This window comes from Miniopterus schreibersii (genome assembly GCF_964146895.1).
Source record: "Miniopterus schreibersii genome assembly, chromosome: 7".
NCBI classification, from domain to species: Eukaryota; Metazoa; Chordata; class Mammalia; order Chiroptera; family Miniopteridae; genus Miniopterus; species Miniopterus schreibersii.
The window spans coordinates 6,372,872-6,440,842 of record NC_138108.1 but is presented as its reverse complement, the minus strand read 5'-3'; the positions used below and the strand labels follow the sequence as shown (position 1 = coordinate 6,440,842).

Sequence of the window (67,971 nt, the reverse complement as noted above, 5' to 3'; positions counted from 1 at the left end):
CTGCAGTGTCCCCGTGGTCTGCTGCTGCCGCCGCTCCTGTGGCTGCGGCTCCTGTGGCTGCAGCTCCTGTGGCTGTGGCTCCTGTGGCTGTGGGAAGGGCTGCTGCCAGCAGAAGTGCTGCTGCCAGAGGCAATGCTGCTGCTAGGCGGCCGGCGGAGCCTCTGTCCCTGGGCAGGGGATGCGGAGGCCTTTCCTTCACTCTGCCTGCCCTGCCTGTTAGCATCTGATCCTCTGGGACTTATCTCTTGGACTTGGCCTTTGCTCCTGGATGTGGGTTCCTATCTTTCTGCTTTGGGTGTTTTCAAATTTCCTGCCTGCAAAGTTCCCAGTCGAATAGTAAAGAGCCCAGACAAAGACATGAGTTCCTAAAGAACAGTTGGCGTCACTGAGCTCAATCCAATAGGATTTCGAGTCCCAGTATCTGGTTATTTCCTTCCATTTATGTGTTTATCTCTGCTCCATTTCCCTCTTGAATTCCTGTTTGTCAACAGTCATTTAAAAAATTACCTAATAATCATTAAAAGTTTCTGTTCATCCCAGCCGGTGTGGCTCATCGGTTGAGCGGTTCAATTCCCGGTCAGGCCACATGCCTGGGTTGCGGGCTCAATCCCCAGGCAGGGGTGTGCAGGAGGCAGCCGATCAATGACTCATCATTGATGTTTCTATCTCCCTCTCCCTCTCCCTTCCTCTCTCTCTGAAATCAATAAAAATATATTTTTAATAAAAGTTTCTGTTTGCTTTTATTTTTGTTTGACCATATCCTACCTCCTGGAAGACCTTAACCTCGCTTAAAAGGCATTGGTGATGGGTAGTGAGAGTAGAGCAAGGACCGTGAGGATCCTTTTCCTGTCCCTGTAGGCCAGTTACCAACCCAAACAGAGCACTTAAAGTACGACTTTTATCTACAGTGTGGATCCTATTTTGAGGCAAGAGCTCCATTTACAGATAGACAAATTCCCCTATTTTATTCAAAATCCTGTTTTATTCACAAAGAACCCATTTAAACACATTTTCAGAAACACGCCTCCTACCAAGATACCGGTGACTACATTGATTTTTGATTTCCAGGCGCTGGCCGTCGCCCCCCTGCTGGGAGGGCAGAGCTCCACCTCTGCGGGGCATCTGCTTTTCCCTGTGAACCCCGCCAGCCGTGCCATCGGGCCCTGGTGCTGCTGGCTTAGCTCTCCCGGCAGGCTGAGCTAAATGCGCCGTCAGCGGTGGGCGCGGAATCCACCAGCCTCGGGCTTCTCTGGTTCTTTCCAAGCGAATTGCTGTTTGCTTTTCTGTCTGAATTAATTTAACCTTGATTGGGCTATTGCTGAGGCTTAGGATTTCCTTCTAATTCATTTCAGATCTGACTTAATAACTTAAACCACGATTCATGTTTTCATTTATTTCTTCCCAAGCCTAGAGGGAACTTGAGCAGTCATCTGATCTGTGTCCTTTGGTCAGACTGTGATTGTCCGTTCCTGATGGGAAAACCATGGGGTGGGTAAGAGCTGTTTCTTTTATACCTACAGAGAAAACTCAACCTTAGTTCTCAACAACCATCATTCACTTTGAAGATACAAATTGAAATACAAATAACATTTGATAATTCAGATCATGAGTAGTATGTGGGATTTAAGTATTTTAGAAGAGTCTTTATTTTGAGTTGACAGATGTTCATTGCAAAATACCTAGACATCAAGGCCGGCCTGAGGTTCTGAAGCCATTTGAAATACAGGACAGGTCTTGCCCTAGAGTGTCTTTGGGTGCGGTGGGCTGTGCTCAGATAATTACGATCCAAGGCCGCATGTGACACCTGCCGTGAGTGTTGCCATCAGAGGAGGGAAGATAGGTCTTGCAAACATCCAGCAGACATCTCTCCATCACATTTGATTTATTTTGAACCAGAGCCAGCGAGTAGCAGAGGCAAGGTCAAGGTCAGCTAGCCCTGTCTCTGCAGTAAATTTCCAAATCCCTTCATCACAAGGGGGCAGTTTTCAGAGGGACCAAGTCCTGAAAAGGCAATGTGGTCACAATTTAAAAAATATTTCTGGAATTCAGTTGAGCTCAACATTTTTTTTTCATTTCAATCCGATATTGTTCACACTTAGTCTTCCAACCCTTATAGGTCCCCACCATAAATTCCCACAATAAGGGACACAGACCATGTTTATGCCAATTACTCACATAACCTAAATGAAGACCCAAATTCGAAGTCGGATTCCAGAGAGGAACCTACAAGCATTTACCAGCTGACGTGAGATGCAGGATGTGTGCAGTGTTCTTCCCATGTCCTTCAGTCTGTCACCCTCCCCACCTCCGCATAGATCCTGCCTGATTTCCTTGTGGATTTCGTGGCAGCCTCCACCGTGGTGGGAATTGTGTGGACCACGCTCTAGCAGAGGAAGAGAGAGCGGCCTGTGTCAAGGAAAGCCAGGAACCACGCTGCATCCAGGCACCACATCGCGCAGCACGTTTCTTTCATTTAAACACCGAGGATGGCGCGTCACGCAGGCTCGCTTCAGCCACAGCATCTCTTTGGGCCCACAGCTCGGCACGCGCACAAATGCATGCGTACGGTTGACACCCATCACAGATGACCAAGAGTGTGTTAGTTTGCCAAGGCCGCCATGACACAGTCACGCACACTGGGGGGCTTAAACGACAGGATTTTATTTCCTCACAGTTCTGGAGGCTGGGAGTCCAAGGTCAAAGTGTTGGTAGCTTTGGTTTCCTCGGCACCCGCTCTCCCCTTGGCGTGCCGCTGGCCGCCTTCTCTCTGGGTCCTCGCATGGTTTCCCTTTGTACGTGTCTGTACATGTCCTATTTCTTGTAAGAACAGCCGTACTTGTTTAGGGACCACCGTGATGACCCCTTTTAGCTTAATTACCTCTTCAAAGTTTCCATGGCCAAGTACAGTCGCATTCTGAGGTGCTGGGAGTTGGGACTTCAACATGCGGATTTGGGGGCCTATAATTCAGCCCGTAACAGAAGAGCAACGAAACAGAGATGTCCTATGCTTTGCCTTCACTTATGTGACTTTGTGAGTGACCCGTGTTCTGTAGAAGAAGCCCTTTTGTTTTTTCAGTAGCCATTATGGATTTATACTTATCTTTTCCGTATAAAGTCGTCACCTATTTCACTGCAGGGATTGTGTCTTAGTGGCCCTCAGACGACCCAGCATGATGCCTGGCAAATAAACGTTCAGCGAGTGTCACTGGTTCACCCTGGTCCCTGGGTCCTTTTTTCACAAACCAGTGTCAGCACTGAGTATGACACCTCAGCGAATCCTGACGACTCCGTGCCTTCTCCTTACACTGACTGAAAGCAAACTCACGTCCCGCTGCGTGGGACAGGGACAGCAAGGGCCCGTCTTTGCGAGGAGGGGCCGCATGTCCGGAGCTGAGCCAGTCACCCTCTGTGGGAAAACTGCCTCAGAGTCCTCAGCGATGAAAAGCTGGGCAAGAAGCGTGGCCGGGGGCATCTCTCCAGACCCCACCCCTGGCCGAGACCAGCCACGGGAGAAGGCGTGGTCCTAAGGGTGGGGTCTGGGAAGGCTGAGTCAGAGGGCGGGGGCCCTGGATGAATCCCAGAGGCCGAGGGTAACGAAGGGGCTGAGGCTCAGGACTCTGGGAGGTGGGGCCCACACTACCTCGTCCGCTGAGACTCCGAGGAGGCCCATCTACAGCCCCTTAAAGCCTATCTTCTGAATTCCGCAGGGGACACCCTGCTATTCGGCCCGTGTTTCCTTTGCTTATTTCGTTCTATTTGGCCAGTTCCACCTGTTTAAACATCTGTCTTTGTCAGGCTCTGCTTGGAGTGACAGGGAAACGCCCCAGGCCCACTGCCCGACCGGCAGGCTTCCCCTGGCCTCTTTCCCTCCTATTTTGCTCTAAACCAACCCTGATGGCTCAGGACTCTGGAGTCTACACAGGAAAGGGCCAGGGGGTGCAACAGGAAGTGAACAGAAGGGGCGTCTGGGGACACATTGTGTCTGTGGACTCCTTCAGAGAGGGCTGAGGGAGTGGTATGAAAATTGCTCTTGATATGATTATTTTGACTCTAACGCTCATCTTCTCCTGTCATAACTGAAAGCTGGTTTTGTAGTTTGGAGTGGCTGATAGGTGTCCAGGTGTCTGCTGCGACTGGGCCGACTTCGTCAGCGGGCTCCGGGACAGCTGAGTTGGCGGATACTGGTGCTTACTGAGGAAAGCACGTGTGAGCTAGGGTGCTAATCGTCAACGAAATGTGATGAGACCCAGCCTCCGTCTATGTTATGTTCTGGAATAATTCTCAGTGGTGAGGCATGTCAATCAAGAATAACACACAGGCCCGCCTGGCGTGGCTCAGCGGTTGAGCATCGACCTAGGATCCAGGAGATCGCGGTTCGGTTCCCGGTCGGGGCACATGCCAGGGTTGTGGGCTCCTCCATCCCCAGCAGGGGCGTGTGAGAGGCAGCTGATCAATGACTCTCATCATTGATGTTTCTGTCTCCCTCTCCCTCTGCCTTCCTCTCTCTGAAATCAGTAAAGATATATTAAAGAAAATTTAAAAAAAGAAAAAAAAAAGAATAACACATAGAAGAGGACTCTGGAAGCAGACAGCGGTGACCATCACAAATGATGAGCATTGGAAGTGGCATGTTCCTCAGCGGCCCTCTGACCTCGCAGGGTCCATGCAAATAGCCACCCACTCGGACTCCTGTTGCTGAGGCTCTATGGAGGGAGGGACTGCGGAGAGCTTAGTTTATGACACTGAAGTGCTAAGATTGGGGATGCGCCTCTAAACCCTTTGATTCTTGATAAATCCACAAGGGATTAGTCATTCATTAACCATCTACATCTGTTGTGAATAATTTATCTAGCTTTGGGTTCATTGATGCCTTTACACATATAATGTCTGCCTCATCTGGTGGAATCGAAGCATATTTTCCCCCATGGACAGGCAGTTTAAAGACGGGAAAGAGAAGAAGAAATGGTTCTTTGAGGCTGATTTAATAGAATTTATTAAGATAACAGTTGTTTTGCACATAGAGAGATGACAATGCCGTGGAAGGAACAGGACACAAATAAAGAAGCATTACAAGAAGGTAGAACATTAATTATCTGGACTCTGGGAGAGGCCATGATTGTAGTGGTAACTGACAGAGAAGACTGTGCATTTATTACTTCTGTTGGTGTTTATTAAATGCAGACATGATCACAGAAACTACAACACATGAGATTCCTGCGCGCTGGTGATGAGGCTCAGGTCGTGCTTGTGACTTGCAAGTCGGAGAGGAGCAGGAAGGAAGGGAGGGGGTGGTCTTACCTGCAGCACAGCCCAGACGCCCGGCCGCCTAGCAGCAGCATTGCCTCTGGCAGCAGCACTTCTGGCAGCAGCACTTCTGCTGGCAACAGCCCTTCCCACAGCCACAGCCACACGAGCCACAGCCACACGAGCCACAGCCACACGAGCCACAGCCACAGGAGCGGCGGCAGCAGCAGACCACGGGGACACTGCAGCAGCCCCCACAGCAGCCACGGCAGCCGGGGCAGCAGCCCGAGCAGCAGCCCACCCGGTAGCACCTGCAGGTGGTGCAGCTGCCACAGCCACCACCACAGCCACCACAGCCACCACCACAGCCGCCACCGCAGCCGCCACCGCAGCCACCACCGCAGCCGCCACAGCCACAGCACCCCATGGTGTCAGTAGAGAGGACTCAGGAGAGGTGAGGAGAGAGAGTCAGGAGGTGAGGGAGGTCTGCGGCCCTTCTGCTGGGGGAGCCCTTATATACCCACTCGGGAGGGGAGGGGGAAGACACATGACCGCTTCCTTGTTGCTATTTCGCTCCATTTGCATGGAAGAACCCATCATCCCTTCTTTACTTCCCTTTTAGATGTCTTCCCACATTTCCAGTTTTGTTCATTTCTTTTTTTAAAAAACTATAATGTAAGTAAGAAAAAAATCCCAACAGTCCTAGGGGAGTGTTCTGGGAACCAGGCTGTCAGCAGGAATGGGCAGGCTTCTCTGTGCGCCCACGATGCCCAGGGGGCACGCGCTGCGTGTGTGAACCGTGGGCAGGGCTTACAGGCCGCACATCTTCAGGCAGCCGCTGGGCCGGGCGATCTGTGGGCTCTGCGGGGTGGCACGGGGAAGGCTAAGGCACAGTCCCAGACCTCAGAGAGCTTGCAATAGAAAGAGAGTAGCATTGGGAGCCGGGGCTGTGAAAATGGCACTAGATTCACAGGCCACTGCCAAGGCCAGATGCCCTCGCTGGATCTGCAGGCGAGGGGAATGTTTGCTTTTTACCTCTTCCTTGGGGCATCCCTCTGCGGTTGGTCTTCTCACCTCTGGGCTGGGATGATTATTTTAAAAACAAACAAATCCTCTCACGCGTCTGCATTTTCACGATGTAATTGTTGGTGTGTCTTGCTTTGGCCAGGGAACGACTTGTCCTTGATTATATGATGTCAATGGGTGTCTGAGAGCAGCAGCCCCGTGCTCAGTAGCCTGCGCCCGGTGACCGTGGAGCAGGGTGGGCCCCTTGGGGAGGGGGGTGTGGAGACCAGAGACACGGGAGAGGCCTGGCTGGGTTGAAGGAGCAGCGTCTGCTCCTACGAGGAGCAGTGTGTCACTGTGGATCCAGGTGGGGTTTGAGGGATGGGGACTGGTACTAAGGCTGATAAAACCTAAGGCAAGAAAAAAGAGTGAGTGTGGGCTCTTCATCCCGCAGGCCAATGTAGGAGCATCTCGGGCCATCACTGAGGGCGCAGAGCACCTGGCTGGGGACCTGGTGGCTGTCAGGTCCCCCACGCTTTGTCACAGGCTTGCTGCTCAGAGCGTATTTTCCCCGATCTGGGAGGATTGTTCTTTAGACATGTGAGAGGAAATGACGTAACATCCCTAAGCTGCCTGGCGTTGTTAGTGATGATCTCAAACCTCTTTAGTGGCGCGTGGACCACAAAGAGTGCTTCCTCTGCTCAGGGGTCCTTGACCTGGGGTGGGGGTGCCGTGTAGCTGGAGATACGTGAAGAGGTTTGAGAGTTTGAAGGAGGCAGGATCAGCAGAATTTGGTGAAAGAGTAGGCACAGGGCTGAAGGACTAGGAGAACCTCTCCAGCCTGGTGGGGAAGGAGTGTGTGGGGGGGGAATTTCACTCTTTTCTGGTGTCTGGTGTTGGCAGGGATGGGGATGGCTTGGGTCTGGGACCTGTGACATCGAAGGTGCCTCTGAGTCCCCCACCGGGGGGGGTGGGATCATGAGATCACTGTCTTAGGGTGTGAGCCTGGAGGAGCTCCAAGTGGAGGCGCACGTTCCGGGCACATACCCGGGGCGCACAGTGGACACGGAACGTGCGCGTGGAGGGGGCGCTGGGGGAGAGAGCGCAGAGTGAGGGGGGACATTGGATCGAGACTTTTAATATACCATGCTGGGGTTTGAGATAAAAGAAAGAGGGTCATTTAGTTTAAAAACAGTCCAAATCCCTTCGGAAATAGAACTGTACACATATAACAACTTCACAAGGACTAAAATGACCAATTTACTGAGGTCTAAGGCCCACAAAAGTAGTAGACGTAAAAAATGTTGAAAGAAAAAGGGTTGTTGACCTTGGATAGTCGTGTTGACTCTCCCACGCCTTGGAAGTTTCTGCTGACGAGGGTGCTTTCAGCGGGATGTGTGGAGAGAAAGCCCAGGAGCTGTGGAGAGGGGCCTGCAGCAACCAAATCTCAGAGATTCAGCCGTGTTTCCGTGAGAATGAAGATCCCTCCAACATGTTAGCATCTCCTGGCTCGCTTCCAACGTGACCTTAGGAAGAAAAGCCGAAATTAGCAAATGTCAAATATAGTTCAGGAGAATGGAAACAGGAATAACCTAGATAACCCTATTTGGAAACTGCAGTGACACCAGTGAGGAAGTGACCACTGGTCATGTGTCCTGGTCACTCCCCCTCCCCTCCCGAGTGGGTATATAAGGGCTCCCCCAGGGGAAGGGGCCTCAGACCTCCCTCACCTCCTGACTCTCTCTCCTCACCTCTCCTGAGTCCTCTCTACTGACAGCATGGGGTGCTGTGGCTGTGGTGGTCGCTGTGGTGGCGGCTGCGGTGGCGGCTGCGGTGGCGGCTGCGGTGGCGGCTGCGGTGGTGGCTGTGGCTGTGGTGGCTGCGGTGGTGGCTGTGGTGGTGGCTGTGGCGGCTGCACCACCTGCAGGTGCTACCGGGTGGGCTGCTGCTCTGGCTGCTGCCCCGGCTGCCGTGGCTGCTGTGGGGGCTGCTGCAGTGTCCCCGTGGTCTGCTGCTGCCGCCGCTCCTGTGGCTGTGGCTCGTGTGGCTGTGGCTCGTGTGGCTGTGGCTCGTGTGGCTGTGGCTGTGGCTGTGGTAAGGGCTGTTGTCAGCAGAAGTGCTGCTGCCAGAGGCAATGCTGCTGCTAGGGGGCTGGTCTGCAGGTGCTGGTGGGACCCAGTCTGTTGGTAAGACTGCCTTCCTTTCCATCCTCTTGGTCTTCCCTCACCCTATGCTCCTGGACCCTCTTCCTGGCTTTCTTTGAAAATTTTCCATCTGAAAAGCTTCCAAACTAATAAGCACCATCTCATGGAAAAGATATGAGTGTGTCCCAGCGCCTGGGTTATTGTGCAAATTGCTCCACTCAGCCGAATGAAATCATGATTCCTAATGTTTGGTTTGATGGATATGTTCATTGCCTTTCAGCTCTGTTTTTCTTCTACTTTGCCCTGTCCACATGCGTAGTTTTTCCCCCTTTTTGTGTGTATGTGTGTTCTTAGTTATCACATAATGTTGTCCAAATTTCCTAATAAAATAAAAACTACGTGCTTATAGAAAAGTACTTTTTGTGTGTGTGTCTTTGTTGTGTTTGAGCACACAGAATCTTGGTTTGTCTGTTGTAAAACGTGAGAGCTTATCTTTGAACAAAGCCTTTAAAACACTTGCAATAGTATCATCACACGCGAAGGCCTGTAAGAAGCTCTGGCCAGGACTCTGGTGACCAAGCTCTCCCCTCAGTGAAACATCACTTTGCCTCAAAGACTCACCCCTCTCTTACACCCCAGTGTGTGGTCTCCCCAGGAGAGATGTTGTGTTTTATTGATGTAGCGTGACCTGTCCCATCAGCAGCTGTCCCACAAGCCAAACACAAGCTTTCCCATTAAGACCAAATATAGAATTTAACAGTGGAACCACCATTTGGGCTTTTGGTGGGTTTATTTTATTGATATGTTTAATCTCTCTCTTCTCCTTTTTAGGTTTGGTGCATAAAGTTTTTCATTTTTCAACTTTTTTGGTACAGTGCAACATTCGATAAAATACATGTGGAATATTTAAAAATACAATCATATACCACTTAATACAAGAATATGTTTGAGAAATGAGTGCTTCCGTGATTCTATCGTCACGCGAACATCACAGTGCATTTACACAAAAATAGGTGGTATATCCTGCTACACCCCTGGGCTGTGGGTACAGCTTGTTGCTCCTGGGCTGGAAACCTGTACAGCATATTACTTACAAAAAACCATGAGATTCAATCAAGTCCAAAAGAAAACGATGCACTCAGTAAACACGAGATGTATGAGCTCGGTCCTGGTGTAGCAAGACTTACTGTTTTACAGCAACTCGTTTGTTTTTAATAAGTAGAAAGACTACACTCTAAGGTAGCAACTAAAGTGCAGTGTAGTAAATACATAAGCAGGTAGCACAGTCATTTATTATCATTCTCAAGCATTAGGCCCTGTGCATAATTGCACGTGTTACGCTTTCAGACGGCTGGCCGCGCAGTAGGTTTGTTTACAGCCAGCGTCACCACAAGCACGGTGAGGAATGTGCTGTGCGACATTAGGTGGCCGTGATGACACTAGGTGACAGGAATTCTTCAGCTTCCTTGTCATCTGTGGGACCACCGTGGTCCATGTGGCCTGTGGTTGACAGAAACGTTGTTACACAGCAGGTGACTGTGAAACACATTAGATTGCCACGGACTCTCCCAGCGCCCCTATCTTCTCAACTGTCTTTAGCAAAGGTAGTAAATGGAGTTAAGGCCTGATGAGAGGCAGCTCAAGGGATGGGGTTTCCCATGGTTTTTCAAAGAGGAAGTCTGTTTTTCTATTGCTTCAATTAAAAAATATATAAATATATTTTTATTGATTTCAGAGAGAAGGAGAGGGAGAGAGAGAGAGAAACATCAGTGATGAGTCATTGATCGGCCGCCTCCTGCACGCCCCCCGCTGGGGATCGAGCCTGCAGCCCGGGCATGTGCCCTGACCGGGAATTGAACCCTGATTGCCTGGATCTGAGGTCAACCCTCAACCGCTGAGCCACGCCGGCCAGGCTATTGCTTCCATTTTATTAAAAGCAGCAGAGTAGCCTCTTCTCTTTCCCTTCCCTTCCCTTCCCTTCCCTTCCCTTCCCTTCCCTTCCCTTCCCTTCCCTTCCCTTCCCTTCCCTTCCCTTCCCTTCCCTTCCCTTCCCTTCCCTTCCCTTCCCTTCCCTTCCCTTCCCTTCCCTTCCCTTCCCTTCCCTTCCCTTCCCTCCCCTCCCCTCCCCTCCCCTCCCCTCCCCTCCCCTCCCCTCCCCTCCCCTCCCCTCCCCTCCCCTCCCCTTTTCCATTCCTTTGTTTTCCTTCCTCTCCTCTCCCTCCTCCCCTTTTCCTTTCCTTTGATCTTTTACTGATTCCCAGCCAGGGCACATACAAGAAGCAACCAAGGAATGCATGACTAAGGGGAGCAGCAAGTCGAGCCCCCCCCCCCAAATCAATAAATAAAAATGAAAACCCCTACGGAACGCACGCTGGCCCTGCGCGACCGCGAGGCTGAGGCGTCCCTTCAGGAGGGGCCGTGGGAATTAACTGCTGCACGGTCGGCGTCGTGCAGATTTGGCCCGTTTACCTCGCCTTCCACGTTCCTTCCTGCACCCCGGCCCTCTTTTGGGGTAATTGTCCGTCTCCCTCGGAGCCTCCTTTAGCACCTGGTTGAGTGAGGGGCCCGTGGAGATGCGCTCATTCCGCTCCTGTTGGCCTGCGGGCCTTGGCTCTGGCCTCAGGTGTGGGCTGTGGCTCCTCTTTGTGACTCCAGGCTGGCGGGTATTTTCCGCGACACTCGGAGCCGGTGTCTCTCCGGCTTCACTGCCTGCTCCTCAGCAGCCAGTTGTCAGCTTACTGGTCACTTCTCCAGAACTTTTGTTCTTTGTACCCCTCTGCCTGTTTTTAAGATTTTTTTTTTCTTTCTGCCATTTCACTACCATGTGTTTAGATAGGAATTACTTCTCACGTACTCTTTTTGAGATTTTTTTGGGTTCCCAAATTCTGAGAATACATGCCTTTTATTATTTCTGGAAAATTCTCAGTGGATATTTCTCAGTTTGTCTCTCTTTACTGTTATCTCCTGGAGGAACTCCAAATAGATATTTGTTCAATTTTGACACTTTAATTTTCATGTGTGTTAATAATTTTTCCATTTCTATCTCTGTGCTGCGTCCTAGGTGATTTCTTTCAGTTCAACATCTTTTCCTATATATGTGTCTAAATTGCTCTTAACAAGTTTCTAGTTCTAATTAGTTCTATTCCCCAACCCCCCAAATATTCAGGCTCATTCATGCTGCATCATGTTCCATTTTACATTTTCCTTTGTGTATAGACATAGTAAACATCTTATTTTATATTCTAATACTGATAATTCCTCTCTCTCAAATCTTCATTGGTCCCATTTCACTATTTACTATTTCAGTTGCCTTGCTGATAATTTATGTCCTTGTATGATTTTGGATTCTTTAAAATCATAAGTGTATATATATTTGATTCCAGTATCCAGGGACATTCTTCCAGAGAGAATTTGCCTTCAATTTGTATAGGTGCCTGGGGCCACTGACTATCAGGACCACTTGAAACTAAATGATCATCTCTCTCTCTCTCTCTCTTTTTAAATTTAGTCTGTAAAAATTGGCCCCAGAATTACGTGAGTGCTGGCTTGTGAAGACAAAGTCCTAAGGTAAATCCTGCTGACACTGCCCAGATCAGTCATCTTTGTGAACCACCTCCTCTCTGGGGTTGCCACTGGAAAGGCCAGGTCACTGGGAGAGTCAGCAGATGCCTTGAGCACAGGACAGATTCGGGGCTTCCTTGTCTATCTGGTCTCCTGTTAAAATTTCTTACCAATTCAACCATTCATTAAAAAATTAAATTATATCCAGGAATTTTAGATGTTTTGTAATGTGAGGATTTTTCTAATATCTAGCCTGTTGTTGCTTTGATCAAAGTACGTCTTTCTTGATTTAATAGTTCTAAAGTCACTTGTTGAAATTTCAAACAACCCAGAAGCGTCCCTTCTTCCTCAAGCTCGATCCCCCAAGCCCATTCCCCTGCAGGTAATGGCACTGAGATCATCTCCTTTAGAACAGAAAAGTAAGAAAACAGGACAATGTTTGAATGATCACGACCCAAACTAGCTGAACATCTAAGTAGGTATTTTGTTTGATAATGAAAATCTGGACTTCGCGCTCAGCTATTCTTTGAGTTAAGACACCAAACCACGTTATGAAATAGCGAAACCTGAGACCACACACCTCACATGTTTGAGATAATGAATGGGAAGTGAAAACACTCAACTGACCTATCTGGACTAGAAAACATCACATGCTTTAAACACGTGAGAAACATTTCAATTTTGACATATACGAGGCTGCCCCAAATCCGAACGAATCCCCATTCCACACTCTTAAAATAAAAGCATCCCTGTTTTTGTGAGGTAAGCTTTCTTTAGAGTGCCCCTTCCCTTACTAAGCCCAATGGGGTTAAACTAAAATCCATTTTCATGGTTCTGATTTTTATGTAATTAAGGTAGACGAAAGTACCAGTTATCCTTGGATGGATAATCTAATGGGCTGTGCAATCAGGCCCATCTGGCAGGCCCCAGGCGGCTGAGTGCGGTGGCCTCCTGCCCGGAGAGCTGGGGAGCATCACTTTGCGTCCCCCAGGAGGACGGGAGGGACGCAGCGGCACAGCAGCTGTGGTTTGCGGGACCTCAAAGGGCCGCTCTGCACCCGGGCTCCTCCCTCTTCGGTCTCATGTATACACCTCCCACACTTCATGGGGACGGGGTTCAGGACACGCTACCCCAAAATGTGGCCCCGTGGCACACTGAATATTTGAACAGGAGGAATCGAGGTGCAGCAGGTGCAGGAAAGGCTTCCTGGCCTTCCCCTGGAGCAGGTCACAGGCCCCCAGTGACCTGCAGCTTTATCTCCGAACACGAAGGGACACCCAGGGGACCTGAATGACCCGGCCAGGCTGCTTCCCCAGCAGGCCCCGCCTCCCCTTTTGTACATCACGTTTTCCTGGCTTCCCAACCTTCACCAAAACTAGTATAAAAACGCTGGGCTTTAATTATTTCTTTGGGTCCTCACGTCCTTGAGAAGGCTCCCGTGTTACGAAAAACCAGCATTAAATACACTCGCATGCTTTTCTCCTGTTCATCTGTCTTTTGTTAGAGACCCAGCTGAGAACCTAAAGGAGGGCAAGTGGCCTTTCTCCGGAATTGCTTTTCTGGGTGAAGCCCCAGGGCCACGCGGGGGGGGTGGGGGTGGGGGGGGCAGTGAGACTCCCGAGGGGAGCGGTCTCCTCGTCGGCCCCCTTGGTCGGGGAGAAATGGGTCTGGGCCCAACCAGTCCCCCCCAAATGATATCTCCGCACATCGAAGGTGGGGCTGGGGCAGGGGTGAGGGGTGGACAGAGGAGCAATGGGCAACTAATTTGTCACTAGTTGTGTGTTTTGATGTGACATTTGTGGGAAGTTATTACTTCGTTTACCTAACTAAAGGATTATTTTGAAAAATTAACTTTTTTGAGATGCCGTGTGTTTACTTATCCACTCCTTCAAAAAACCCTCATACTTCAGACTTAGGAATTTCGTCTATTTTTTTAAAACAGGATTTTCCCAGAACACTGTCCTCGGTATATCACAACATACTCGCATGCCTCCGGTAAAGGTACGTTGCAGTTACCAGTCCTTATGTAACTAGCTGCGTACTTAAAGGTCCTTAGGTTTTCTAGGTGACGTAAAAAGATTCTTCAGCTTTTCTCAGGGACCTTTTCCCCTCGAGCCTGTTAAAGGATCTTTGAGATGTGCTTGAAAGCTCTTTTTTAAGATCTCCATGGTCCTTTTAAATTGGGAAAGCCATAAATAGCCTATATTGTAACAACAGTTTCGGATATGCTAAAAAAAAGAAAAAAATGGGAGAATTACTTCAGGGTGTCTGAATGAAGCCCTCTCTCTCATGAATCTCTGTCATGTGAAAATGCTGACTTATTGTATTTTCTAGCTTTTAAATTCCAGTATTTTAAAATGGCATTTGGCATTATGTTAAGGAGCTCATGGGATATCAAAAGTGCATAATCAATGACAAATGCGTATTTATGATTGAGGTTAGGGAGTTAGCAAGCTATAATCTTGGCTTTTATAAGTTTAATTCAAGCACATTTAATTAGACTCCTACCAAAATCAGTTTTTAAGACGGCTGCTTTTCAAAACCAGGTACCTCCATAACACTGTTGGTCCAGGCAAATATATTATAGAAATAAGATTTGCCTTCAGATATGCCTTTGGACTGTATATTTTTTGCTTACCCTACTCTGGCACCTGGGTAAACCAGTCCTTTCTTTGAGAGCTGAGTTTTAAATAACTTTTCATTAAAGAACCTCAATAAAAGTTCTTCTAGCATTAAGGATGTTGGCAGAAATTAGAAGAGATGATAGAAACACAAAGAAACAATTTAGAATAGTGCCTTAACTCTGTCTAGATTTCCCTTGGTGCAGACGATAAGATTTGGAAATCATGAATTACCTGGGGAAGCAAAGATAAAGCTTGACTTTTTCTGCCTAATTCAATTCCCCCCAAGCTTTCGATGTTTGTGTCAAAGTGTATTGATTTTCCAAGAAAGCGGACATTTAAATCAGGTTATACGAAATAGTGGTAGAAAGGAAGAGAGATGGATCGATGGGTTATTTTCATGTCAAGTGCTCTTTTGCCTACTTCAGTTATAGGGATACATTAATTTCAAATTAAGACAGAATGGATTTGTGGAAAAATAAAGGAAATATCTAGACATGATTAATGGAAAGTCCTTTGAAAAGATAAGTGCATCCTAACAGTGTTGACTCATGTGAATAGATATTGTTCATTCAATTAGGGAAAGAGAGAAACACATCCATGTATTAAGTACACTGTGGACCAGGAATAGTGTGTTTTACGCTGGCATTTCATCTGTGTAAGACCTCATGAAAGAGATATCATATTCTTCATTTTATTGACGAGAAGACTGAGACATTAAAAAATACTGTATCTCTGGGGCAGGGGTGAGGGGTTGGGTGGGGGGTACAGATGAAAAACGATTGGCCATAAAGTAATAATTGTTAAAGTCGGGTGATGGTGACATGAGGCTTCAGTATGTCATTGCCTCTCTGTTTCTTGAAAGTATTTGACATATAATAAGCCTGAAGATTCAAGTCCTTATTTTGCTAATTGCAAGCTTGGATTCTCTCCATCATATCATGCTCTTAACAATTTCTGAGAAAACTGGAAAGCAAACTGCAAGCTGGATAATAAATCACGAATTCAAATTTTATTTCAGAAGATAACAATGGCTTTTTTTATGGTCTCCAAAAGGATTGAGTCTATAGGACTCTTAGTTTTAATATTTATTAAATGAAGATATCCTACCTTCTGTTGAACAGGTGTGAGAGTAAAATTATTTTAATGTCCTGCTGGTATTCCATTAAATTGTATTTTCTGAAATGACTTCTTTTTATCTTTATGTTTTGCAAAAAGATAGCTCAATACCCTAAACGTTTTGTGTTGAATATCTGTAGAGATATGTAAGCTTGGCCATTTCGCTCATGAGACAAAGGACTATTTATATTTAAAAGAGCCTTTAAAGGACAAATTTTATGAAAATTTCACCTTTTCTACACACGCCCTAAGTAACAGGCACACTGTCTGAAGAGAAGAGACTTTCCCTTTCTCCCAGAAGCAAGTTCTTAGCGAGGAAACGGGTTTAAGGGGAACCGAATCCTGGCGCAGGTTTCCGGGAGTCAAACTGGAACTTTCAGGAGGCACAGCAGAAGAATTCAGCTCAACAATGGACCCGGAATGTTCTATAAATATGTGGGTGTGGAACACCCCAACTTCAAAAATAACTGTCTTCAAAGTCTTATTTGATGTGGAAGCTGCATAATGTCTGGAAAATCCACGTGCATTGTTGAGCGCACTTCAAAGAGGGCCCTGGGCTGCGCCCTCTCTCTGGAGCATTAACCCTTGCCTCGGCCCGCCTTCCCTCCCCCTCTGTACTTCGCTGTCTTTGCAAAAGTGTCTCAAATGTCCCAAAATCCGTCCTGGGAGAAAGGAAGAGTGCATGGACAAGGAACTAACCCCTCCCCCCAACTATTGTTTTTCTCAGTGGGGAGGGAAGTTTTGCCTTCGCCAAGGCAGAGCCCAGGGGGGCAGAAGGGTGACTCCAGACCTCCTCCAGGTCACTCAGCTTCGCTGCCTTTTTCCTATTGGAAAAAATGCAATATCAGAATCCAGCCAACTGGGGGGGGAGGGGGATAGTAAGTACTCAGAGACACGCTTATCCTCTCCCCTCCCCCCTTCCCCCTTCCCCTCTCCGTGGGACTGCTTGTGGTCAGCTGCCATCTTCACCAGAATCAAGGCTGACTGTGTGTTAAGGGCTCCGGTGTCCCGGCTTCTTATTAATGACAGTTGAGTGAAACTATAATATGCACGAGAGGCCAGAGAAAGAAGTATCCCGTCTAATACGGTAACTTGGTTGTGCGGAGGAGATCGGATGGAAGGTGGTAGGGCTCCGGTCTGGGTGAACTATTATTCCAGCAGCTATCTGGGCATGGTAGGGAGTGGGGACCTGGGTGTGGAAAATCGTGTTAATTAGAAGGCGACGAGCTTTGGCAAATCCCCACAGGTATGGTTGAGAAAAGAGGCAAATATTTAAGTTGCCTTGATTGGGAGCCCTTGAAATAATAAGGTGACTCCCAGAGCAGTAGTTTTCAAACTTCTTTGAGCGTAACCTGAGAAAGAAACATATTTTACATGTCAACCAGTGCACACACAAGTATACATATATGTGTGTGTGTGTGTGTGTGTGTGCGTGTAAACAGAATTTTCACAAAACAGAGCTTTACAGGCAGATTGCTGTCCATTCTGTTCTACCACAGGACTTGAGCGATGCTCAAAGCCTGGCCAAAGCCTGCGGTGGAGAGAAGCCACCACAGGGACCAGTGTAAAGATGTGGCAAATCTTCAAATCCTTCAAATCTTGGAAGCACTGCACGAAAACTCTCAAAGCAACTTTGGGCTGCTCCCCTGGACGTCGCCCAGCTTCCCTGAAACAGTGACTAGTCCCCGGCAGACTCGCGACCCTTCCGAGATTCCTCTATGACATTAAACAGGGAGGGAGTGAGGCCCAGACACCCGGAGGTGGGGTGCACCGTGGGCTCCCGACACGGGCATTACCCAGGAGACCTGTGCCGATCCCAGGGAACGCTGGCTGGCCCAGGCCCAAGCGGTCCAGCCTGAGGCTTCACATGAATTCCTGACGACAGCATGGAAGCCGCGAGAAACTGAAATTCAAGGGAACAAACTGCCAAGGTGACAAATGCAGATTCATTCCTCCGGGTGTAAAGAAAGAGCATTTTTTTTTTGTAGTCAAGGCAAAAGGTATTATAATAATCAGGATACTTCATACTGAAGATACATCCATCGGAAACGTCTATGCACTGAATAACAGCATTGAAACACATGAAACAAAACTGCCGGGAACACAGGGAGAAATAAAAAGACATGCTGCAGTTACAGGAGACTTTAATACTTCTTTATCGGTCCTCAGCAGGTTAAATGGAAGAAATGAATCATAATTCTTACATTTTAAAGTTGTAATTTGATCTGCAGAATCTGCTGAGGCTGGGAGAAGCCTGTAACACATACATGAATCTTTCACACCCAACTATTTCCAGGGCAACCCGGGGCTGCTCAAGTCCCGTTGCCCATGAGTCTTAATAGGAGTTCACTCTTCTTCAAAGTCAGAGCCATAGGTTAAAAAGGGTGTTTCTGCAGTGGAAGAACCTGACCACCCTCCCCTTTGGCTCACCTCGGCAGGTCAATGTGCACACCACTGAGGTGCCAGCTGGGCGGTCAGGTAGATTCACCTGGAGGGTTTGCTAAACAACAGACATTCAGATTGAATCGATCGGGGTGGGGCCTGAGAACTTACATTTCTAACAAGTTCCCAGATGATGCTGGAGCCCTGGTCCAAGGACCACACTTTGAGAACTACTGCCTAGTAGGCTTCTGAGGATTAGATCCTGTGACCTGGTTAAAAGTTAAAAACAGCCTTGCTGTTTATAAATAAAGAGGGGGGAAATCTTCAGAGGATTTTCCACATGCTTTTTCAGTAACCTCTTCCCCTCAAAATCTTTACTATTCTCTGAGATTTGTACTCAGAGCCAGGGATGGCTTTGTTTTGGGTTAATGATAATAAACAGCAAAGTCCTGGAGTCTATTTTTGTACAAGTGAAAGACTCAAGTAAGGTTGCTTTGCATGCTGCTCATTTTGGTAGCAAAGGGTGTCTGTTTTCTACATGAAAATCATTACAGCCCATTTGCTCACATTTGAGATTGTAAGAAGTTCTGACATTGGACCTAAAGACTGAAATCTCAGGTAAGCACTTAGTAAAGTTACCATACTGAGGCTTATGTTTTTATCTGGTCCTGTTAAGGTACAGAAAATAGCTCTGATGGTCTCGTCATTAAGAAAAATCTAAAGAAGTGGAGAATTACTGTGGGGAAAACCTCGGAATGGCTTGGCGAAGTTCCCCAACAATTCATGGATGGTTCAACTGTTGAAATAAAAACAACCCAAAACCAAACACACACACACACACAAAACAAAACAAAAACAAAAATAACAAGTAAAAAGACTGGTCATCAATCCACCTGACTTCTTTTTATAAAACTTGCATTCTCTCCCTCATGTTCCTTCTGTCTTTCAGTCTTAAAAATGGGGGGGAAATGCTGTGGCAGTGAAAATACATCACAGGTCAAAACACAGGAACCCGAGTCTCTTCTTTTGGGTTCTTGATGGAAGAGAGTATTAATGATTTACTTAAAAACACTAGTAAGGGATTAAGTTTCATTTCGGCTGGAATGGTGGGGATCACTGATGAAAAAATTCTCTTAAGCATTGCTTGGGGAAGTTAATCACACTTTCATTTAGCTTTTCACATAAAAAAAAAAAAAAAAAAATCAGGAACTTTCTCCTAAGGCAAAAATCTTGGGCAGAAGACAAAATTAGTGGTATTCAGATAAGAAAGAGAGTTTCCAACAGACGTAATTGCTAAGTAAGCATCATACTCATCCTGAGCTTATTACCATGTAGATATTGGTAGATTGGAAATTCATTTTAATGAGCATTTTAGAATGGTGAATAAAATAGCCTTTGGGGAGTAAAGATTTATAGAGCAGACAGACCCCTTGCCTTCTCAAAATAGCAAACTCAAGGAGAACATTGATTTAGCATAAGAAGCCTCAATTAATTTGAACAGTCAGTCGCCCAGGTGATTTGCTTTGCTTTTAATACCTATTTTCAGAACAAGAATTACACAGACATCTAGGTAATGCCATGTCATAGGTGAAATTGAAACACAACACTTAGAAGTATTTTTTAGGATTGATATTGAGCCCCACCCCATTCCTATTTTTCCCCATTTTATGTTGCTAATATTGAAAAGTGAAGTTATTTTCAGGGTGATAAGCCTTAAGGTTGGCTGATTAGGGAAAGACAAAGACCCTCTTTTAGGAAGGCAATCAAAGCATAATATTCTCCAGGTCCATCCACGCGGTTGCAAAGGGTAGCAGCTCATGCTTTCTTATGGCTGAATGGTATTCCACTGTGTACACGTCCCACAGCTTTTTTTTTTTTTTTTTTTTTTATCATGTACAGCTCTTGTAACACAGAAACCCACACCTGAAACCTATATTAACCATATTATCGTATGAACCAATGTCACCCCTATACATTGCATGAAAAAGAAAGAAAACTCAATAGCCTACTACAAAAAAATAAAGAATAAAAATAAAAATAAAAATAAAAATAAAAGAAAGGCAATCAACAGCTCCAGGAGAAACCTCACGCACTCAGTCACCGGCTGTTTTCTCCCTGAAGCTTCCTGACCCGCCCCAGCAGCTCTCCTTCCTCACTTCATGGGAATTACTCCAGCCCTGGCAAGACATCAGGGCCTGTCAGCCAAGGACAGGGCCCTGGGGTCAATCAGGTCCAAATTCTTCTCTGCTACTTACAAGAGGGTGACCTTCGACCACCCCGGATTTCTCGTCTTTAAGATGGGGATGGTAACACCTACCCACGTTGGGAGGACTGCACGCAGCAGTCACGGTAGAGCAGTGCCAGTCGGTAAGCGTGGGCGATGCCATCCACAGTGCTGAGGGCTCCGAAAGGTTGGGCATGCGCTCAGCCTGGGGGCAGCTTGGGAGCAGGGATTCAGCTTTGTCTCCCAGAGCCTAGCACAGGTCTCCTGGAGCTTCTCGTTGAAAATAAGCCAGCCATTGGAGCCAACAGGGTTTTCTAACTGACCAGAGAAATTCAAATAATGACGAGGTGTGTCCCAGGTGTTCTCGCTCTCTCAGGTTGTTCTCTGGAGTGGGAACCACAAGCTATGATTTGATTCTCAAGAACATGTAGGCTCCTCAGTATAGACCGGGGACAGGGAAAGGAGGGTTTCCTGGTGAGGAGAACACGGGTTTTGTAGGTAAGTTCAAATATCTAACCCACCCTCTCATGCCATGTGACCCTGGACAAGCCATTAAGACCCTCTGGCAATGAAAGGGAACATTCTTTGGAAAGCTTCCCCGGCAGAGTGATGTATTAAATGATCGCATACTTTATAAAAATTCATGATTTCTCACTGTCAGATCCATTGCAGTTTTTGAAAGTTTTAGGAAGTAGTAATTCTTAGGCTTCTGATTATAAAATGTAGAGTCAAAGAGGACAGTTTCTAACAGAGGTGGTGTTTGGGCGGTGGACACAGTGCCACATACAGATCTTGTAGCGCAGAAATGTACACTGGAGCCCTGGCCGGCGGCTCAGTGGTTAGAGTGTGGCCTGTGGACTGAAGGTCAAGGGTTTGGTTCCGCTCAAGGGCACCTACCGGGGTTTCGGCTTCGTTCCCAGGCCCTAGTCGGGGCGTGTGTGGGAGGCAACCAGTCAATGAGTCTTTCTCACGTGGATGTTTGTCTCTCTCTCCTTCCCTCCCTCCTTTCCACTCTCTCTGAAAAAAACTGGGAAAAATGATCTCTGGTGAAGATTAACAAAAAAAGAAAAAAAATGTACACTTGAAACCTATATGATTCTATTAATCAAGGAATTTAATAATAATAATAAAATAACAGAGGCTGTAGCAAGGAATTCTCAAATCCCCCCTCTGATCCGTGTCTCAGGCACTGGTGTGGATGAATATCACGCCGCACTTTGGTTCCAAAGAGGCCCTGGCTTCAGGTTTTTATGTCGGAAATAACTTCTGCTTCCCTCCCCCCCCCCCAGTGTTGGTGGCCGGTGTGTAAGTAGCATGTTGAACTGAGAATGGCTGGGTTGGTCGGTGTGACTGGGTTTTGGAATCCACCACCAGCCCAAGGAAAAGACTCAGGAAGAAGCAGCTGCAGCAGATTCTCCTGAAGGGCATTTCCCTCCTCCAGGGCGGCCCCCAGGTTGCTCCCTGCTGGTAGCTTCATTCACTGCGAAGAAGGCAGCGTGTCTTTGTTTTCTCTGTTGGTGCTCAGCCCCCCTGAACTGAATGGCTTTCCTTGTGCCCTGTGGAAACCCAAGGGCTCCTTGGGAAAACTGAAACCGAGAGGAGTCCCGGATTCCCGGATTATGTGGTCTCTGCTGAGATGGAAGGGAGCAAAGAACTCAGCCAGAAAGGTAAAAACACTCCTTCTTAGAGCTCTTTTTCTCATTCAAAACCATTTTTCACTTTTTAAAATTAATGGTGGAGTTATAGCTATAAAAAAAAGAAGAAATACTGAATTTACAATCCCAGCTTTTCCCAATGGTGCCATTTTTAATATTTCAAGCAGGTGGTAATTTCTAGTTAATTTTTAACCTGTTGTTTCAAAGGTCATTGGAAAATCAGTTAAAATGTTACCAAACGAATGCTCTTATTTCCCCCTAATTATGTTAAAATGCAAATCTTTAGCTTTCAAAAGAAAGTTGAGTACATCGAAAACTGTGATTATAGAGTTGTACACCTGAAACCTATATAATTTTATTAACCAATGTCACCCCAATAAATTCAGTTTTTATAAAAAGAAAGCTATGGGTTTCTGTTCAGAACATTGGTCTAGGCCAACATAGTTTCAGCCGGGGGGTCCCGGGGCCCGGCCCTGGCTGTTTTTGACTGCCAGGCATGGTGGCTCTTAACAAATATCCCAACTATTACTGTGATGTGGTCTAGCAAATTTTTTTGTTTTCCCCTGTTGTACTTAATCGTAACTGGCTGACATTACCCAGATTCTTTAGCCTTTGGGTCCTGCTGATTAAAAGGAGAAAAAGCGGTCTAGTTGATGGCCTGGGAGGGGTCAATGAGGTTAGTGGGGGACTGAGGGCTTGCCTAGCACAAGGCCAAGCCTTCCCAGTCTTCATTTGAGAACCTGGCCTAGTGTCCGAGACCCAGGAAATCACAAGGACCAATGAACTGTTGATAAAATAAAAGCTCATAATATCAGACCCAGCTAATCCGAATGATTGATAATCAGTACAAAATGTATAATTCACGTCAAGATTATTTTTCAAGTTTTAAATTTTACATTAGTTTCAGGTGTACAGTATAGTGGTTAGACAACTATATAATTTACGAAGTGAACCCCTTGATAATTCTAGTACCTACCTGGCGCTATATGTGGCTATTATAGTATTATTGACCACATTGTCTACCTTGTAACTTACACCCCCGGGAAAAATAATGAATAACTGATAAAGTAAATTTATAGTTTAAGTAAAGTTGTAAGGAAAACTGTTAAGGAATTATGTTGTCTGAAAACCATTTGTAAATATTAACTTACATAAGAAAAATCATAAATCACACCTATTTGCCCTTTGATCAAATCTTTACAGTCTTCTCCTATGGGGACCGTTCGGTCAGTTCAGTTAGGTTCTGCTCAAAATACATGCTGTCCACACACACACTCTCCACTCAGAAGCTTTACTAATTTGTTTAGGTTCTTCTCTAAATAGCCTAATTAATGAACATTTTCTTTATGTACTTTTAAAAGAATTGAAAGGACACAATCTCTATATTCCAGCTTATCGTGACTCAGTATTGAGTACTTTTTACCCAGATTACTTAAATGAGTTTTCCGCCTGAACCTTGCCCTGCCCTTTCTAACCAGCAGTGTTGGTTAATAAATGCACACTGACCAGGTAGCCTCATCATTTCAATGGTGATTGCTCAGATTTTCCTCTAGTTCACTTTCAACAGTCACATCACTCATCTTGCTACTAGGATGCTATGAGCTAGGAGTAGGGGCTCATTTCAATGGCATGTTTCCCTTGCACCCAAAATTAATGCATTGTTGATACCAATTTTGAGGTGGGGTGCTGCTGTACCAAATACCTAAAAGTGGGGAGGTAGTTTTGGAACTGGATAGTGAGTAGAGGTTGGAAGAGTTTTGAGGAACTTGATAGAAAACCTTATAATGCCTTGAAGAGATTGTTGGTAGAAATATGGATATTAAAGGCAATTCTGGTGAAGGCTTGGAAAGAAGAGAGGAGAGCTATAGAGAATAGAGAACACATCTTACAGAATATATCTTTCATTGTGAACAGAATGTTGCTAGAAATATGAAGGGTAAGGATGGTCATGGTGAGGTCTCAGATGGAAAGGAAGAACGTGTTATTGGACACTGGAGAAAAGGTGGTTTTTGTTATAAATTGGCAGAGAACATGGCTGAGTTATATTCTATCGTAGGGAGGAAAGTAGAACTTGTAAGCAATGAATTTGAATATTTTGCTCAGAGATTTCCAAACAGTACAGAAGGTGCAGCCTGGCTTTTCCTTGCTGCTCATAGTAATATGTGAGAGGGGAGAAATTACTGGAGAAAGAAACTGCAAGGTGCAAAGGAGCTAGCATTTGAATGATTTGGAAGATTCTCAGCCTATACAGATAGTTACTTTAGAAATCTGGCCACGGGTATGGCTGGACAATCATTTGCTAATGAAATTAGGTGTGTGGCTGAGGGAGTCAATCAACCAACTCAGCAGAAACCAGGAACAGACATGGGGTTAAGCTCCATGGAGGATCTTTTTTGATGGGTTGGACCACTGTGAACTGTGTGGGAGACTGACAAGGTTTTTGAGAATTTTATACCAGCAGAAACACTACGAGCCTGGGCCAGAAAGGACACAGAGAGCATGGAATAACGGAAGAATGACTCTGAGCATCATTACCCCAGACATTTATTTTAAAGAAAAGATGACTAGGTGCATTCTAGAACCTTCTTTTAGGATTCATGGCAGTGCTATAAAGAAACTGTTTCCAGGGGTGGTGTTGGAATGGATGTAATGCACATTGAGTCTGAAAGTATGACATGAAGTGAAAACTGCTGAACAAATGCTAAGTATAGAAACTCTTCTGTTTATGAACTTTTGGTGTCCAAGAGGCTGTTTCCAAGCCTATTTTTTTTCTTAATTGAAAGTTATATGGTACAAAAAAATGTCTACTCCCACCCATGGGTGATGGGTTGAGACTTTGTTCTTCATCTGTAGGGCTTGTTTAAACACCAATAGTGGGGTGTCTCACCACTTTACTCGGGGAGACAGGGAAATGGGGAATTTCTTTTCTAACAAGTCCCCAGGTGATGCTGATGCCGCTGGTTGGGGACCTCACTGTGAGAGTCACTGCTTAGTAAATGCTGTCCTTGGCAACTCTTAGGCTACAAGTTTGAATGGAGAGATTTCTGCAGTCATTTTAGATTTATTTTCTTTGAAGGTTAGACACCAGAGGGCAGTGTGATCACAAGCACATGGGGAGAGAGAGCAGATGGACTTCAGGATAAATCCAGACCAGCTTGTCCAAATAAACTACTACTGCTTCAGCCCACCCATCTTTGTTTAATCTGTTCTGTTTGTTCATATTTCATATAAGAATTTATATGGAAGAAAGGTTCTGCTGATAAAAATACATTTAAAAGCTGTTCTCTCTCCAGTCCCCCTTTTTTTAAAGTCAGGGCCTGCTAGCTGAGAGCTGGGGCTCTGGGTGCATGTGATTTAAAAAATATATATTTTATCATTTTTTTAATCCTCAATTGAGGATACTTTTTAAAAAATTGATATTTAGAGGGAGAGGAAGGCAGAGAGAGGGAGACAGAGAAATATTCATGTGAGAGAGAAACATCAATGGGCTGCCAGTTCGGGCCCTGACCCGAATGCAACCTGAAACCTTTTGGTGAGCAGGGTGATGCTCCGACCACCTGAGCCACCTGGCCAGGGAGGGGTGCCCGTGATTTCATCTCCCATTACTGATAACTTCAGAATTGAAAGATGAGTTGGCTCCTGAGTCCAGTGTTTCTGAGAGTGTGTTCAACGAGCCTGAATTCTATTAATAATAAAAATAGCACTGAGAGACTGAATCCTTTCAGAAACATTGGGTGAGATAAAGTTACAGGGTGTCTTTTCTAGAATATTCCTCAGAGCCTTTCTTTATGCATTGAGGACTGCTGGAGGAGGAAGCAGACTGTAGGACCACGGTGGGTATTTTAGATGGAAATGTGGGTATCTGGATGCTGCTGTCTACTGACCTCCTGATCTCTCTTCCTCAGTCATCAAACTCTTTGGCATCAACTCTTCATCCCAAGTCTTGCTATTATCTTGCACTTTATTCTTGGAAACAATAATGTAATGGAAACCCTTTCATACAAGTTAGTTACCAGGCATGCAAGCTCATTGGCAGTGTGTATTTCTATCAGAGAAATCTATAGGTGGACAGATACACATATTTGTAATTTTGAGAATGCCAACGTTTTCTTTGCAGCAATGAAGCTAATTTACACTTCCCCCAACGATGTTTGAGAATACCCTTTGACCCATTCCTAGAGAAGAAATGTATTGTCACACTTCCGGATTGGTTTCCAAGTCTGATAGCTAAAAATGATGTCTCACTGTCATTTTAATATACATTTCTCTTATGAGTTAGTTTTAGCATCTTTTACATGTCTGAGCCATCTACGTTTCCCTTCCTCGGAATTCTCTGTTCACAACCTTTTCTATCCGGTTGTTGATCTTTTTCTTATCAACCTGTATTAGTTCATTATAAATTAGGGAAAGTAGCTTTGATGAGTTGCAATAATTTCTCCAAATTATTATGGTTTTTTTCCCCTTTGCTTATAGTGTGTGTTTTTTTCCGTCCATGCGTAAGCTTAGTTTTATGCTTCAATTCATTTTTTTTTTAACTTCTAAGATTTACTTTAGAAAGGTTTGCAGTTGTAAAATAATTCTTACATGTTTTCCTCTAGTTTTGTAGTTTCATTTTTTACATCTACATGTTGATATGTATACATTACATATTGATAGAGCTATTCTAGCACTCTTGGGTCCAACTTAGTTTTTCCTTTGAAACAAAAGTTATTCCAATCTTACTAAATATTCCATAATTTTTCCCTCTTGTATGAGATGCTATTTTTATTATAGTTTAGAATCCCATATGAATTAGGGACTAATTCAGAATTTTTTACTCTGTTTTATTGGACTGTCTCTTTATGATCCTATGTTACTGTAACTAAGAGTTCAGAGTAAGATTTTGTTCTCTGTAAAATTTATCTTATTTGCCACTTAAAAAAGCATTTTCTTGGTTCTTCCTTGTTAATTTTTCAAATAAAATTTAGAATCAGCCTTACTAGTTCTGGAAAAAGAAACATGTTTTTTTTTTTTGTTGTTTTTTTTTTGCTGGCATAAGATTTAACTTCCAGATTTATTTAGGAAGCCTGATGTCTTCATATATATTTTTTCCTAAACAGGAATAAAGTAAGTTTTTCCATATGTCTAGGTGCTATTTCATAATCTTCATAAGTATTTTCAGGCATATTCACATGTCTTATACAATTATAGTTATTAAATAGATTACATTTAATTGTTTTTGAATTATTTTTGTACTACCATAAATGTGGTCTTTTACTAAATGATTGTTGAATCATGAAATCTGTTGCTTTCTGTATACTGACCCTCTATACTACTATCTCAATTTTTAGTTGTGTCTCTTGGGTGTATATTTGTAGCGTCTGGAATAGTAATATTTTTGTCTCTTCCTAATTTTTTTTTTTTTTGCTTGTCTAATTGTGTTGGCTACTATCTCTAGTACAGTAGTTAAATGAAAAGGATAATAGTGGTCATCTCTTCCTTGCTTTTGACTTAAATAGGACTATCATTAGTTTCCTCCACTAAGTATGTGTTGGCTTTTGGGCCGAATTTTTAGTCCGATGATTGAAGTTTGGGATTTGGAGAAAAGCGTGTTTGAAACACATATCTTGAATCAGCATTCCTTATTCCCAGTGGCATACTACTCACTGTGTCCTCTATTGAAGTTTCAAAGGGCAGACAAGCTCAGACAATTTTCAGCACAATTCATCAGAAAATTATAAAGACTTTAATACTTTTGCACACATTATTTTATTTAACACAATCTCTGCCATTTAAAAATTAGGTGCTTCCCTCCCTCCCCCATCAGTGTTTTCTTATTTATGAACACGTGTAGAAACCCCCGGAAATTTCTACTTAAGTTTTCTGTTTTAAACAGACATTACACTGACATAGCATTAAAACACCTATCTGGGGTCATGAAAGGAAGAAAGCTCACTGCTCTCCTTGTGCAACTAGGAATTGACACGTATGTCATTCAGTGGACACACAAGAGTGTCTGGAGCTATTCTTGAGGTAGAGTTTCAACAACAAAGTTCAGCAGAGCACAGAGTGAAAAATTATCATGAAAAAAATCCAATGGTGATATTATCAACTAGAAGCTTGTTCATAATGCTATGTTATCAGAATTAAAGAGGAGTCCTTAGAAATGGGACCAAACCTTGTAATTCTCTCAGAGAACTGTGTTATATAGAAATACACTTAGTGGAAGAAAAAGGAACATGGCTCATGTGACAAAAAAGGTTCCACGTGTTGCCTGTTTTGGTAAGATAAACAAATATCTAAGCCAAGAAACAAGGTTAGTCCAGTTAGTACTTGTGCTCACAAATGGGGACCATCCACTCCAGGATGGCTGATTTGTTTCCATGCCATTTGTGTGTCCTTACAAGTGATCACAACCAGAATTTTTCAGTCACTGCTGTTCACCAGGGTCCCAACATGGGTTGCTTCATTGAGATTAATGGGTCCTGTCGACTGCATCCAGTTCAGCTGGGCCTGTAGATACCTGGTCTAAAGCTGAGATTCTCTTGTGATTTTGAAAAGGTTCATCAGAATCCAGACTTGTGAAGACTGTCAATTTATGGCACCCAGTGACTGTGGCCAGCACAGTCCTAAGAGCCTGTAGTGGTTGAAGTAAGATTAGAGGGCTGTTCCCTTGATGACATTCCTTGGTCCCTTTGGGTGTGTGGCGCATATGAATTCTGACTTGTAGCCGAGCTCTGCACTTTCTTTCGGCATCTCGCTGAGTAGAGAATGTATATGCTTCTAATAAGGAAAATTCCAGCAATAACGGCAAAATAACTCCCATAAACTAAAAACTGTAGAAAAACAAATAGAATTAGACACACATAAAATCTGACCATCTTTGTGATTGATTATTCATCGTGATGCTGTTGATTTGCATGGATTATGGGGTAATGGAGACCCAGGATCTCAATATGGGGCATTTGGATTTGCACAATCCTTCCTTCTCCCTCCTTTCATACCTAGAACAACCTGGTGTGAAAGTGTAAGCAATTTGGTTACTCAGAGTGTGGGCTCTGGAGCCAGGGAGGCTTGCTACAAGCTCTAGCTAACACTGCCAATAGCAGAAAAACAGTAAATCCCACTGATCTATGTGCCTATGTTTGGAGGATAGGGCAATGTTGCATGTATGTCTCCAAGAATGAATTCTAGACATTGAAGTTACATGTCTACTTTATGTTCCCCTTTTTTCAGATCCATATGTAAATGTGAGATTGGTCTAATTTTAAGTCCCTCAGCGGAGCAGGGAGCAGGGAACAGAGGTCTGCTGCCAGGTGGCCCTCCTAGTTGAATTTCAGTAAACCTTGGAACTAGATGGTAGGAGGAGGAGCAGACATATGGGGGCGCAATGACGTGTTGCCCAATGATGTTTTAGGAGCCAAAGGAAAATGCTGACCTATTGTGATTATTGCTCAGAACTACTTGGTGTGTTACGCTGATAATTAAGGAATTTCTTATTTTAAAATGTGCCTCGCTGAAGAACTGGATTTAAATATTGGCAGCGGTGAGGTTGAAAACTCCTTTGAGATTACCTAGTTATTCTATACTCCCACCAACTCCAGACAGAAGTGTTGCAGCTTACCTGAGTGCTGATGGGCAGGTTAAGGCCTCTCTGATCTACCACGATCACCGTTATCATGGTCTGAATCACCAGAGCAATGAAGGTGTTGAGCCCAAACACCAGGGCGTATCGCTCCATGCTCAGGTTAACTGCAATCTGAAAGCTGTCATTGAACAGAGGATACGTTTTTAACAAGAATACACATGGGATTCTTAGCTTTAAAGGACAAATTAGAAAAGAGAAAGCAGTCTACCAGATGGGGTGGGGGTTGAGGCGATGGGAAGGGATTGAGATGTGCAAACTGCCAGTTATAAAAACAGTCCCAGGGATGTAAAGTACAGCATATGGAATTTAGTCAATAAGATTGTAATAACTGTGGATGGTGTCAGATGGGTACTAGACTTACTGGGTGATCACTTCATAAGTTACATAAACTTCCAATCACTATGTTGTACACCTGAAACTAACGTAATATTGTATGTCAACTGTAATTAAAACTAAAAAACTAAAAAAAGAGAAAGCACTGTCTTTTTTTCTGGATTTAAAACATTTATTTATTTTATTTTTCAACCACAGTTTACATTCAATATCATTCTGCACCAGTTTCAGAGGTACAGTAAAGTGGCCTAAAAACCATGTACTCTACAGAGTGGTCCCCCCACTGCCCCATGTACCCACCTGGCCCATACCCAGTTATCTCAACATTATTGACTATATTCCCTATGCTCCCATCGACATCTCCGTGACTACTCTGCAGCTACCGATTTATACAGCTTTCCCTTCACCTATTTCACCCAGGCCCCCAATGCCCTCCCGTCGGACAGCTGTTGGTCTGTTCTCTGTATCTGTGGACCTGTTTCTATTTTGTTCGCTCATTTTGTTCATTAGATTGGACATATAAGTGAAATCACATGGTATTTGTCTTTCTCTGCTTGGCTTATTTCTTGTTAACAGCAATCCTTATCTAAATCTCAGTATAGACAATCAGGCAGAGAAAAGAAAGGGAGTTTAAAAATATAGTTAAAGGCTTAATTAAATTAGTTAAAGAAAATATGGCAAAATTCCTCTTATCCAATATCATACTTCCAGGAATTAAACCCAAATGTTCTAAGTTCTCATAACTTGAGAGTATAGTGGATGCAATATGATTTTAGGTACTGTTTTACAGGGAATTTTTATAAAAATACAAGCAACACCCAATCCAAAGAATTTTTTGGAGAGTTACTCATTTTAATGTCAATTGTTGTATTGTCGTTTCAAAGTTTGGGGTGAATTATTCTTTGGAAGACCAAGACCATGACTGGTTGTACAACTGAGTCTGTAATTAATTTTTAATAAGTATATAGATTTTGAAATCTTATAACAAAACACCATGAAAGACTAGCAAATGTATGTTACTTAGAGTTCTCCCCAGAATCCAGGTAAAACCTTTGTGTTCTGAATACCCGTACAGTGAAGGAAATAACATAATCCTACCTTAACAAAATGCTCACATTAAAAAACACCTCAAGACGCATGAGTTTGATTCATTAAACTGACACATTTCAGTGAAAAAAAAACACCTTGCTAACAAGTTTCATCTCTTTTGTTTCATTATCTTTTCCCAGGGCGCTTGTATTTCTGTGTTTTGTCAGTTGCTTATCAAACATTTTTCACAAATTAAAAAACAAAACTTGATAAAGCTTTGTATCTAACTTTTTCATGTGATTTTAAATTAAAATGTTTATCTTTTTGGTTACCAGTAAAGCACATTTCCTCTATAATCAGCTTCCTTTGTGCGTAGATGTGGAACCAAACGTCTTTAATTGCTTTTTTAAATGATCTCTGGACTTTAGTTTCCTATAATCTTTGCATCTACATTTTTCAGTATCCAACTTTTTATAACTCGCTGGGAATATTTTGTTTCAAGTGCATGCTTGGAACTACTCAAGCAACCAAGTGAAATCAGGGCTGAAGCCTAAACTGAATTCTTCCGAATCAGGTTGCATCACACTTTGTTATGGCAAATGCTTGAAATAAAAAATCATAACCTGACGATGTGTCATCGCTCTTGGTTTATGAACCTACAGAGATTTCTTTTTTTGGGAATTTTTATAAGAGTTTACTTGAGCCGAACTGATGACGTATGCCTGGGAGCAAGATCTCCAGTGCTCCAGAGGGTGACAGTTTTTTGCAGCTTCTTTCATGCATCTGAAATTAAGGAGGAAACTAAAGAAGAATGCATGGACGTGGGAGAGAGCAAGGCGGGGACTGGGCTACAGGGCAGTTAATGAGAGTATGTGCTCTCTTGAGGGCAAAGGTGTGTTAACCTAGATGCACAGAAACAATGGACAGGGCCTGCTTAAGGCAAAGATAAACCTTTTGCTGAAAAAGTTGCCTGGGATGTGACTACCCACCAAGACCTACCTCTAGGTAGGAATTTCCTTCCTCGATGACTACTCTTAGTAATATTCAGACAGCACGTAGTGAAATAAAAAGATGGCTTAATTGTGCCTACTTTAATATGAAGTAGTCAACGTTTCATATTGCAATTGATTAAGATCCTTCTGAAGTTCTCGAAGGTACTAGAAGACCACAGGAGAGAGACTATGGCTCAGTTTTAGGAGCGGACAGAATGGTTGGTAATACTTACGCTGCTATGGTTATAAGAAGCATGTAGCTGGACTTGAACATCAAGTAGCCGGCATAGCACGCCCAGATGCTGGCTGTGTAGTGCATGAGAAACAGGGAGCTGGCACTGACCACCGAGAAGAAGGCCAGGGCCAGCTCTCCCAGCAGGTCCCAGTCGACTTTCACATACCCCACTGCAAGGGCAGCCACGGCCCCTGGCGAAGAAAGGGTACGGAAGATCACACGTGACCCTGCATGCGGGGAACGTCACACGCTCTCTAAAACCTCAGGCCTCAGGTCATTCTAACAGCTCTCAGAATGTGTGAAACTAGCGCGATCCACCTCCACGTGGATCTGTTTTTTCTCAACCACGCCTTCCTGTGGCTTCTCTCTGACTTCCTATTCTTTCAGTCACTTAGTTGCCACACTTACAATTCGCATCGTCTAATGCCAAGCATTGTGCTCGGCTGAAGGGCCAGAAAGGTTCCTGACCACGACAGAGTGGGGAGAAGTGAGACATAAACCCAGTCATTGGATCCAGCACGCAAGAGCGGGGACGGAAGGGGAGACCACTGCTCTGGGGGTACACCTGGCCCGCCCAGGTGTGCCTTTCTTTATCATTTGTATAGTAAGTTTTTCTCAAGGATGGGTAACAGATGTGTTGCACTGGGTAGTAAGTTTTAGTCTTTATTATTAATATTTACATACTTATATTTTATTATATTTACATTATTTATATATATTTATGTTACATCTTAATTATGTAATGATTATATATTATAATTATTCATTATAATTTTTATTAATATGATTAATCTTTATTAATCTTAATTATAGTCCCATCTTAACATCTTCAGATCTGGCCTAGTTGACTTGAGGTTTTGGGTGAACAGATTTACAGTGATTCATAGAGTTTGAGGTTTAATCATTGACTGTAATTAGGATTAGCAATTACGGTTCTCTCTAACAAAGTGAGAGGTATTCATGTTTCAAATGACTGACGTTTGATTAATTAACTTTTTCACATTTGCTCTAGGAAAGACTGCAAAGGAAAACACACCTGTTTTTCCCCCTAGAACTTGGTTGAGGGAGAACAGTCTCGGTGGAGCATTTGGCACAGGGCTGGCTTCCAGCAGTTAAGCTCGTCTCCCAAAGGAGAGACAATAATAAACAGAACCGCTGGAGTTTTCTGAAACTTTTTGAAAATGAGGGTGTGGAAATCTCCTACTTCCTAGAAAATATCTTCAAAGTCTCATGTGACATTTAAGTTTCCATTTACAGGCCATAAATATTTATCGCAGTGCAAAGCTCAAAGGCAGATTTCCCCCTGATATTGGAACCCTGACTCTCACGTATCTTCCCCTCACTTAAATCTCAGAGGAAAGTGACTTTGGAACATTTCTGGTGAACAACCTAGAATTTCTAAAGGTGGGCACTGGCTAAATCAAATTCTTTAGTAAACAAAACTCTTCTAGTGATAATTTAGAAGCCTTCATATTTCAACTCATTTTCTAAACTAATAAAAACTCCTACTGATATTCAAGATATATATTTGCCTTTTGACATTAAAAACAATTCTAGAAGGACAGGGGGGCTTTATTAGCACTTTTCCCGATAATGAAATGAAATCTTAGGAATCTGGCTAGACTTTCATTGTTTGGTGCTCAATCCTGAGTCTGGGTCACTGGTTGTACAAATAGAAGGGAAGTGTCACGCTCCTCTTTTCTTTTCCCAGTGCCTTCCTTTCCTAAAAAAAAAAATATGCTCCCTGAACAGAGCTAATTTACCACCACAGAGAAGTTTAGCACCTGGAAAAATGAACTTAATGGGGTAGCCCATCAAAGGAAAATCAAGGTACGCTTACCTCCAAAGGTTGCGATAGCTTCTACTGCCCCGTTATAGATGACAGAATTTTGGGACGGTGCCTTGTAGTCCCACAGGACTTGAACATAGTTCAAAATCTGGTTGAAACCTGCTGCGGAGAGAGCCCACCACAGGGACCAGTATAAAAGTCGCTTGGAGGAGTAGCACTCCTTCAAATCCTGGAACCACTGCACGAAAACTCTCAGGGCGACATTTTCCGGCTTCGGGTCCCTCCGCCGGTCGTCCCCCAGGCTCCCTGAAGTGGTGGCTATTTCCGAAGCGGGCTTCTCCTCACTGCAGCGGGGTGCGGCCCCTTCGCGGGGTTCATCCAACATTGCGTTCGTGCTCGATGACTTCTGAACTACATTCCTGGGTTTTGCATGAAAAAACATGCTTTTCTTGGGCATTGGTAGAAAAAGGGAGAAAAGGAAAGCCGCAGAGACAGAGACCAAGGATATGACATTGAGGTGAAAGTATGAGACTCTGGCCAGGGACACCAAGAGCTGGGCCAGCACCGAGGCCGCCGTGTAGGCCACCAGCGTGACAGCCCTGCAGTAGCTGCTCGCCTTCTGGTAGTGCTCCGGGCTCACCACGCTGTATATGTAGGCGAAGTAGGCCACCTCGGTGGCGGTGACCGTCCCGTAGAAGAACTCCACCACCTGCATGGCTGTGACTCCTTGGCCAAACAAGAGCAGCAGCCAGGTGACGATGAAGCCGGTCGCCTGGAGCAGGATGACCGGCTTGTAGCGGAGGTAATCGGTGAGGATGAACACGGGCAGCAGGAGCACCAGGGACGAGTATGTCCACACCGGGAAGACCTCGTTGGTCATCTGGGAGGGCGACACACGCACCGGTGACCAGGCGGCACCAGGAAATAGAAAGAATGCCTTTCTTAGCCACACGCAGACTAAGTCACGCGGCTCTTGTGCGATATCAGATTTTGTATCCAATCAGGATATTCATCATATTATGGAAAAAAGAAAGGAAAACAGAGTTTCATGAAAGCCACTAAGAAAACAGGGCTCTCCTTGCCCTGCAAAAAAATTATACACTTAAGTGCATCTCTGTAGGAGAATACAAGTACAATCTGAACATATTATATTATGTTTAGATAATATGTCCATTTGAGTAAATCAGTTAAAAACCGCTCAACGGACACTTCTGGTTTTTTCAGGCTCTTAAAAAAATACCATTCCCATAGAACTGTACACCTGAAACCTATATAATTCTATTAACCAATGTCACCCAATGTCATCGCCAAGGAAACCAGCATCAGTGAGTCTTCCCAGTGAAGCCACACCCTCTGCAGAGCTCTCATAGCTCTGGCTGGAGATTATAAAACTAGCTCAAGGTAATTCTCCAGCTGGGTCACGGCATTTTCTTGATGCACTTGTTATATATACATAAAAGGGGGTGGATCTTTTAAGTAAGAGAACTTAGCCTTCTGGGCAAGATAATGCTGGTAGACAAACTGACTTAGTGTCTTAAAGAAATGCAACATTTTTTATCAGAGTCCGCTTATACGTCATCAGCTTGGAAGTTCAGTAGGACTAGAGTTAGTGCCTGGCAGCGATTTTATTTTATAATTCGTATCATAGAATCAATGGAGAGCCCAGTACCATAGAATCAATGGAGAGATGGAAGGTTCCCATGAAGTAAGACCAATGTTAGAACCCTATAAAAGTTAAAATACTTATTATGCCTGTAATCTACTTTGGTTTCCCATTTTTTTTGCAAGGGTGAGGAGGAAAGAGTAGTTTGAACAGTTCTTTTAAATAAAAAAATACCATGAAAATTAGATTCATTGAAGTCAGTGTGTTAATCTTATTTCAAGTTGAATGAAGCCCTGTCTATGTCCTTCTTCAAGTCCTGTGAAATTAAAACACATTAAGACACGTATGGATATTACCTTACCTCCGCGGTGGTCAGGTTTTTGTCTGGTCCAGACAAATACGGGATAAGGAAGGGTTCTGAGGGTCTCATCATGGAGAAAAACCCATACAAGCAGAGGATGACAGTGGGGTAAGTCCAGGAGTGGCTGGGCGAAGTTTGGAGACAATCCATGGCTGATGAGATGGAAACAAAGCCAGTGTTAATGGATGCTTACTCTTTTTGGCATCTTGGGAGAAATGAAAAACCGAGTCTCTCCAAATGTTTTATGGCGGTTTCATCCCTCTGCAGCTGAACTGGATGGGTGTGATGGATAACTGCTCTCGAATATTCCACAGGTGAGCCGGTCAAACCCTCCATTGCCAATGAACCTCTTATTCATTAGTGCCGTGGGGGTCACACCTCGGTGCTCTCCATCACTCACGTGGTAGTGAATAACCACTGGTAAACAAGGGGCCAATAAATGTTTGAAAGTAAGGAAAACATCAGCTTATGAGTTATTACTGTGCATGTGGTAGGCAACGTATTTCCAGGAGGTCAAACCCAAAAGAACCTAGATTGAGTTGATGAAGCCTTCTATTAGGCTCTGAGATCTTCATCACACCGTATGGCACGTGTTTACACAGAAATTCCGGACCCAGGGATCAAACCCGAAACCCAGGCACGTGCCCTGACCAGGAATCAAACTTTGGTGCACTGGGCGAAGCTCAACCTACTGGGCCACTCGGGCCAACTGCAAGAATGTTTAAAACATGCAACACCTGACTGTTTAGTCAGGGGCACTGACCTCTTTCTTCTTAGACTGTCAGATAAAAAAATGACAACAGCCAACACAATAGCTGTCCAGTGTGAATGAGTCAAAATTATAACCTATTTTTTCTCAGGTCAGCAAAAAATATACATTTTGGTGTGCTGCAGAATTTTAGTAATTAGTTTATGTGTGCCACGAGATGAAAGGTTGAAAATCGCTGGTCAACACCATTGAAAGAGTAGATACAAGTGATCTTCAAAATAGGTACATGCTTCAGATTCCATTTTATCATATATGCCATCATTTTTTTTACCTTCATGAAACCTTGCTGATGAATTAATCCCCCTGTCCCAGACTGCTCATCCTCTGTATGTCTATGGTTGCGTCAATCGAGCCTCAGGTGTGCCGGGAGGGATATACCTGGCAAAACCATGAAACTGGTGGACTGCCTAGGTAGAAAGTCACCTCCCCGCATCTACCCACTGAAATGCGCTGTGGGTGCATGTGGAGGGGTGGAGGGTGAGGCCAAATTTCTCCTTCAGGGGAAAACTACCCATCGTTTGAGCTGTTTTACAACTTTGTCAGTTGCAGTAACAGATAACAACGTGACATCACTCTGGTGTCTAGCCATAAAAAGAGCCCTGTCCAATGAAGCAACATCCCTCTTCCCCTCTCCCACATGGAAAACCAGTTTTGCCTGCATTGTAGTATCCCGATCTATACATGTACCCATTCTTTGGATTCTTCTTTGATCTGGTTGGAACGTCCTTACCGATTTCCTGATTAATGAGTTAATAAAACCTTTACTAAGTGTTCATTTTTATATCTGTAAGAGACTTAGACTTTTTCTTTTCCAGAAATTTTTGTTTAATGCCTGTTATGGTTCACTGTGCCTCCAGCCTATCCAAACAACCTCCAATGTATTCCTCTGAATATAAATGATCTGCTAGTCGCTGTTAAATTAACAAACCAGGTTTAATATTTTGACACCTCCCCACAGACCTTCCCAGGTTTAGGCCTGGTGTTTTTCTCTCCAGGCTTGGGTTTTCTGTGGATAATGTGGCCCAGGGGAAAGAGCAGGACTGGAGTTTCAAGTTTATGCTCCTCCTGTTCCACCTGTTTGTGCAGGTACTTAACCTCTCCCAGCCTCCTCCTAAAACTAATTACACCCATCTCACAAGGTTGTTTCAGGGACTGCTCCAGCTGGTTCTTGGCACACAGGATGTGCTCAGCACAGCTGCCTTCTCGCCATCCTCACGTAGGCACACATGGGAAATTCAACCAGAATGAACACAGCTGGGCACCCGCAGCTCCGAGACAGTCATTTCAGGACGGTACGTAACCCACAGTCCATAGTGTCGCCTAGACTGCGAAGGGGCAACAGGCCAAACACATTTATCTTTGAATATTTAGGCTTCAATTGCATTTAGCATCTCCCAACCCTGAGTCACTATTGTTGGCCTATAACCAATAACGACTGAACAAAATTAGTGTTTTTGTCCATTTCAGCTACTCTTGAGGCAGGTTGAAGAAAAACATTGGAATTCAGTCGTGTTTTGCTCTGTTTAAAACATGTACCTTGATGAAAACACGCCCTTTGCCTTAGGAGACCCTGCTGTGCTCAGATGTCCCTAGGAGTGTCTTTAGAAAACATTGCTGCTTCTGTACAAGCTCAACCTTCTGCCTACCATCAGCAGCAGCAGGGACTCCACCGTCATGGCCCTACGGGTGATCTGAAGGGTCGGGTGTGTGTCCTTCCCTGTGCGCCCTGCTTTCCGTTCGTTTCCGTTACAGGAGTTCTCGATGGAGCCCCAGGTCCCTAAAGGTCAAAGCCCCCTTTCTCGCGCGCGGGTCTTCGGTGGGGATTTGCAATTCCCGCTGAGGCTTCTCTGCAGCGGAGGATGGGGGATGGGGGACGGCGGCCCTGCAGCGGGTCCTGGCTGCGAGCGACCCGCGCACCCGCCGGCGAGCCCGCGCGCACCTGCCCGGGAGCCCGCGCGCACCTGCCCGGGAGCCCGCGCGCACCTGCGGCGAGTCCGCGCGCGGCCGGACCAGAGCGCCCGGCGCGGGCGGGAGGCAGGCGGCTCCGAGCGTATCCAGGCCGGTCCGAACCCGAACCCGAACCCGAACCCGAACCCGAACCCGCCGAACCTGCGCTCCCCACCCTGGGGAAGGGGGAGGGCCGCGGCCCAGAGATGATGCATTTCTCCAATGAACTCACCTCCCGGGGCCACTCTCACCTAGGGAAGGGGGCTTCTGCTCGCCAGGTGGCTCAGGTCCCCGGACAACCAGCCCCGGGGGACCGCGATCTTCGGCCGTCCACTCGTGAGCAGCCACGCGCGCGGGGACGGGGGCGGGGGCGCGCCCGAGCCCGAGCCCGAGGCCCCGCCCGACGCTCGGAGCCTGCGGGGTGCAGGCGCCCGGAGCTCTGGTCTGCAGGCCGGAGTCCGCCGTCCAGGGGCCGCGCCCCCTCCAGGCCCAAGGCGAGGACGGGCCTGAACAGCAGCCGGCGGGGAGCCAGCGCCGCCCAGTCCAGGCGGGGCGCCCTGAACCGATGCCCGGCTACTTCTGTATGCCCTCTCGGAGAAACCCATTTCTTTCTCCCCAAACGCAGGGGAGAGACACAGCTTTGGTCCCTGTACCGTGCACGAAGAAACTGACACAGAAAGAGGTAAGAGTAATGAAGGGAAAAGCCTGGATTTTTTGTTTGTTTGTTGTTATTGGGGCATCTTGGCTCCAGTGCCAATCTTTCTAATTATTGTGTATTTTCTTTAAAGGTGGTGGGCTGGGAGCGGCTTCCCTGCACTTTGAGAATTGTCTAATACAAATAGTTCATGTGCTAAATACTTTTTATCAAGAAGAGGTTAAAAAAATCATTATAAAGTTCTCATTGGTTACATTGGTTAAAATGGAATTAAAAAATGCTTAGCTATTGGTGGAAATGAAAATCCCTCTCCACCCAGATAAACACTGCTTGGTTTCTAAGGGCTGCTATGGGGAAATGCGATTGATTAAAATCCCTGCCTGGGTGCCTGGTTCCCTGTTCTATTGTTTGAATGATCTATTTGAGAATAGATCCTCCTATGATTTGCAGAAATCTGCCGATAAATCCCCATGTTGCACCTCTGGAGTGGGAATGCTCTGTTTACGGGGGGGCAGATGCCTTTATACATTTCAGGGCCCTCCCAGAGAACACTGTGACATTTTCTTAAAAGTGGAGGGCGTCACGATTTTCTCCACGCCTCTTGCCAAGAAACCTCAATTTGGACCTTGAGAAGTTTACTTCTGTGTTTCTTTGATATCTCATAGTCTACACCAAAGAGAGGTGACGAGGAATTCATTCATTCATTGAAAAGTAAACTTATTTGCTGAGGAGTTGACATGAGGTGTAAATTCGGTTCCATATGACCCAGTGGTGGGAGGGGTGTGGGTGATGCCAGATGACCAGAGGTGGGCCGTGTGGTGATAATTGTTGACCTGGGTGATGGTTCTTAGGAATTTATTGAACTACTGTCCACTTTTGTGTATGCCTGGCATTTTCTATAATTCAAAGAGTTTAAAAATCACCTATTCATTAATACCCTCCTTATTGAGTATACCGTACTATGCGCCAGAGGCCACTCTAGGTCTTTGAGATACGTCAGTGAACAAGAGAGAGAAAAGGCTTTGTTTTGTAGAATGGATGTTCCATTCGGACATGGGGTTGGGTGGAGGTAACACTATAGAACGGACATGATAAACTCATGGATTTCACGGTATGTTAGAAAGTGTTAAGTGCTATGGAAAAGAAAACAAGGCGGCGGTCAGATGATGCAGAATGGTGGGGAACAGGGCCAGGGGCTGAGCCTTGGGGTGACAGCGTTGGGAAAGGACCTGCAGATGAGGCTGGAGAGGAGCAGGAGTGAGGGCGAAGGGAGGCGAGGGAGCTGTGAGGAAGCCGGGGGCCTGGACGGAGAGGGGGTCCCCGGTCAGCTGTGTCAGATGCTGCTCGGGGGCCACATGAAAGCCCTGTGGGAAGCGTACACCATTCACTTGGTCGACTTGCCCAGAAACTGAATCGAGAACCTCTTATGTTGGTCCTTAATAATGTGATTCCAATAATGTACAAAAATCTATTAAAATCCTTGATGTAGGCGTAGAGAAAGGTAGACCAGGGAAAAATAATCTGACTTGGGGAAGCTGTATTGTCATCGACTGTTTATCTCTCGGAGGTCAGCGCTTTGAAGCAAAGCCTTGGTTATCTTTAGACCTCTGGCGCTTGGCTGCATACCTGGCCCGATACAGTCCTCACCCAATTGCCGAGTGAATGAGAGAAACGAATGACATGGAATGCTGGAGTAAAGCGAGGAGCTGTCAGCACTTACTACGACCAGAATTCGGTTGCAGACTTAGACATCATGAGAGCATCTGTAGAGCATAGGAATTCCCCTCAATGACATTGAAGACCAATGTCTGTCTTTTTTGTAAAACCCAGTATAGGAAAGTGTAGGACCCATCATTCATTAACTGAAACCAATCCCAAGCCTTTTGCTCTATTGCCTCCACCCATGGGAGGGGACACATCTTATAGAACAGACACACATTAGAGTAGAAAATATTTACTTTTTATTAAGAAAGGGTTGCTTTTTTCTTTTTTTTACAGACACATACAAGTGGGAGAAAGTTAGTGCATGCATAATACAAATGAACAAAAAGTTCACTGTAAGTAAACTTTTCGATAAAATGAAATATTAGCTATCACTACTTTATTTTGTTAAACTCATAATATAAATAGATTTTCAATGTGGGTGTCTCTGTTCCCGCCTCCTAATGCTGATAATATATGGTGGTCTTTTATCTTTTCTCCAAATAGAGATAGGACTCCAAAGATGACAGAGAATAGATACTCCTTGATGCTAAGTTCTAGAAGATTCAGGGAGAAGACATTGATGTCATCATGATACCAGGATGTAGGAAAACAACCAGCCTTCTACCTTCAGAGTGCAGGGGACAGAATGAGCAATTCCAAAGCGTGGAGAACACAGGACAGGAGGAAGCAGGTGGGGTGGGAGGAAAGTCTTACCAGGCGCTGTGAGCGAAGCCACAGGCACCTCTTACCCTAGAGGCTGGGCAGCCCGCCTAGCAGCAGCATTGCCTCTGGCAGCAGCACTTCTGGCAGCAGCACTTCTGCTGGCAACAGCCCTTCCCACAGCCGCAGCCACAGGAGCCACAGCCACAGGAGCCACAGCCACAGCCACAGCCACAGGAGCGGCGGCAGCAGCAGACCACGGGGACACTGCAGCAGCCCCCACAGCAGCCACGGCAGCCGGGGCAGCAGCCCGAGCAGCAGCCCACCCGGTAGCACCGGCAGGTGGTGCAGCCGCCACAGCCACCACCACAGCCACCACCGCCACCACCACAGCCACCACAGCCACCACCGCAGCCACCACAGCCACCACCACAGCCACCACAGCCACAGCACCCCATGATGTCAATAGAGAGGACTCAGGAGAGGTGAGGAGAGAGATTCAGGAGGTGAGGGAGGTCTGAGGCCCTTTGCCTCAGGGGCCCTTTTATACCCCCTCCAGGGCGGAGCCCAGCGCACGTGGCCACTTCCTTATTGTGGTTTCTCCCGCTTCCCTGGGAGAAGTTCACGAGCCCCTGAGTGTATCTCCTCACCGAACACCTCTGACCTCACTGACTTGCTATTTTAGCACTTAATTCTTCCTCAAGCTTCTCTTATAGAAAAGCAACATGTTTCTAAAATATTTAGTCTTGCTTGAACCTAACAGTCTTCCTGTCCCAAACCACTGTTCCTCTGTGACTCAGTTTCTTTAGTTTAAGATAGGTCATGCCTATTTTTAAAAGTAGACTATATTTTTAGAGGTGTTTCAGGTTCACAGCAAAATTATGTCTAAAGTAGAGAGAGTTCCCATAGACCCCTGCCCCACCCCTTGTCACAGCCTCCCACAGTCCACCTCCTGCTCCAGAGCGGTACAGTTGTGACCCGTCATTATCACCCGAAGTCCGTAGTTACAGCAGGGGTCACAGCTGGTGTTGTGTGAGTGTGGATCAATGTATAATGACAGCTCGTCACTGTTATAGCATCACATGCATGAAAGCCCATGTTCTCCTGTGCCTCCCTCAGCCACTCATCCCTGTCTTTAGTTTTACCGTTTCCAGATGTCATATGTACAGTTGGAATGACTCGTGTCTAAGAGACTGAAGGAACTGACTTTGCTCACTGCCGTAGCTTCTGTCCCGAGCTTTCCTAGAGCAAAGGGACCCACCGCATGCGCATAACCACTCCGGGACTTTACTGTGTTCTCAGCTATAGGGCTTTACATTCCCAAAGCTATTCCCCATCTATTATCTCAACACCATATAGTTGCCTGAGACTCACCTTCAAGGAAATTATACCTCAATTAGTTAATAAAGATGCACGAAGCCCCTGGCATATAAGAAGTTCTGTGCTGGGAGGTCCCAGATGGATCATTTTGTGCCTTTATTTGGTCTGTGATTTAGAGCAGGCACTAAGGCTGGGTGTAGGGCCACCTACATCAGAACATGTGAGACTGATGTGGGTCATGTTTTCCGATGTCAATCCTTTTGAATATCAGTGAACATTATATATCTACATGGTTAAAATAATTTTATGCCCCCCCCCCCAGGCTGAATTGGCATGTCGCCAGCTGTTTCTGTGGGAATTAGCATAGTTCTTGCTAATTCCTTTATGTGGCTATTTCTTGATTGCCAGTGTTAGTTTTTGTTATGATAGATGGAGATCTAACTCTCTCACACAACTCCCAATGTACTTATATAATCATTCTTAGTAAAATTCATTACTGATGGTAACTAAATTATTACAATATAAATGTTGCTCATTATAAAGTCAAAATAGTCTACTGCGATCATATTTCTTTCATGTACAGTCGTTGGTTTTTTTCTGGAATATCTGCCTTCTTATTTTCCTTTCTGGCTTTGGTTTCATCTGTCTGCCATTGTGGATCTTCCTATGTGTCCATGACTATTGACAGGACCCCCTTCCCATGGATCCCAGGGGTCCTTACTTGAATTTTTGGGGCATTTGACTTAGAGAAATGAACAAGTATTCTAATAAATCTAGCTGACATTCCAGAAAAGGGAAGTATTTAATATAGTAGGTGGTTCTCCCGCGACAACTGAGCCAAACAGCAACAAGGAAGCGGTCATGTGTCTTCCCCCTCCCATCCCGAGTGGGTATATAAGGGCTCCCCCAGGGGAAGGGGCATCAGACCTCCCTCACCTCCTGAATCTCTCTCCTCACTTCTCCTGAGTCCTCTCTACTGACATCATGGGGTGCTGTGGTTGCGGTGGCTGTGGTGGTGGCTGCGGTGGCTGTGGTGGTGGCTGTGGTGGCTGTGGTGGTGGCTGTGGTGGCTGTGGTGGTGGCTGTGGCAGCTGCACCACCTGCAGGTGCTACCGGGTGGGCTGCTGCTCTGGCTGCTGCCCCGGCTGCCGTGGCTGCTGTGGGGGCTGCTGCAGTGTCCCCGTGGTCTGCTGCTGCCGCCGCTCCTGTGGCTGTGGCTCCTGTGGCTGTGGCTCCTGTGGCTGTGGCTCCTGTGGCTGTGGCTGTTGTCAGCAGAAGTGCTGTTGTCAGCAGAAGTGCTGCTGCAAGAAGCAATGCTGCTGCTAGGAGGCCGGGCCTCTGGGCCGATGCTGCAGGTAACTCTCCCACTGGTGAGATTCTCTCTCTTCCTGCCAGTCCTTCATGATTTCAAAGTCACATGGGTGACACAAGACTGGTTCTCAGGCTGAGGAGCTAAATCCATATCCTTTAATGCATGAGTTCCTGCCTCCAAAGGAAAAAGACTAGCACAACCCTCTCCATCCATCACCCATGGAAGTTTGAACCCAACAAAACAGAAGGATGATTTTAATGCTATGCTTTCTTGAAATGTTACTGTTGAAATGTTTGTTGCTATTCCCCTCCCCCTTTCCGTAGCTTCTACATCCCTGTACCTCTGTTACTATTTTCTTTTTCTGTAAACCCAAGTCATTTCTTTTCTCAATAAATCACATCAAATTGGCATAAAAGTCTTATCAACATCTTTTTTTCTTACTGGAACGTGTCTCACTGAAAGATGCAATCAAACCTATGAAGTGACACCCTGATGTTTGTTTGCGATGGGTTGGGGTAATTAATGGGTAATCTGTCTCTAGTAGGTTTTCACACATGGTAAAGATTTGGTGGCTTCAACTATTTTCTTTTTTAAGCCAGAAGAAGGATTCTGGGAATGTTGGATCAATGGACGCAACATTGAACACCCAAAGCAATGTGTATCTACTTAGGTCTTGGTCATTTTAGTTTGGTTCTGTTAACAGTTTAAAATCTGATTACAGTTTAATGAAGTTTTTTATTCTATCACCTGTATAGTACTAGTTAACTGTCTCTTTGGCAAGTTATGGTTACAAAATACTAGTGTGGTTATTAGTAAATTAATCTCTTAGTAAGAGGTGTGAGTTATGAAAACACTATCCTCTTTATTTTCCATCATAAGTTAACAAGAACATAAAAATAAAGACGTCATACAACATATCCCAGAGTCCCCTGAGCGTGAAACCACATGCAGAGCCAATGTTGGTAAACCCACCTTCTGAATGCAGTGCACTTAAAAAAAAAAAATAGACTGTCCCTTAGAATTTTCTACCTAAACCTGTTCCATGTTGAAAACCAGAGCTGGAGAGAGGGAGAGAAGAGGGCGGGGGGTGGGGGGTGGGGGGTGGGGTTCATCAGGCCGCCTGGGGCTATGGAAGGTGATTTACACCCACTGGTTCTTGCCTGCCCCCTTCACCATGGGACCACCACTGAGGTCTTGCTCTCTCTTTCCCACTGAGAGAGTAGATGCTCCAGACTGTGGCTTTTAGAGAAAGTGCAGGAAGGGCTGGTGCAGGGACACACAGCAGGTAACAGAGGCAAGGATGCTTCCTGAGGGAGGCTGCGAGTGCTAGGGTTCCACAGCACTCAAGGAGACATGGGCACTCCCTGCCTGACCCAGGCTCTTTGCAGGTGTCCCCAGAAGATGACAGGTGATAGTGCTTGCAGGGTCGGGTGTTATTGCTTGTTACTAAATGCTGGCATCCCATAATATGTGCATCAAAGGAGCCAGATGATAACATAAAATAGATGGATTCACTTTGGTGTAGATCTGGAGATCACCAGCTGTCAGACACTCTGCTGGGCATGGTGGGATATAGAAAAATGGGAATGATGGTGGAGTAACCTGTCCAGTTACCTGGGACAGAGCATTCTGGACAGTGGGTAGGGCCAGTGAGGCGGCAGGTCAGTGAGGGCACTGGGAGGCGGACTTTCAGCAAGGTAAACTGGGGGGGTGAGCGTGGTTGGGGGGTTAGGGGTCAGGGTGGGTTGCATTTCATGTGTCATTTTAGGTCATTGTAAACTTGTGCTTTGACTGTGAGTGACATGGGCAGCCTGGAGAGGGGTCGAGTCTGGAAAGATTGTGGGCTGCCTTACGGGTAAAGGATTACTCTGAGCAGCGCCTGGAGAATGACCGCCGGAGGGGCTGGGATGGGACCTGCGCCCCCCTGAGGAAGCGCTTGCTGGGCGGGCGGGTGAAGGGGCCAGGCCCTGAGCAGGTGAGGAGCCGGTTGAGTTCTGGGAATGTCGACAGGATCTGCTGGAAAATCCAGGGCAGGGCATGAGAGGACAGGACTCTAGCTGGCGACACTGCCTTTGTTCTGTGTGACTGAAAGGGTGATTGGCTGCTCACTGAGCTTACCTGGGAGGGGCGAGTCTGTGGGAAAAGCACTTTGGTGTGGGAGGTGTGTTCTTGGTGGGAAGATCAAGTTCAGTTTCGAACATGTAAAGCTTACCTTGTCAATGGTCTCCCTGCTATTACTGCTCCCTCATAAAAGCTTTGTGAGAGCAGGAACGTTTCAGATAAAAGTGTGGGATTTCAGGTTCCCTCCAAGTCACCACTCCCTTGGCTTGAGCGCACAGGTAAACAAGCACCCACTCCGACCTTGGAGGCAGACACGGGCTCCCGTCAGGGCACAGCAATGTGGGAGCTATTTCATCGAGCCAGCACAGAGCTGTTGGGGCAGGCGTGTTCTTTTCATGAATTCAGGCAGCTCCTTGCTGGGGTGGGGTGGGGGGACAGTGTGCCTTGTTCAAGCACTGTTCCCTGGCTAAGTGCCCCCGGGGAACGAGCACTCCTCAGGTGTGATATCACAGGAGCACTGCGGTGCCTGGCGGTGTCTGTGTCCCTAGATCCTGTAGGGTGTCCATCAGGCCAGGTCTTCTTCCTTCCTGGAATCGCCCTAATCCCTTTTACTCCCCTGTAGGCACCCCGCATAGCACCTCGTGACACCTCACTGGTCCTACCTTAAATGTTGTAATTTTGGGGGTAAATTTCTGTTTACACAAAAGATCTGTACACGCTCTCCTCTCGCTTGTTTTCTGGACATCCCTTAGGCCTCATTGCTGCTCGGAGGCCTGCTCACTCCTGGATGGCTTGCAGCCCTGCCGCATAGACAGAGCCTTTCGTCTGACCTCAGTGAAGACAGCTAGGTTTTCCCGCATAGACAGAGCCTTTCGTCTGACCTCAGTGCAGACAGCTAGATTTTCCCGCATAGACAGAGCCTTTCGTCTGACCTCAGTGAAGACAGCTAGGTTTTCCCGCATGGACAGAGCCTTTCGTCTGACCTCAGTGCAGACAGCTAGGTTTTCCCTAGTCTTTCACCACACTGCTCTGAATAGCCTTGCAAACAATATGTCTTTGCCCAAGATGCGAAGTTTATGAGTTGAAAGACATCGACTTTTTTTTTTAAAAAAAAGTGCAGATTGCTAGATTGCCATCCCAAGAAATAGCACCACTTAGCGTTCTCACGGCTATTGTAGAGGACTGACTGCTTTCCCGTGCCCGAGGCAACGGGCTGCTATCCGCTTTCAAGAACAGCTAGAGGGGGCTGACAAGTGTTCAAGAGACATTTGAAAGACGAACTTCTTAGCTATGTCTACTTATGCTAATTATTATTATTATTTTTAATGCTCACTTGAGGATATTTTTCCCATTGCTTCCCAGAGAGAGTGGAAGGGAGAGAGAGAGAGAGAGAAACATCGATGTGAGAGAGACATCAATTGGTTGCCTCCTGCATGCGCCCCGACCGGGGCCAGGGATTGATCCTGCAACTGAGGTATGTGCCCTTGGCTGGAAGTGAACCTGAGACCCTTCAGTCCTCAGGCAGATGTTCTAACCACCGAGCCAAACTGGCCAGGACTACTTAATGCTTATTTAATACAGACTAAGGGCGGTGGTGTGGATGTGGATGTGTGATCGCCTTTGGGAAATTCATTTTTTGCAAAAGGCATGGCAGAGTCCTCCTAAAAGCTTCACAACTCCAAAAGCTAATCTGTTTCCATGTCGTGTGGAAATAAAGGCCTAAATTAAGGAGTGGCATTATGTCTTCCTGTTGCAGAGAATATTTCTATTGTGGGTAGACCTGGAGTTGGCTAAACATCTGGGGGAATTAATCTTTTGTGACTAACCTAGGGCTTTCAATTCAACTGAGGAAATCCATTTGCCCAAAAGACGCCATTCCCAAATCAAATTTGAATTGTAGATAAGATCCATATTTCCACAAAGTTATTTTGCCTCAGAAGGGATATGCATGAATAGTCATGGCAGGAATTCTGATGTCCGAGGAAGATTTTTGTCAAACTTGATACGTGTGCTTGGCTATTGTCAGTTTACTGAAGGTCTTCTGGGAAAAAATAGAAAACATTTCAGGTCACAGTATGGATGAGAAACAGATAAAACATTAAAAACTCTAATGTTAACTAATTAATGTAGATCTTCCAGAAGCAGTTTGTGCTCACAGTAAATTCAAATGATCTGGGGAGCCTCCTTCCTCCTACTCACACTGCCTCCTCTCCTCCCTCAGAGGAAACCACGAGATGATAAACTTTTGTGAGTCAGTATTTTAACAATGACTGAGTCTAGTTTATTAGACATTTAGAAGGCTGCTGCGTAGTAACTACAGATACAGCGCAGCAGTCGGGAAACCAGAAGTCCGTTAACCTTGGAGATGGGAAAGACAGACAGTGGGGACAAACGTGAAGAGCACATGCTGCAGAAGACAATCTTGAGGCTCCTTCTGGTCTGAGGTCAGGGTTGTGGCTGCTCCTCCTACGTGGGGAGGGGTGCACACCTTTGAATTTACTTATTCCTGTTGCTTAGATACTTCTCAGATGTGAAGCCTTGAGCTGCCCAAAGTGAAAAGGGAAGACCCAACACAAGGTCCCACCACAGAGCCCCACCTCACACAGCAGGGCACCTGGTCAGGGAGCAGCCGGTGGAAACAGATTGAGGGCGTCTGGTCCCCACAGCCACGACCACGGCCTGGGGTGGGGGCCAGGCCTGCCTCCCCCAAAGGCAGTTGGACTGTCAGCATCTGCAAAGTGCTATAGCCACCGGAGCCACCGAGCTATGGGTGTAATCAAGGTGGTCTCCGTCTTTCTCCACTGGATGACCTTTATAAGATGTTTCTTCTGTCACCCTCAAGACATGAAGAATCACTGAGGCTTCAGGGGACGAGGTACTCTAGCAAGGAGTCCTGTTCTCGCAGTGTTGGAGGCTGAAAGTTGAAGGTCAGACTGCCAGGACAGTCCAGTTCTAGAAAGAGGTTTCTTCTTGGCTTGCAAATGGCTTCCTACTGCAGGTTCAAGTGATAGGGAGACAGTGGGGAGCAGGCGGGTGGAGGGAAGCCTTAGTGGTGGGAGCAAGTGGGCACCCCAGCAGCACCTGCCCAGAGGCCAGCTGGCCCACCTAGCAGCAGCATTGCCTCTGGCAGCAGCACTTCTGCTGACAACAGCCCTTACCACAGCCACAGCCACAGGAGCCACAGCCACAGCCACAGGAGCCACAGCCACAGGAGCCACAGCCACAGCACCCCATGTTGTCAGTAGAGAGGACTCAGGAGAGGTGAGGAGGAAGACTCAGGAGGTAAGAGATGCCTGACGGCCCTTCTTCTGGGGTTGCCCTTAAATGCCAACTCCCCTTATTCTTTAGCCAGATTTCCATGGAGGAATCTCACAAGCCCCTTTATTTACTTCCTTCTTGAGTCTCTTTGCTATGATAACACTGCTATTTTTTTTTTTTTAAATATATCTTTATTGATTTCAGAGAGAGGAAAGGAGAGGAAGAGAGAGAGATAGAAACATCAATGATGAGAGAGTCATTGATCAAGCCCGTAACCCGGGCATGTGCCCTGACTGGGAATCGAACCCTGATCGCCTGGATCCCAGGTCGATGCTCAACTGCTGAGCCATGCCCGGTTGGGCAACACTGCTATTTTTAACACAGCAGCCTCCTTGGAAAACCTTCAGTTTTCTATTGTAAACGAAACAGTTGTGTGTTGTAGCTTTAGTCCAGAAATACAAAAATATAGACAAAATGTAGGGAAAAAGCTGTCCCAGGGGCCTGAAATGTTGCCTGTGTCACAGACATGAACCTTCTTGGACAGTTCGTGAGTCCCCCCTGCAGGCAGCTTGTCCAGGGTGCTGGGTGATGGAGATGGGGGGCCAGATACCCCCACAAGCCTACTGCTTGATGAAAAGTAGATCAAGGGGGCCCCTCTAAGGCTTCCTTCTGTGGTTTTCAAAGGTAAGCCTTTGAGAGAGATGCCAGGTGTGACTCCAGGGATACTAGCATCGTGGGGGAAAGGCAGCCCCCACCCAGCCACATCATCTCTGATCCAGAAGCCACAGTTCAGTCCCAAGAGAGACTGTGGTGTCGTCTGGAGTACATGGACTAGCTGGGCAGCCTCAATTCTCAACACAGTTGAGCAAGAACCTACCTCTATGAACTACTGGCCGCGCCCACGGGCCGCCTGGTGCAGGAGGTGAGGGCGGTCAGGTAGAGTCAGCCACATGGAGACCAGTCATCTCAAATAAATCTCAAATAAACGTCCCCCTGGGCCACAGCTGGCTGACAGCTGGGCCTGGCCACAGGTCTTCAACCCAAGAGGCAGGATCAGGGCCAGCCACCGATGACACCTTTGTTTTTCCTGGTGACTTAACAGACAAACAACAAGCAGAAACTTCACTCGAGGCAGCAGGCTCAGGGGCCGGCTGCACAAAATTGTGTTTTTAGAATCTGACATCACACAAGTGTTAGTTTTTGTAATTTCTAATCACCAAACAATTTATGTTGTGAACAAAGGAACTGAGACACAGAAAAAGCACATGGTTTTTTTAAATGGTGAGATATGATATGATGATGACACACTTGGAGACATTTAGCCTTCCCTTTGGGGGTCTGTTTCTTTCACCGGCTTTTCTTTCAAGAGCATTTCTGTAACTCAGGAGCGGGCAGTGAACCTCAGCAGAGAGAAAATCTTTTTTCTAACCAGTGATGACTAAAAGCACGTGCAGAGAGACACAGGGATTTTACCTGGCTCTACATTCAGACTTTCATGGCTATAAAAAATAACAATTATTTTAAAAGAATTTAGACATTTATGTAACTCAACAGACATCCATCAAATACTTACTATGAGCCAGGAATATTCTAGACCCTCAGGCAAAACACACACGCACACACACACATACACACAGACACACGCTTGGTTCCCATGGGCTCAAAACTCCCAGAAGTGTCTTCTAATCCAAATTTAGATTTAAGAGTCGAGTCAAGGTTAAAATTAACAATATCACCTGGCCAAGACTTCAACAAGGAAGGACGTAAGTGGCCTCGTGAGGTCTATTATGGGAAATGGGATAAACAACAAGCCGCTGTGTGTTCTGGGCTTGGCTCGGGGAGTGGGTATATAAGGGCTCCCCCAGCAGAAGGGGCCTCAGACCTCCCTCACCTCCTGACTCTGTCTCCTCACCTCTCCTGAGTCCTCTCTACTGACACCATGGGGTGCTGTGGCTGTGGTGGTCGCTGCGGTGGCTGCGGTGGTGGCTGTGGCGGCTGTGGTGGTGGCTGTGGTGGCTGCGGTGGTGGCTGTGGTGGCTGTGGTGGTGGCTGTGGCGGCTGCACCACCTGCAGGTGCTACCGGGTGGGCTGCTGCTCTGGCTGCTGCCCCGGCTGCCGTGGCTGCTGTGGGGGCTGCTGCAGTGTCCCCGTGGTCTGCTGCTGCCGCCGCTCCTGTGGCTGTGGCTCCTGTGGCTGTGGCTGTGGCTGTGGGAAGGGCTGTTGTCAGCAGAAGTGCTGCTGCCAGAGGCAATGCTGCTGCTAGGCGGTCCAGCTGGCCTCTGGGCAGGTGCTGCTGGGGTGTCCACTTGCTCTCTTGGTGAAACTTCCCTGCATGCACTTGTCTGCTCCATGCTGACTCCCTGTCACTTGGGCTTTATGGCATTGTCCTTGGTTCTAAATTTAACTAACGTTTTCTGTTTTTAAGGTAGTCACATAGATATTTTATACAATGTCTCCTAAGGAAAAAAGATGGAGAATATATTGATTTTTGAGCTCAGCAAAATGTGATAATGATTTCTATTTTGTTTCCTTTTTTAAAGTTTTTTCTGTCTCTGCATTAAGTCTCCTTGTCTATACCATACAGGCTTATCCTTTCTGTGGCCACAGAATCTTTCTAGATGCTCTCCTAAAAATCTCTTAATAAAATGCAAAAATAAACCCTGAGCAGTTTCCCTTGTGTTATTCTTGGAGCTATGTTTATTAAACCAGCTTTAATTATGGGCTTCCATGGGATGGGGAGGTAAAGGAGATACAGATAATTATGTCCTGATGTGGTTTACAATCCAGTCCCACACAAATAACCTTGAACAGGTGAGAATATTAATAAAGATGTCAAAGGGCCTTGATGTGTGTCACGGCAGGAGGGACTCCACATGGTTGGGTGGGGACTGGGTATAAAGGGTGAAATAGCTTCAAGAAAGACATGACTTTGGGGGGGGGGGGGTTGAAGAATTAGTAAGGTTTTGACAAGTGGAGGTAATTGGAGATGGACATTTCAAGAAGGAGGGCAATGGTACTTGGAGATGGGGCCTTCGGGAGGTAATTAGGTTTCAGTGAGGTCCTGAGGCTGGGGAACTTAGGCAGGGATTAGTGCCTTACGAGAAGGGGAAGAGACACCGGAGCTCTCTCTCTGCAGCGTGAAGACACAGCAAGAAGCCGGCTGTCTGCAGACCAGGAAGAGAGCCCTCTCCAGAACCTGACCATGATGGAGTCTGATCTTGGCCCTCCAACCTCCAGAACTATGTGAACCTGGATCTTGTCCTTTAAGCCCTGTGGAGCATGGTATTTTGTTACAGCAGCTTGAACTGGCCAATACAGTGACATGACAATGCACAGTGACTTCTGCTCTTCTTTTCTGAGAGACTTGGGACATTGCTCACGGTGGCCCATTTTAAAATTTAAAATAAACATGGTCAACTGCTAGATGAGGAACTGACCATCTCCTTTAAGGGTGTTTGTTTCTATCTGTAAGATGCAGAGGTAAAGGGAGGTGATAACCTAAAAATGTGGTCCTATTCATTAAATATTTATTCTGTTCCATTGGCATGGGCATTTGGAGAAGAGGCAGATCTGCTTAATTTGCTATATTGGCTAACCTAAAAAGATCTAAGCTTGAAGAAATTGTTGTTGTGTTTTTTGTTTGTTTTTTTGTTTTTAATTTACCTAATCTTGGTCTCTTGAATTCATTTCTAAGAGGAACATTTGAATTCAGATTATAGATCGAAAACATGCTTTGTATGAATCACAAGGCTTTGGTATACATCATGGTGGCTTATAAATATTGTTGGAGTGAGTAGATACTATATATATGTATTTATATATAACCTATATGTTTACATGTTATTCATATTGATCATAGTTTATTTGTGTTATACATTTGTTGATGTATATAGATTATGCATATGTTGTACACACACACATATATACATATCAGGCTAATTTATTACATGTTACAGACAATGTTTACATACACATATGTATGCATATACACATATGTATATGTATGTGCATATAAACATATGTGTTTGTATGTACATATGAGGATATATATCATCTATCTATACATATATATTCTCAGTGTCCGAATTTTATGACTCAACACATGATTTTTTCCCCTTCCATTTATTCGTAAACCTAGTAATTTGTGGAGTGTGTGGTCTCAAGTACAGTGGTTGCCGTATATCATAGGACACATAAATTATATTTCAAATCTTCCTAATTTTATCCTTAGAGGTTAATTTTGATTCTACCTTGGGGCTCCCTTAAGACCATGTGTTCTGTTCAAACTACTCCCCCTCTGTGTGTTTACAGTAGTGACATATGTCATGGACTGAGTTGTGTTCCCTCAAAAGCTAACGCTGAAGTTCGAATCCCAGTGAGACTGTATTTGAAGGCAGCACCCTTCATCTCCCCCAGCCCCATTTCTTCCCTACAGATGCTGTCTCTGTCATCTTGGTCATTAAATACAGACATCTGCACATTCAGGAGCACAGAGATGCGCCCATGCTCGCTTCTACCTCCCAATGATGATATCTTATGAGGGACAGTTGGCTAGAGTCCAAGGAAGGGGCCTTTCAGGGTTGGCCTGAAGCCATGGTGAGGAAGATGGAGGTGATTTGGGGTCCTCACTCCTGTCCCCATCTGTGCCTGACGGTGATGGCGATGATGGTAGTGGGGCTCATGCTTTCACATAGGCCAGCGAAGTATGTGCTCCCTTCCTTTTCCAGAACCTGCTCTCAGGCACTACTTGATAACAGAAGGCAGTTATTAAAGCCTTGTGAACTTATTGAAGGTGACAGGTCCCAGAAGCGTTTTCATTTAACATTTTATGTGTAACTGGGCACCGTCTACCTTTGAAGGAAGTCAGCCATGGTTACTAGTTGTTGCTGAAGCACTTTTCCAATGCTCTGCGCAAGTTCTGGTCTAGAGAGGAGAGCTGGCTGCACAGATGGCAGAGAATGCTGATCTGCTCGAATAATAATTATGCAAAATAGGGGTTAATGACACACTGGATAATCATCCAACGTTTCTCACTGATGCCCTGGCACTTAGCACGAGAGAGTAAAGTGCATCCAATCCAGGAAGGGGCAAAGTTTAATAATTGCTCCAATCCGTCTTTATAGCCATTTCCATGACTCTGTGTTGACAGCGGGGAAAACAGCCTCTTAAATGATTAACACAGTTGATAGCTACCATTCTTCGTCTTCAAAAGTGCAGGAGGTATTATTGTTGAATAGTTACAAATGTGTGTTTGCGTGTGCTTTTTAGATAAAATATTAACAAATAACACAGGAGATCCCTTGCATCTTTTCTTGAGCCTCATTTATTTCTTAGGAAAACTTCTGAGGCATGATCACCATGGTACGTAGAGGTGTGTGCACACATCACTGCCCCCCGTAAAACATGGCCTGTGTTACACAGGTAAATGCCAGGCATGGACAAATATGCTTGTCCCCCCTCAACCCCGTGGCGTTGGGGTTTGCCTGGGAGTGGACGACTGAACATTAAGTCCCAAAACACAAAATGGATTTATACTTGGAGGACAGGGAACGATGAGATGGAGAAAGAACATAGGCTGAGTTCTTTGGGAGTTGGGGGTGGTTTTGGAAGAGTCGGGGAGATGAGGAGCTTGCCGTGCTCTGGTGGTGAGGGCCCTGCAATGACACAGAGATGAGGCGGTCAGGATGTTCCTCTCTGGCTTCTGTCACTCACTTCCTACTTTGAACTTTGCTAAGAGGTGGCTGTGACTATTTATATTGTAGTAATTTTTCCTGGGAGTCAGTGTTGAGATGAGCTACAAGGCGGTGTAGTCTTACAAAAATGCCCACATCTGTCTACCTACCACTCCAGCTAAACCTGTGTTAATTTTATGGTGCAAAAGTAGATCCTGGTAGGGAGAAACTTAAACAGTGCAGAACTGGACGAAAGAAAAAGCAGAAGACCACTGGGAATCTCATCACCTAAATATAAACACTTTTACAGAAGGCCGGGGGTCTGGGAGTCAGGAGCAGGCTGGAGGGGGTTAAGGAGGGAAAAAAGGGGGCATCTGTAATACTTTCAACAATAAAGATAAATTTTTAAAAAAGAAAAGACTTAGCTATTTCACTGAGTGGTGATTGCCAGCAAAGCAGTATACTGGTATCATAAACATGTCTCGGAGGTCTCTGTGTTGTTGAGAAGAATCTCCTAAAACCTGCAGCATACAGCTCTAAGTTGCCTTGTTAATTCCCTCTTTTTTTATTATTGGAGTTTGAGTAGAGAGAATTAAACAGGACACGTGAAATGATGACAATGGTCTATATTCTATAATCTGTTTCCTACTTAATTTGTTATTTTTCCTATTAGCTAGAAATGCATATAGCTGCTGATTTATCTTATTTTGAGTAATAGGACAGTGTGCTTCCCTTAACTAGTAAAATGTGAGGAAGAGCAATGATCCTGGGAAACCTATTTTTTGTTTATATAACCCAAATTACTCATTAAACTTTTTTCTTGTGCTTGAATTTAGAACCACTACAGAGGATTTCCCTTCAACCCTACCAACTTGGTTTCAAGAAGGTAAGCTCTCATCTATCACTGCTGGCAATACAGTGAAGGAATGCCTTGTGTTTGTTGGTCTTTTTACGCTTTAAACAAAATTTTCACAACCATAAGTAAATTAGTCTATGCCCTTAAAGGTAAACTAATATTACTTTAAGAATAGACTTGTTTATATTAAAAAACAGTCATATAAATTCCCAGAAGAAGACACTCCCTGGAGATTTAAGCCTAGCCAATCTACTAGACTCAGTTACGTGGACTATCTCGTAACATTTGTTAGTATCTAGAACACTGTGTGTCAGGTGTGGCTCAGGGCCCTTTGCTTTGACGTCACTTTGAGTCTAGTTAAATGCAGGTTCATGGGCTCTGCTCTAGGCGTAAGTGATCAGAATCCTGACAACAGTGCTCCCAGGAATCTGCATATTCAACAAGAGATGAAGACAATTCTCATTCTGCCCGACTTTTCTAGAGCTCAGGGACTTTTCTATAAATGTTTTTGGGGTCTTCCTTGTGCCTGGTATATGATGCGCATTGGATGGGTGTGGGGGCAGAATAACCCCACCCCCCTAAGATGTACACTCTCTAATCCCCAGAGCCTATGAATATGTTACCTTGTATAATGAAAAAAGCCAAAACCTTTGCAACTGTGGTTAAGTTAAATATTTTTGAGTTGGAGAGATATCCTGGAATATCTGATTTGGCCCAATGTAATTACAAAAGGTCCTGATAAGAGGGAGGACAGTCAAGGTCAGGGTCAGAGAAGATGTCACAACAGAGCAGAGGCTAGCGTGATGTGACTGCGGAAACAGGCCATGAGGCGGGAGTGCAGGCCGTCTCTAGACGCCAGCAAAGGCCGGCGGGACAACGGATTCTAACCTAGAAACTCAGGACAGAGCTGTTCTTGCTACACCTTGACTTCTCCCAGTGAAACCCATTTTAGACTTTGGACCTTCAGAGCTATAAGAGAATAAGTTCATATTTTAAGCCACTAAAAGTTTGTGATTTTTTAAAACAGCAACAATAGAAAATGAGTACTGAAGATGTTCAGTGTGGCTCTGAAGATTGATTCGTCACTGGCCGAATGTGTAACTATGGCTATTGATGTTGCGTCCCCAGGCCTGTCATATAGAAAGTAATCAGTAAATGAAAAATGAATGAGTGAATAATAACTATGCTTATGTGATTTTGACTTTATTTCTTTGATGTAGGCAATAGCTAGGATCAAAAATACCCGAGTTCTCAGGTTGGGCTGGTGCTTGGGGTATCCCCAGTCAGGTCTGGACATGTATTTGGACTGTCACCGACTAGCCTGTGGACACAGGAAGTGGTGATCTTTTGTCTCCCCTTACTTTTTTGTGATTTAATAATCAAACTTGTTACTTGGTCAGACTCATATATTTAGATTTCACCTGTGACTAAAGTCTCAAGTTTAGCTTTTAAGCCCCCAGATAGTTCTTGAGCATTTTTATTTCAGAAAATATGTTAGTGTGCTTAAGCAAATAAATGGTATTTTTTACCCCCTTGCTAATCAATTGTTCATTGTTTCCATAGAAAATAAGAGTGATGAACCCAGAGTCAAAAGGCAGGGATTTATGTTCAATTCAGCTCAATTATTCCACATTCAGTGGGCACTGGTTGTTTTCCTGCCCTGAGTTCAGGGAAGAATAAAGCTCACCTGTCCTTGTCCTGGAGGATGTGTGACTATTGTCAGATCTAGACCCAGTGAGTCTGCTAAAAGGTCTACTCAGGTACTGACCATATGTCAGCATGGGGCAGTCCTGTTTGGTCAAAATTCAGAGTAGTCAACATGAGGCAGAGGTGGCCATTCTTATTCTTTGGAAAGCTCGTTAGTGACTAAGAATGACTGCTTCCACGATCTATTGTTGAATCACGAAGCACCCCAAGACTTAGTGGCTTAAAACACAGCTGTTTTACTCCTCGCAGTTCTGTGGGCTGACAGGACTCAGCACAGCGGTTCTTCTGTCCACTTCACCTGGTGGCACTCAGATGGCAAGTGGGGCTGGAACCCTCCAGGCTCTGTGTCTGGAGCAGGGCTGGCCTCTCTCCCCCTCCAGGTAGTCTCAGGCCTCCCCTCTCCCTGTGACCACCTCCTCTCTTGCAAGGGGAGCGAAAAGAAGCGCATGGTCACCCGTAATCCTCCACACTGACTTAAGCTTTGGTCTTCCCTTTGTGACTCGGCATAATTTCCTGAGCTTTTAAGGCCAAATCTCTAAACAATTTCTGGCTCCCAACACTGTCACTTTAATGGAGAAAAAAAGATGCATTTACATAAAACTCAAGACTGTCTTTACTGAAAAATTTATGAACTCGTACTAACTATATAAAAATCCATGCATAGAAGTCAGATGCCAACACAAAAAATTATGAGACAATTTCTATTAGAGTGATATGTACAACCTGCAATGGAAACACAGAGAGGGGAAGGGATAATTTTGGGGTGCTGCTGGGGGAGATGAGATGAGGGGGAAAGCCCCCATGGAAAGCGAATAAGTGCGTTCAGGCAGAAATCTCCTTGTGAACACAGCCAGGAGTGTGAGACAGGCCTGGGGAGTCAGGGAGTATGTGGGTTGGTTACGACAGGTGGTGGAGACGGCTTCGAGCTGCTCCTTTGTGAGCTGGGCTAAGGCATTCGGACTCCATTCTCCAGGCAGCCACGGGCCAGACAGGACTTTGCAGCAAGGGAGGGGTGCGGTCAGAACTGCTCTCTGAAGGCCCCCCTGATGAGGAAATAAGAGTAAAGGGTTTGAGAAAGCAATTCACGGCTGAGGTGGGCGGGGTGGGGAAGGGCAGGGCGGTGTTACTACAAGTGGTCAGGAAGCTTTGCAAATAGTCTGGAAAACGTAAACCCTAAGGACAGAACTAAGAGACTCCTGTGAAGTGGCCTCTCAGCTATTAATGTTTAAACATGAAATATTGATCCCACTCTTCTGGGAGGCAGATGTCTCAACAGAAAAAAATTAACAACAGTTCTTGTTGGGCATTTACCATGGGGACTTGTGGGCACTTTTCATTTACTAGCTCATATGGCCCACCCAGTGATTGTATGGAATAGATTCCATTTTACCTTCATCTTACAGATAAAGAAAACAGGGCACAGAGAGCCATCAGGTGACCCACCCAGGGTCACGAGCTGGCAGCTGGCGGTTGAATTCAGGCAGCCTCCTCGGGGAGCCGAAGCTCTGAAACGCAGCGCTGTCCTGCCGCCTGGTGGTTGTCAACGGGAAGCTGAGCGACACAGGTGTGCCCGGGCCCGCTCGGAGGCAGCAGACTCCCTGGGAGATGCGAACTTGAAGGAGATGAGGCAGGTTGGGCTGCAGCCACGGGCCCCGCGTGGCGAACGGGGCGATCTCGGTGGGTCCAGGGGAAATGGGCAGTGTTAGGACGTACGCCGGGAGGCCTGCGCGGACCAGGCCGTGGGAGGCCTTGGGGGTCCCGCGGGGGCCCAGGCTCTCTCCTGGGGCTGCCGGGGAAACTACTGAAGAGCTTTCAGTCCGGGAGAGATGTGATTTGATTTGCATTTGACATAAATTCCGTAGTTGCTGGGAGGACGATGGCTGCGGGAGACAAGACTAGGGGGGAGGCCAGCGAGGGGCAGCCGCGGGGAGGAGCGGCTGAATCACCAGGATGTTAGCGGTGCGGCTGGAGGGGCGGAGAGCGTGGGTTCCAGAAGTGAGTGGGAGGCATCGTGGGCAGAGTGAGAAAGGGCGAGGTGGGGGCGAGGAAGGAGAGGGGACGGCGCCGGGTTTGCAGTCTGATGCTGTTGATCTGAGACAGACAAAGCAGGACAAGCAGGGTCGGGGACACCAAGCAAAAGACCAACTGCTCCTTGACTGTTCCTGAAGCTCCTCAGTGCTGCCCCTCCATCAGGGTGCTTTTTCTGCCAGGAGACATTTGTCAACATCTGGAGACATCTTTAGTCCTTACATCTGGTGGGGCAGGTGCCAGCAGATGCTGGTAAACACCATCCAGCGCCCAGGGAGCCCACAACAAAGAACTATGCGTCCCCACGTCAATGGAGCCGGCCTCGGCTGCACCCAGCTCTGTGCCAGCGCTCAGGGGTGCGGCTGCCGGACAGGAACCTGGTCCAGGAGGTGGGCTCTGTCACCCCGCATCCATCCCCCACACAGCTTGGGGGCCAGAGCAGAAGAGGTGCTGGCCAACCACACGCCTGCTTACAGACACCAGGCCCTGTGCTCTGAGCAGATTCCCAGGCAGGGCGAGGCACCCCACCCGGTCCCTAGGAGAAGATGTTCATATATTCCTAGGCCTGAAAATGAAATTGGCTCCCTCACAGCAGAGGTCCCTAAATTGCTTAGGGGTGCTGGGACCCTGGAGTCATGAGTGTACAAGGCCATGGTGGAAAGCAGGCATGTGAAGGGAGGGGATGAGCCCTTCTCCCCCACTAGTCCTACCACCCTGTCATTTATCACAGACTCCTTGCAGCCAAAGTCAACACTTGTGCCGTTTCTCTGCTCACCTGCGGGCATGGGAGTGTGGGGGCTGAATCGGAGCTTCCAGAGAGACGGCCTCCCATTGAGTGTCTTGAGTGCTACTGTTCTGAGCATTCCAGGAGCTTATCTGAGCCCAACACGTTTGGCTACGTGGATCAGCAGTCTTGTCGAGAGTTCTTGGCCGGGGCAGGAAAGTGGCTGCTCTGGGTGAGTTCAGGTTAGGTAGGTAGCTTCTAGAGCAGAAGGGCCGATGCATGTGACCTGTGAGAACGGCCAGTCTTGTCATTTACTGAGTAGCTGTGACAGAGACCATGGCCTGCGAGGTCTAAAATACTACCCAGCCCTCTGCAGAAAAAGCTTGCTGATCCCTGACTGGAGCACAGCGTGAGCCAGTGACTGAAAGACGGCATTTTCTGGGAAGGTGGTTTTCCTCCATGGACCACATGGCTTCAGGATAGAGGCTTGACGAGGCTGAAGGGGCCGTTAGGGACCGGGCCCCCAGGCCTTGGCCTTGTTAGGAATTCTGTCTTTACCCAAAGGCGGGGGGAAGCCAGGACTATACATGAAGTATTCCTTGTCCTGGCCAAGTTGGCCGGGAGATGAAAAATCACCTGTTGAGTTGATCAAGCAGGAGAGAATCCTTTTTAGGCCTGACTTCTAAATTGATTCTTGAGAAGAGATGAATTACTCTCCACTGTTGGTCCTGGGAGCTGCCAGGAAATAGGCTGCCGTTCAAGAGCAATGTTGCAAGCCCACAATGGTGGCTGGGTGGGTGGAGGGAGAGGCACCCTCCCCCGGGATGCCTGTGGGCCCCCCACTCAGCAGCTTTTGGCCGCAGCCTCAGTCCAGGCAGGAAAAGATGCCCTCCTGACCCCTAACTTTGCCCCATACTGTTGGGGTAAAAGTAACCTGTGTCCCCTAATTAATAGCACTGAACCCTCTAAGAATCATTTTTAAATATATTTATATGTATACAGGAGGATCTGAAGGACAGGAAACAACTACCTGCCTTATAGGAATTCACAGACTCTTCACGCATTGAAAGTTTGCAGACTCTAGTATATTACTTTCTTTTCTTGGGGCGAAGCCGTGGTTAAGAGTTTGCAACTCTTGGGTACCGGTTTCAGATAGAAAACCACAGGTCGAAGCCTAGACGGCTGACACAAGGAGATGGAGATTCTCTGGACAAAGACATTCTGGGCGCTAAGGTACTTACGAAATAAAAGTCAAAGTAAAACGGTGTGCGAGAGGCACGTCGAGCCGGCATGTGCTAGAAGCAGGCTCTGTGGTTTTGGAGCGCCGCCTGACTCAGTTTCTCCACCGGGTCTGGAAAAGGACACTATTTGCTGACACCGGGGGTGGCGTAGGAGCTTTGTTCAAACGTTTTGCAGTAATAAGATAAAGGGGAAGTGAGGGGAGCAAAATGCAGGTTGTCGGGGCCACAGAGGATGCACGTTGTTCCCATTGTCAAATATCAAAATGTTTCCTCCCCTCCTCTTCCTCCCCAGCTACAAAATGTGAATTTCTCCCGTCTCCAGGCACCGGGAGGAGCCTGGCCGCTGCTGTGTGTGACATGGAGAAATGGAAGGAGAGGGTGCTCTGACGTCTCGTTGGTCTATGAATCTCACAGAGGCCCTTAACGCTCTCCAGCTTTCTTCACAGTTTTCCCCCTGAGCTGTTTGTTTAATAAAGGACAGGATGACAAGATGAGATGACCTACGCTGCCAGTGACGGGTGTGCACGCGGGCTTCCCATCCTTCACAGGATCAGTGTTCTTTCTTCCAGCCGCTGTGGCCCGCTGGGCCTGGGCCTGGGTCCCAAGCAGAGATCAGGGAGGGGGCCTTGAGGTGAAGCCTGGCTAAGGGTAAACTCTCCTGCACCTTTAACTGATAGGAAAGGACTGACTCCCTCCCAAGGGCGGTCCATGGGATGCCAGACTTTCAGAAGAAGGATCTGGAGCCATGAGACGCGGAGCAGGGTTGCTTTGTGACCCTCCTTTCCCTCTCACGTTCCCTCCTGCTGAATCCTGTGGATGTTTTCAATTTGTTCACGACTTAAAACGGCATCTACAGGGAGTTGCTTGGAGATTGTTCCTACGGGGCTTATAACGTATCAGTAATATTATACCCTGGGCTCATGTGTTAATGTGGGAATTCTCTAGGCCCTGGAATTGCTCTGGGGGCAGCTAGAAACCTGTGGGATGAGGAAAAGGCCTGGAGTATTAATGTGCAAACGGAGACTGAGGGAGGCTTCAGGGACCAAACCTGGGGTGTGGGGCTCCCTCTCTGCCCTGTACACACTCTATTCACTTCTACTCAGTAGAGGCTTGTTTCTGTTTCTCTGCCTTTCAATGAAAACAAGCCTTGGCTCACCAGGTGGAGGTTAATTATTGATTAACTATATTCATTTCCTGTTGCCACTGTGTCAAATAACTACACACTTGGCTGCTCCAAGCAAAACACCTCCGTATGCCTGCAGTTCTGGAGACCAGAAGTCTGAAGTCAGCCTCGCTGGGAGAAGGCCCGGCTGTGGGCACCTGGCTCCTGCTGGAGGCTCCGAGGGCGCCGTGGGCTCCTCGCCTCCCCTGGGGTCTGGAGGCCCCCCACTCCTCCACTCGTGACCCCGCTCCCATCTCTTCAGCCTCTCCCCCTGCCCTGTCCCTTTCTTCCTCTTCTGGAGTCAGGTCTCTCTCTCTCCTCTTTGCAAAAGGACACCCGTGATTCCATTTAGGTCCTGCCCCGATCGTCCAGGACAATCTCCACAGCTTAAAATCTGTAACCGCATCTGCAAAGTGAGCTTGGTCACAGTCACAGGTGCCTGGATTAGCACCTCGGTACCCTCGGGGGCCACTGTTCAGCGACCACAGCTCCGTTTCCTTCAACATGAATGGAACTAGAGGACTGAGAGGATCATGTTTAGTTCGGGCAAAGATCTCACAAGATCTGAAAAAAATGTGCAGAACATAAGGCCAACACAGCTACCGTAAAAGCAAATGTTTTAGCTTTGGGAAGGGTAGTTTGGTCTAAGAACATACTTCCTTTAGGATTCTTTAGAAATTTCACCCGCTAGCAAAAAAACCACCGGTTTGCTGGAAATACATTTTATTGGAATAGCAGCTTTTTATTATAATTCTTATCTTTTTATTTCATGTCTTGTTACAATTGGCCCTGTCGTGAGACTTCCGCTAACTTCCCCGGCCACACACGATAGGTGCTTTCCTTAGAGTTCCCCCAGTCCTGGAGCTTCCTTTCCCCGCATCACGAGGCCGCCGAGCCGTGTTCTGCCCACGTGCGCTTGTGCCGAGGGAAACTGCTGCTGCAGCTCAGGGCAGTGTGCAGTTTCCTCCGAGTCAGAAACAGTGCATGGCCTCGAGAACGTGGTCGAATGCTTGGTGGAGTGGAGGCGAGCTTTAAATCGAGTAAACGGAGCTGTTTCAGCGTTGCCTCAGTATCAGGAGCTCTGGCTGTACTCCAACCACTTGAGTAATTTTGGGACGGCCACTTGCCTTCTTCAGCCATTGGCTCCTCACTGTAAAGTAAAGGACTTTTCTAGGTTATCTGTTTGTCCCCTGCTGGGAATCTTATAAATGAAGCCTATTTGGCAAAGGCCAATGTGAGGTCTTCTGGGTCCTTACTGAGCCCTGCTCTTGGTACTTTCTTTCTTGAGATCCCCAGGGTAATACAAATATCACTCAAAGTGCAAAGCAAACAAACAAAACCTGAAAATAAACAAAGGGCGAGTGAAAGAGAAAGACTTGGAAAGCTATGGGAAGTCATATTTGTTCTTGTGTGTTCCTTGGCCCGAGTGATGAAAGGCAGGTTATATTATGTGAATAAAGTTTGCACTTCTCCACGGCCCAGTCAAGCCTTGTAAAAGGCACAGCCCATCCCACTGACTTACCACTGAGCCCTCTTTCACTAACCACATGCTATAATATTTGCAGATATGGTGTGAGCCAGGGATTGTTTTGTTCCTTAGGCCCTTTTAATAGAAGTTTTAGGTTCACAGCAAAATTGAGAGGGAGGTGCAGAAATTTCCCCATATACAACCTGCCCCTACGCGTGCACAGCCTCCCCCACAACCAACATCCTAGACCAGGGTGGTGCATTTGTTACAGTGAAAACCTACATCGACACATCATTGTCCCCCAAAGTCCACAGTCTGCGTGAGGGTTCACTCTTGTTATACAGTCGGTGGGTTTGGACAAATGTATAATGAGATTTATCCATGATTATGGCACCGTATTATTTTCCACTGCCCTAAAAACTCTCTGTGCTCTGCCATTCATGCCTCCTCCCCATTCCTCAATTTGCTGGCAACCCCTGATCTTTCTATGGACTCCATCGTTTTGCCTTTTCCAGAATGTCATATCGTTGGAATCACACATCATGTGGCCTTTCTGCTTTGGCTTCTTGCTCTCGGTAATATGCATTTAATATTCCTACATGTCTTTTCCATGGCTTGATAACTCATTTCTTTTAGTCTTGAATGTGCCACCGCTTATCTGTTCATCTATCGAAGGACGTTTAGGTTGCTTCCAAGTTTGGGGTTTATGAATGAAGCTGCTATAAATATCTGTTTTTGCATGGACATAATTTTTTAACTTTTTTAGATAAATACCAATGAGTGAAATTGCTGGATCGTATGGTAAGAGTATGTTTAATTTGTGAGAAACTGCCAAACTGCCTTTCAAACTGTGCTGTTTTGTATTCTCACCAGCAATGAGTAAGAGTTCTTGCTGCTCCATACCCTCCCCAGCATTTATTGTTGTCAGTGTTTTGGATTTTGGCCATTCTATTGGGTGTGGAGGGTATTTCAATGTTGTTTTAATTTGGAATTTTTCTGATGACATAAGGTGTGGCATATCTTTTCATATGCGTATGTGACATCTGTATATCTTCTTTGGTAAGGTGCCTATTAAGGCCCAATTTTTAATTGGGTTGTTTATTTTCCTTACTGTTGAGTTTTAAGAGTTCTTTGTATATTTGGGATAACAATCCTTTATTACATGTCTCTTGTGCAAATATTTTCTCCCAGTCTTTGTTTTTCTTGTCCTCTCTTTCTCTTGACACTGTCTTTCACGGAGCTGAAGTTTTTAATTTTAAAGAAGTCCAGCTTGTCAATTGTTTCTTTTACAGATTATGCTCTTATTGTTATATTTTAAAAAATCATTGCCATACCCAAGGTCATCTAGATTTTCTCCATGCTACTTCCAGAAGTTTTATAGTTCTGTATTTTAGTTTCTTTTGATTTTTAATACAAAGCACTTTAGCTGTCCATTTTGTGTTCTTGTCATTGCTTATTGTGAGTTTATCCACTTACCATGACATTTTGCTTATGTAAGCAGTTCCCTCTCGGGTTATTTCTGGCAGCAGATGCTACGATTGTGGCACACTGTTCTCTGCATACTTGGTTACACTGTAATATTCATAGAGGGGGGGCAGAGCATTACTGAAATATGGGATGGAATGTGAATTTAATTTTGCTTTGAAAACATCACTTTTTTCTGAAACAAATAGTACAAAATAAATAGATTGCTTATAACATGATAATTAAATAGTTGCTTTTCAACAGATACCTAACTTGGAACAGACTGACGAATCTCAGAGGGAAGGGGGGGATGGGGACGGGGGCAGGAAGAGGTTAACCAAAGAATATATGTGCATATATGCATTGCTCATGGACACAGACAATAGGGTAGTGAGGGCCTGGGGGTGGGGGGGGGGTGGGAACCTCATGGAGAGGGGCAATGGGAGGGGGGAAGTGGGGGACATCTGTAATACTCTCAAAAATAAAGATAAAAATAAAATTTTAAAATGTCATGATGAATTACTTTAGCCTTTCTCCATATCTGAACATTTTATCTTTTTTTTTTTGCCCAAAGTGAAATAAGCAGAAAGGAGACTGGGGAATAGAGGAGAGATCCCCAGACAGCATCAGAAGATCTAGATTGAAGTCCTGGCTCTCCACTCATAGACAACTCCGTCTGGAAAAGTTGCTCACCAACCTGGGCCCCATTGCATTGTCTGAATCACGAGTGGTCGTCCTACTTGAGCTCTGAAGTTTCTGTAACAATATTACTGAACCCTAAGTAGGTCACTTTTCATAATAGATTTTCCCATATCTAAGTTAACCTTAGAAATCTAGGTAAGCCGGTGTGAAAAGGGAGACAAAGAATAGAGAAGAGGAAATGATGAGTCTACTGTTTTCCATTTCTTAATTTTTAAAATTAAAGTTCTGGTAAAATCAATCAGAATTTCCATTAATCATGAAAAGGGCATTGGGCCTCTCATTTGTCTCTGTCATTGAGTAATAACCTTCCATTTCATTCCGCCTGGAGTTACAGGCGTTTTCTATGTTCTTAACCTCTTTGATGGTTGAAGAGCGTCAACACGGTCAATGCTGATTTCCAAGAAACACTGATGTGAAAGTTTTATCCTTGCTGTTGTGGATTTACCTGCTGTGATAGAAACTGGAGAAATTCTCTCCCATACCTTGAACACTGGCATGAAAAATGCTGCTAACATAACAGTAAAGATCTTTCTTATAATAAATAAAAAACAGTTGACATTTACATGTTTTGGTTTAGCTTTTTCTTCCTGCCTGTGTGCTGACAGATGCGGTTCCAATCCCCATGATTCATTTTCTACCTGTTGGCCTTACTATGAATCACTCTCAATAAGTCATTTATTTAAAAAGAAAGAAGTAGGGAAATGTGCCTCTCTACACTCATGGCTTCTGCTCCAGGATTTTAGGTTGCCAGGGGATGGTTTGACCTTTAAAAAAAACTGGTAAAAAGCAGATGGGAATATACAACGTTTGAAGGATTATATCATTTTTGCTGAGATGGTGTGTGCGTGGTGGAGTTAAAAGTGAATAGAAGTTACCCGCTAAACAAGCCCGCAGTCCCACAGTGACTCAATTTTCTTTGAATTCTTTTCCTAGTGAAAACAGCAAGGAAGAAGAAAATGAATGAAGTCGTGTCTCATGAGACAGAGAGAAAAAGACTGGAGAGGTTGAGCTGGGCTTTGGGAGCCAGTAGGAGGAGGTCCCGATTCGTGCACCTGGCTGTGGGGAAAGGTCTTGTGAAAGTTAAATTATTTCCTGGAAAACAGGAGCAGTGATACAACTAAGCTAAGAAAATAGTAATAAAGAAGCCTGCTTTGTCTGAGCTCAAGTTTGTGCATAGACATTTTACTTCTTTTAAATGTTGCTCTTTTATTTGGGATAATTTTACGGTTGTGGAAAAGTTATGGACATAGGATATAGTGATGGATCCCAGCTTGCCCGAGTGTGGCCAGCTCACAACCATGGCAGTGATCAAGACTGAGAGGCTCTCCTCGGCACAG

General features: G+C 45.8%; 4 protein-coding genes and 4 pseudogenes across 11 annotated transcripts in view; 5 read left to right on the top strand and 3 right to left on the bottom strand.

Moving 5' to 3' along the window:
- LOC308559487 (small cysteine and glycine repeat-containing protein 10-like) overlaps positions 1–145 on the top strand; it is a gene marked incomplete at both ends in the record, with an annotated part of 348 nt that extends 203 nt beyond the window's left edge. Inside the window, one exon of the mRNA XM_081142276.1 lies at positions 1–145. This exon is cut by the window's left edge and continues 203 nt beyond it. Within this exon, the coding sequence (XP_080998402.1) occupies positions 1–145 (145 nt within the window).
- Positions 146–5,326: 5,181 nt separating this feature from the next.
- On the bottom strand, positions 5,327–5,671 carry LOC308559488 (small cysteine and glycine repeat-containing protein 7 pseudogene; annotated as a pseudogene). Its single transcript has one exon. The product of its transcript is annotated as a small cysteine and glycine repeat-containing protein 7 pseudogene (transcript).
- A 2,356-nt stretch (positions 5,672–8,027) lies between these two features.
- On the top strand, positions 8,028–8,396 carry LOC308559486 (small cysteine and glycine repeat-containing protein 7 pseudogene; annotated as a pseudogene). Its single transcript has one exon. The product of its transcript is annotated as a small cysteine and glycine repeat-containing protein 7 pseudogene (transcript).
- A 19,263-nt stretch (positions 8,397–27,659) lies between these two features.
- SLC19A3 (solute carrier family 19 member 3) lies at positions 27,660–39,259 on the bottom strand. Of its 4 annotated transcripts, XM_081142504.1 has the most exons (7): positions 37,830–37,899; positions 36,965–37,071; positions 35,925–36,076; positions 34,012–34,840; positions 32,170–32,362; positions 29,559–29,700; positions 27,660–28,770 (listed from the first exon to the last, which is right to left on the bottom strand). In XM_081142504.1, the coding sequence occupies exons 3-7, from the start codon at positions 36,072–36,074 to the stop codon at positions 28,564–28,566; spliced, it is 1,521 nt and encodes a 506-aa protein (XP_080998630.1). In that variant the 5' UTR covers positions 36,075–36,076; positions 36,965–37,071; positions 37,830–37,899; the 3' UTR covers positions 27,660–28,563. The 4 variants fall into 4 exon arrangements, with proteins under 4 accessions (XP_080998630.1, XP_080998631.1, XP_080998632.1 ...); XM_081142505.1 differs by lacking the exons at positions 36,965–37,071; positions 37,830–37,899 and adding an exon at positions 38,873–39,259; XM_081142506.1 differs by lacking the exons at positions 36,965–37,071; positions 37,830–37,899 and adding an exon at positions 38,892–39,101.
- LOC308559772 (uncharacterized protein) lies at positions 37,874–57,818 on the top strand (the record flags this gene model as incomplete). The annotated part of the gene is made up of 4 exons (XM_081142861.1): positions 37,874–37,985; positions 39,266–39,322; positions 56,119–56,168; positions 57,702–57,818. 4 exons carry the CDS (start codon positions 37,874–37,876, stop codon positions 57,816–57,818), a joined length of 336 nt encoding a protein of 111 aa, XP_080998987.1.
- LOC308559442 (small cysteine and glycine repeat-containing protein 9 pseudogene) lies at positions 41,770–42,117 on the bottom strand (annotated as a pseudogene). The gene has a single exon. The product of its transcript is annotated as a small cysteine and glycine repeat-containing protein 9 pseudogene (transcript).
- LOC308559443 (small cysteine and glycine repeat-containing protein 10 pseudogene) lies at positions 43,964–44,305 on the top strand (annotated as a pseudogene). Its single transcript has one exon. The product of its transcript is annotated as a small cysteine and glycine repeat-containing protein 10 pseudogene (transcript).
- Positions 51,550–51,873, top strand: LOC308559444 (small cysteine and glycine repeat-containing protein 6-like; the record flags this gene model as incomplete). Its single annotated transcript, XM_081142190.1, has 1 exon — positions 51,550–51,873. The coding sequence occupies one exon, from the start codon at positions 51,550–51,552 to the stop codon at positions 51,871–51,873; it is 324 nt and encodes a 107-aa protein (XP_080998316.1).
- Positions 57,819–67,971: the final 10,153 nt, after the last annotated feature.

Coding starts and splice junctions, on each gene's coding strand:
- SLC19A3 (XM_081142505.1), bottom strand. CDS start 36,074: ATGGATTGTCTCCAAACTTCGCCCAGCCACTCCTGGACTTACCCCACT. Junction 34,841..35,924: donor AAAACCTGACCACCGCGGAG/GTAAGGTAATAT, acceptor TCGCCCTCCCAG/ATGACCAACGAGGTCTTCCC. Junction 29,701..32,169: donor CTTCTTATAACCATAGCAGC/GTAAGTATTACC, acceptor GTTCAATGACAG/CTTTCAGATTGCAGTTAACC.